Raw genomic sequence first — 71468 nt, 5'->3', positions numbered from 1 at the left:
AATGATATTTTTAGCATCTCATCAACGATTGTCGTTTTGATATAGTAAATTTTATTTGGTATGTATTTGTTCGTTTTGACTTTTATGTCATTTCAGGAAAAAAAAAACGCAATCCATCACATAGCTCCACTGTTCTTTAACCTTCACTTCTTAACTTGTTCAAAATCCAGACCAAAAACACAACATGTGTTCTAACCCATTCCCTTCGACACTTTTGGCTTATAGAATCAATAATAATCGATAATGTAATTTTGTGTTTAGACTCTATGCTTCGATCTGTTCTCCCATGCTCATTGAGAATGGTTTACAAGCTCTTTCAACTCTGACTTTTGGTAGCTTAGTTCTACTACTATCTATATATTCTCACCCAAAGACACATATTAGTAAAACTTTATCATATACTGCCTCCGTTTTCTATTATTTGCAAAGATTAAACATTTTCCCTTTCTACTTTATGTCAAATCGTTTCACATAATATAAAAAGGAGGTAGTATAATAAATGTATATTCTCAATGAAAACAAAACAAACCATACTTCTAATTAAAAATGAGAGCAAGGAAATAATGGGAAGAAATCACCCAATACCTACCTTCAAAAGATTAATAAAGACTATATAATTACTCATTGGCAACTATCGGTAAGGAATTGCCCCAAAAAATTATGAATTAGTAATCTTTTTAAGAAACCAAACCTCGATAAACTAAACCATAGATCCAGAATTAATCAAATATATCCAGGAGTTCCCCCAAACACTTCATATAGGGCAGATTTCTAGCTAGTTAAAGCTGCATGTGTTGCCCTAAAGAAGTGTTTGGAGGGAACTCTAGGAAACATATGATGGAAATTTAGTGCATCTACTGAACCCTAATTAATACTTTGTTTGAAATGCATTATGTGCTACCAAATTTATACTAAAGTTTTTTTATATTCTTCGGGGTACAATTTAATGGAAATTTACATGTTACCAAAGCAAAGTAAGCTTGATATATGAACCTGACCACCATAATAGGCTAGGTTAATTTGGAATAATGCAGCAGAGAGAATAAGATGTCCGTGACTAGGAATAAGGCCGGGTTCAGTAGCTGAGCCAGTGAGTGGCTCATATGCATGCCGCATTATATGATCTTACTTTTGTGTACTCTTTTGCTCTAGTCTTTTTCAAACTTTAGTTCTCTTATTGAAGAATGGAAAAACACCATTTACCCTAATTGATGAAAAGGTCACATATGTTTGGGCTTTGTTCAATTTGTTGGAACATTTTTTTTGTTATGATTTTCAATGGAAAAAGAATCCAATGAACAAAATACGATTGTAAATGTAAAGTTAGTCGAATCACATAACGTTTGAAATTAGCTTTTGATCTTTGTTTGGTTTCTCAAAACTAGTCTTGTATGCACACCATGCGTGGAAAAGTATATAAATTTTATTCATATATAATACAAATAGAGATACAATCATCTTATTTTTTTTATTTTAATAAAGCAGGTAGTTAACTTCCTTTTTTTTTTCTTTTTTCTATTTTTTGGTGTCTCCCATGTGTTGTTCAACTTGTCTTATATAATAGAGATACTAAATTGTCAATTTTTAAGAAATTAAAGGGATTTTAAGGTACTTCAAGTGGAAACCAAACTACTAAAAAGTTCCCTTATATAATAGAGATAAAAACCACTTTTCTTCTTATGGAGCCTAATGATATTATTTGATTATTTATAGTTTAATGTTTATAATTAATATTTATGCTTGCTCTCGAAAAATGTTTACAAATTTATGGAGCAATAAAAAAGTTATATAAATGAGATTTAATTTCATATCTTGTCTTTCACTTTCAAAGTTCGGTCAACCAAAGTAGCTAATTTCTACTATAGGAAATTGTAAGTGCAATTTTGAGGTGTAGAGATGAGCTCATATATATATGATAAAATACATGTAACTTTTAACGAAATTTGTAAGTTCTCTTTCTTATTTCAAACGTCTACATTTCGAACAATGAGGGTAAACATAATAAATACATATGTGCTTTGTTTGTTTTAAAAGGTATACAAGGGTAACTTTTAAGATGACTACAATATAATGGTACTATTTTTCAAGGAATCATACTATGAAATAAATCATATGGTATAATATATATGTCGAATGAAGCAAGGTTGTTTGGTCTAATGGAAGAATCTCCGTCTTATAAGTCAGAAGTCACAAGTTTAATTCCCTGATCTTCTACATGACGTGATTCTTACTTAAGTTGGTATTGCAAATTATAGGCTATGCCTTATCCAATACAGAAAGCAAAGAGAGAATTGCCGCGGTTCCAAGTAGGGTGAAACTCGGCTAGACCAACCGAATAACCATGTCCAACATAAACACAACCATAGCTCACAGATGCACCACCATAGATAGTAGCTGCTGTATTTAAGGACCACAAAATCCTCCCATTCTCAGCATCCATAGCATAAAATGGTCCTGAAGGATCAACTGACCCAGCAAATAAGACGTCATTTACTAGAGTCACCGGTCCATGAGCGCCCTCGTTGCTCGGGTTATCCGTGGTCCATAAGATGTTTCCAGTGTTCGCATCCAACGCAACCCACCCCCCGCCTGTCGTCGTCTCGTTCGACGGGGCTAGCCTAAACTTCGTTCTTCCACTATTGACGATGTTGGTGTAGATGCGTCTTCCATCTGTTGCTGCCCCCCATACTCCCCCTCCTTCTAAACCTCCTGGTCCTGCAACCTGTAGCTAATTTGGTTAATAATTATTCCATCAATATTGCTTGGTACCTACTTGTTAAACTTCAATTCCATGTAACAATCGGAAACTAAGACATGCACTAGAAGATCACGTACGGTTGACGACGTTGTACGTCCATTAAAGAAATAGTATCATGTTACTTGTAAATTTACTTTCTTTGTCCCACTTTTATGTACTACATATTTATATGTTGCTAACTCTTATTGGCTCGTATTAGAGCTGTAAAAAAAGGACCTGATTTGAACTTGTAATGAATTGTAACTGACTTGTACCTGAAATTTTGGTAAAATCGGTCACCTGAAACTTGACATGAACCCGATCTGATAATAGCTTACTACCTGATCTTGATCCAATAATTTTAGACCTGAACCAACGCCCGCCAAAAAAGACTGATAAATGAAGTGATCCACCCTGACAACGACCCGAACTCAATTCGACACCTGACCTGATTAGGACCTGAAACCGATTATAACTCGACCCAACCTGTTATTGTCACGACTTGTTGTGACCCGTTACCTGATTTACAAGACCTGTCGCGACTTAGTACATGGTTTTACCCGTCTTGTTGCTATATATCATCCGATTTTACCCGACTTGTTGATTTTTGATAATTTGACTTGTCATTGATTTTATCATATAGTAACATAAATTATAAACTAATACTACTGCGAAAAAGGCATCATATAACTGGATAAACTATTTAAGCACTGATTTTCAATAAAATATTAAATAATGATACAAATTTGAAGCAGTGCCACACAAGTTTCATGACCCATTCCATACACGAAGTGACCCGAAATCAAGTATGGCACAACCCAATTATAAAACAAGTTACACAATCCGATAACCACCAACCTGAACTTGACCCGAACCTGACCCAAAACGTTATTCTCCTAACATGATAAGTATCCCACCCACGCATGATTTGAACTTGAAACCACCCGCTACAAACCTGTCATAAACCCGACTCGACACCGCATGACCACGAAAAATGACATGTCCCAAAATTGACCATGTCGAACCCGACTGAGCCTAAAAGAAGAAACAAACCGAGGCAAACCTGGCCGAATTACGACCGTTATCGATCTGCACTGGACCTGTTTGATTTATAGACCTGGCACGACCTGACCGAACATGACCTTAAACCTGAGATGACCCAACTTGAACCCGACTCGAGTAACTGAATTGACAGTTCTAGACACGTATCGATGTATTTGTTTATTGATTAAGAAATGTATTTGTTTATAGTAGTTTTTTCTTTTCTGAAAGAAGGTTTATAGTTGTTAGTATGAATGAAAAAGGAATATTAGTACAATTAAATATGACACATAGAAAGTGGAACCGAGGAGCATATGGATTTGTGGAAATAATCATCTCTAGCTACGTACTTCATAATCATATATACTAAGTAAGGATATGTTTGACAATTTTGAACTTAAGGCAATTAAAATACATCAGATACTGTTAGTTTACTAGCTAGATAAATATAATAAAGGATTAGATTGTATATTATACGTATCAAAATTCTCAATTCAATGTTAGCAACCACAATAATATCTAAGGCTCTACTCTCAAAAAAGTGTTTTTTTCTTCTTAAATTTCCTTTTTATCACTCATGACTATTTAGATGCGGGCGCTAATTATATGTTGGAACGAAAAATTACGAAGCAAATAATATCATGATTGCCAATTGTTGGAAGTGCTCCCAAAATTATAGGAACGTTTTTTAGTTAAGAGTAGTTGAGTAGTTTTATGGTTTAGCAATATGTTAGTGGATTGTTTATTAAATAATTTAGCATGTATTAGTTTTATCTTGTTATGTAGTATAGGAGTGGGTCTCATCCATTAGGCCACTACCTAGTCATGTGTCATCTTTTAGATTTGTTGGTTTATTCCTAAGCCTATTTAAAGACTATGTAGTTTCATTAACTGAAATATAATGAACAAGCAGTACTACTTAATTAATTCTCTCATGTTTACCTTTATTATTAAATTCTACACCGATGGCTACCAATGACTTTGATACGATGTTTAATTTCCCTAGCTTGCGAAAATCGATCATGTACTTCCTCCGTTGCAATTTAGTTGTGACACTTTCTATTTTAGAAAGTTTCAATTTAGTTGTGACACTTTCATTTTTAGGTAATAACTTCTCTCTATTTCTCTCTTATCACATGGGACACTTTTATTTTCTTTCTCTATCTCTCTCCTCTCCAAAAATTGCCTAGAAGTCCGAGATTTTAAAAGTGTCACAACTAAATTGAAACGGAGGAAGTAAGAAGAAGGAAACATTCAAGACTACTTACATTGAACCAAACAATGTCACCAGTATCACGATCCAAAGCCCAAACATAGCCACTCTTCTGCACAGCAGCCACAATATCTCGTCTAATTCCACCAGCAAATATGGTGAGCAACATAGGTGCCTCTCCAAAATCAGCATCTAAGTTAGGACCAGGAGGACAATTAGGATTATTAGGCTCTAAACATGCAAAGTAAAACACATCATATCCTCCAAGTTGAAGAGCCCATATGATACTCCCAGAATTCATATCAATAGCTAAAATAGAATCAAAATGAGCATCTGGGGAGGTACATTGATCAGGTTGAGTTGCCCTCGATTGATTGTTTTGCTTTGCTTGGCATTCTAACACATCAGGAGGAGCAATGTATATGTTTCCTGAACCAACATAGACGCGATTTCTTATGATATCGATGGCAGGGCTACTACCCCAAATCGCGGCACCTGAATAACCTCCTAGTTTTCCTCCGTTGTCTGGAAGAGTATAAGTTTGCCATATGATTGCCCCTGTTTGTATGTCTAACTTTGCCATGCTCCCTCGGAAAATACAACACTCTGTTGGAGGTAATAGTTCTTCTAAGGATGATACACCTACATAGAAACCACTGCTAGATTGCTTATGTTAGTCAAATCAGATATTCACAACAGCAATTTGATTAGTTAGTTTTATCTAAATTGGTTATTTTGACACTTCCAGCTCCAAAAATAGAACATCTCGTTAGTCGTTAACAACGACATCACTTTAGGCTATGTTCAGTTCACCTTATTTTTGCTTATTTCAGATCTAATCAGATCATAATCAGATCAGATCAGACCAAATCATGCTTATATTTAAAAACTCATTATTACTATTAATATTATTATTTACTAGTACATTTGTTCAAAAGGATTATTATTGTTGTTGTTGTACTTATAATATTGGTAATTATTATTAATCTTGTTGTTATAATTATAAATGTCATTGTTATCATTATTTTAAGTTATTTTATTGTTATTAAATAATAGAAAATTAAAAGCCACGTGTTATTAACATAAGATTTACGCAAAAATAAGAAATATATACAATATGATAGTTCAAATTCATGACAACGAAACTACTAAGTTCGGATTACATTTCAAAATAAGCTCAGTGCGAGATACAAATTATAAATTTAGATCCGGTATATCTCTTCCTACCGAATTCCAAATCTCTCTAGCTATTTGAAGTTGCACGCTATCCATTTCTTTCTTGCGCAAGTCATAGTTTTTGTATATCTTATTTTATTTTATGTGAAAAAAAAAGAGTTGAGTTCGCCGACTTCTCAAGTGTGAAACATTATTTTTAAGGAAAAGTGTGAAACATTTTATAAGTGCTCTTATAAATTAATGACTTGGGTTATATAATTATTTTTAGTAATTACTATCATTATTATGATTATAATTATTGTTATTATTATTATAATATTGATAATAATAATAATAATTATTATTATTAATAAAAGTTGTGTAAAAGTTGTGATAGAAATAAAATGATAATAATTGAATACTATAAATAAGATCTTATAATGTATTGCATAATAATGAATTACAAAGTAACAATATAATAGTAATAATATATTTTATAAAAGATTAGATCATATCAGATCAGGTCAGATCATATAAGTTCAGATTAGAAAATTTTAGGTGAACTAAACATAGCCTTATATTAACTTTTCTTAAATTAATAGCTATTATGCTTAAATTGTACGTGAGAAAATAGACAAAACCAAAGTATTACTATCCTTACAACAATTACTTGCACGTAGTAATTGCAATCAACTTGTAATATTGTGAGCAGCAAGTGATAGTCTGGTGTTGGTATCACCTCCAATCCTAAAAGTCATGAGATCGGGTCTCACCTTTTATAAACATAATCCCTTAATTCCTCCTAGTTCATGCTTTGCAAATGACTTCAACTTACCTTATTAAAAGAAAAAGTAAATAGTTGCAATATCGTAAAAACTATTCTCTTTTAATAGCCACATAGAAAAGGTGGAATGCATGAATGTTCACTACAAAAAAAAGTCCATTTAGAGACGGACAAAATCCGTCCCTAAATAGGTCAAATCCGTCGCTATACGGATTTAGAGACGGATATTGTCCCTCTCTAAAACCCTTGTCGCTAATTCGAGTTAGAGACGGATTTTAAAAAATCTAAACACTAAAATGAAGAATGACTTACTCTAGATAAGCAGTTCCAGACATGGTAATCAAAGCTAGAGGATTAGGGTCAAGCCTTGTCATCCAAACAAGCCTAGGAGAGAAGCGATTGATCGCAACGACGACGGCGGGGCCGTAGATCCCGATGATCAACATATCGTGTGTTACGGTGGGTGTAGCTCGTGCTACAGTTACATTAACATAAGTACCAACAGGAGCTAACCCAGTTAGTTGGCCAAGGTTCACTTTCCATATAAGGTCACCAGTAAATGCATTTACTGCATATAAATTCCCATCCCATGCAGGAAAATAAACGACGCCGTTTGATATTGCTGGTGTTGCTGTTATATCATTCCCAACAAAGTATTTCCACCTTAGATGTAATCTTTGGATGTAATTGCGATTTATAAATGGCTCTCCAAAGGGTCGTGCCCTAGTGTTTGCTAGATTGCCTCCATGGTTAAACCACTTCATGTAACGCAAAAAATCAAAGAATTAATCATCCAAAGTAGCAAAACATACATTTTTGATAAAGATCATTTTTATATACAAATTTTAGGAAGTTATGCTTTTTTATGATCGTTGTTGTTCTTTGTTCTTCATTAATACTCCCTCCGTTTCATTTTAATTTATACACTTTGATATTTTACACTTTTCATAAATTTCACTTTGACCATCATTTCTGATTTATACGCGAATGAAAATACAGTCGTGTGGGATCTTGTTAGATTCATCATAACATGTATTTTATTAATATATATACTTTTTATAATTTTTACAAATACAAAAGTAAAGATATATGTCCTCAAAGTTTTGCATTGACATGCGTGAAAAGTGTAAGTGTGTAGATTAAAATAAAACGGAGGGAATAAGTATCAAAAATACAAGTTATGCTAGGTTTAATTTGTTCCTTTTTTTATTAGTTCACACAAGGACTACATTAAGTTATGAAAACAGTTAGTAAATTGGGAACTAAACAATATAAGCTACCTAAATAGCAAGAACCAATAAGCTAAGGTAAGGATTAGTTTGTACAAGTTGAGATAAAGAATTTTATATTTTAAGTTGGAAGAACCAAAATTTAAAGTTTAAACTACCTTATCTATTGATTTCAAACTAAATATGTACGTAGCTAAAGTTGATCATTCATAATCATGTTTAGCCGCTTACTATAATTGCACATTTTTTATGAAAGCAGAAAAAAGTATTATCTACTCAGTGAATAATCCATCCATTAAATTTATGTTATTAATAATATTTAGGATTTAGCTTATTCATCAGTTACAATTATTGTTTAAATTTTTAATATTTCAAGTGGATATATAGCATAAGTAGGAACGTAACATGAGTTCCTTATCAATTTATCTTGGGAAAATGGCTCATGGCACAACGAATTGAATTGCAACAAATAAGGTGATTAATTGGTTTTACACAAATTATTAGAAGAGGCGGTCTAATTTTAACATAAACTAGACGAATTCAATAATGAATTTTTCTAATAAGCCCATTCAATTTCACAATAACCCAACAATATCTTAGTCATCCCTTCTCTTCTCCTTTCTTTATTTTCTTGATTCTCAAACTACAACAGAGAATTTCAAAAAATAACTCGGTAGTCTTACCGAACGGATTAAACTAGTTACTAAATGGATTAAACTAGTCACTGAAAGAGTTAGAGAATGTCACTTCTAGATAGATTAAACTGGTTACGAAATAGATTAAACTAGTCCATAAATAAATTAAACTAATAGTCACTATATTACAAAAGGTGGCATGTTCACTTTTTTATATTGGCCTTCGGTCGTGCCTAATTTTAAACGAAAAGTAGGTTGTCTCTTACAAGACCAACCGTTTAATTTTACACAAATTGTTGGCACTTGTTTTAATGATTTGTTTATACATGCCTTTATATACGTAACCAACAAGGGATATATTTGTCGCTTAAAAAAAACAAGGGAGATATTCTTATCTCTTGTATAACAATTGAAGGATAAGACTTAAAGAGGACAAGAATCATGAATACTTACAGTGCCAACGTCTGCTTTATTTTTCTCCAAAATTATCACAAGGCATAACACAAAAAGATGAATAATGAGAAGGTGAGCATGATTATTGTTCGTTGTACATGCCATTTCAAGCTAAAGAAATTATTTTGGTACAACTTCGAAAACAAACGTAAAAACGTATCAGAGTGTTTCCTTCATATATATAATGAAAGTTTCATGCTTTTCATGATTAGATATGTGATGCTAAGTTGTTAATTAGTGCTAACAAACATGACTACTAAACATTATAGTTAGAGACTTGCGTGTTAAAGAAAAACAAACTTTAATAATATTTTTGTAATGGAGAATTGGAGATCATGTGAATTTTAATTTGTAATGCAACTGCTAGAAAAAGAAAAAGAAAAACGACTGAAGAAGAACAGATCGGGAAAAAAACAATGCCCAAAATCACTTAATCTCGACGGTGACATGAATTTAAAGTCCATTTCATAAGTGGTAATAAGTGGTAATTTTAATTTGTAGGAAATATTTTTGTCATTTGTCTTGTTAAATGAAAATCAATCCCTAAAACATGTAGTTTTTCCTCCACCTCATATTAGTTGCATTAGATTTGAATTAGTCTTCCGCTGCAAAATAGTTTTTGGGTACATTTAAGTTGTATTATTAGAGAATTTAGATTCATTATTAGGTTCATTATTGCCTCATATATATATTCTTAAATGTTATTCAGTATCTTTTCCTACCAAGTCAAAGGCCGAAAATTTGACTTTTTCGCCGAAAATAGTATTTTTGGTGACTTTTAACAAAACTTAAATTTAGGTTGGTATTATCCCCACAAAGAAAATTTAGTGAGGTATACCCTGGTATATTTCCGCAAAAAAACTCTAAAATACTTAAAAAGCCCAACGAAGGAGAAGACTTATATTTTACAAGAAAACTAGTAAAGAAAGGGCAGCATTGAGATTGAGATTGGGATGGCAACAATCAAGAGTAAGAAGGATTCTTCGGTATTCGGAGTTAAGGCTATTGTCGGGGGTTAAACTAGAAGCACCACTTTGGTGGCGGATATTGAGCCTAGGGAGGAAGCTGCATACCTACGCCATTGTGCAGATATTGGGACGATGGGGTGATACATGTAGCCAAGTAAATCCATCAACGGCGATCGACAAAGTAGGCGAAAACAACCCTGAGTGGAACCCTTGCTTCTTCTTCACAGGTGTGGATAGCATGGTGATAGTAGACAGAACAAAATACCGTGATTCCATAAAAATCTATGTTGCTGCTACATGGTTTATGCTAAGAGATCAGGTCATTGGTGAGACCTCATTTTATATGAACAAAGTCCTCTATAAGGAAGGAGCCCAATATTACAATCTAGATAAGGGTACTGGTACTGGTACTGGTACTGGTGGGAAAATTCTCTTAGATTTTGTTCAATAGTGTGTTTCTACAGGTTTATACTTTGTTCAGTTTGTCAGTGCACGGACACAGAAATCAGTCAAATTTTTACCTAATAAAATCTTGATAAGCATTCAAAAACATGCACAAATAACTTCACAAAACCCTTCTAGAAGAGTAAAACATGAGCACAAGTACGAGAGCAAAGAAGCTGAACACAGTCACCAAACATTTACAGTTAAAAAGAAAACGTATGTCGAAATTTTCAATCAATGAATGATAATACAACAAACGCCTTCGAGAAGCATTCTACGCTCCTATATACTTGGCATATTTCATCCTGTGCAATTACAAACCAGAGAACTGACACCAAACCCGAAAAATAAAATACAAAACTTTACTTCTCTTCAAAACAATTTCAGAGAAAACAGGCAGGTGACAGTATACTATTACCTAAGGTTGCAGCTGAAAACAATCTTGTACAAGGATGAGCTAACAATATATACAAACTGCAACATACGTAGTACTTAAGAAGGTGAAGATGCACCAACAACAGGGAAGAAGAATCTTCAGAATCAACGAACAAGAGGAGATTGCCGGTGAGAGGACAATGGAGATGCCGAGGGTGTCAAACGCATGGGAGAATGATGGCTTCTCATTGGAGAATGCATGGGGCTCGAAATGTTTTTGTAGCTTTTATTTGTGTTTTTTAGGTCTTGCAGCTTCTCGAGTTCCTCTAAGACCTCCGACATTTTAGGCCTTGACCTTGGTTCGGGAGTTAGGCACTGTATAGCAAGTGTAGCAACTGTAAAAGCAGCTTTTTGGGGATATTGGCCTTCCAATTTGGTATCCATGATTCTGAATAGCTTTCTCCGGTCACCCAAATATGGTTTTGCCCAATCCACCAGACTTTGCTCTACACCAACTCTTGATTTGTCAAGTGCACGCCGTCCAGTCAATAGTTCAAGTAAGACAACCCCGTAACTATAGACATCACTCTTTGCTGAAAGGCGGCCTGGTGAAAGAAGCTAGAATTTTAGTGTTCGAAAAGCCAATCAATATGAACATTGCATGTGAAGGTTTCGAACTTATTTAGTAATTGAAACATAACTTTAGCAATCCAGAGAGGACGAGAAACAAATATAACAAAGAAGATGATGAAGCAATTCAAAAGACCCTATTTCTTTTTGGATCTCTCAAAGAGGAAAGAGCTGGTGGGAAGATCACAAAACTAACAACAGCTCAAAATATGCAATTTTGTAGATGAAGTAATCATGGCATGATCAAAATGCTAATTTTAAAAGAAAGATACAGAGGAAAATTCGTAATTTGAAAAAAAAAAAAAAAAAAAATCAAGGTAGCTAACTAAGAGATATGGCAGTAAAGAAGAATAAGAAAGAAAATGAGTGGGAGAAGAGAGATTGAAAATTGAACACCAACAAGAAGGGAGCAGCGCAAATTTGAAAAAAAGGAAGGAATATGCATTAAAAACGACTCCTATAGTCCAATATTGCAAAGTAGCTAGAGTTTTGTTTATAATCATCTAAAAGGGGTGATATTTTAAGTATGCACTTGACTATTCGACGGCAATGAGACACCTCTATTCAATGAAAAAAAATCCATGCTTGTTAAATTCTTAACGAAAAAAGTAAGTGGTTGAAACTTGAAAGCAAAAGCTGAAAAATGGTTTTGTGCAAAGTGGAATAAATTAGGAGTGGTCTTGAAGAAATTAATGCGAATAAAATTTAGGCAACAAAAAACAATTTTGAGATCTTATAATCAGTTATCCCACATTCCCACCTGTAGCTACATACTCGGGTGCTGCATAGCCCTGAGTGCCCATGACCTGAGTTGATACATGAGTACGATCCCCGGTGGGCCCTGCCTTTGCCAAACCAAAATCGGATAGCTTGGCATTAAACTCCTGAAAGTATGACAACAAATATCAGAAAACTGCTTGGTAATGGAGGAAATAACACAATAATATGATGCTGAAGTCTGAACATACTGCATCAAGCAAGATATTTGAAGCCTTGAAATCACGATAGATGACTTGTGATTCAGCATCATGAAGGAAAGACAGTCCTTTTGCAGCACCTATAGCCACTTTAATCCTTGTTGCCCATGAGACTGGCTGAGGTCCCCCTGAAAGAAATTGTTCTTCGTCAAATCACCGAGACTTCAAAAATCAAAATAGCAAATATTGAACTGCAATGTAGAAGGCAACACATTTTGATCAATGCAGCTGATGTCCAGAGTCAACAGCAACATAAATAAACTCTTTGCCAATAATCACAAGACTCGGTGGCAGAACTAGCTTGGGAGGAGTTCGGTCACTTGCACAGTTGCCCCCACTTGATTGTGAAATGTTTGGATATATTCATAATAAATTTGGAATTTTTGAATATATTGCTTTAAAAATTGACTATTTGCAACCAAACTACAAATTTCCAATTTTTTTTGCCCCCAATAACTATTTTTCATGAATCCGCTAGTGCACAGGACCAACACAAAAAGGGGCTCAAAAGACACTTATAAAGAAGATGCACACCAATAAAGAAACAGGTATAAAATCGATCTTAGTTGCAATGATTAATGGTCATATTTCAAAATACGCACATGCAATTCAACACAAAGCAAACAGTAAAAGCACAGCACGCATAAATAGTAAAATCCAAATTGCTGTAAGGCTCATTACATAATTGCATAAATTACACATACATATGAAGTTAGAATGATCTTCAGGTGTTTTACCAAAGACATATTTTCTTAAAAGCATAACTGTACTCATAGAACAAGACACTGTCACCAGAATTAAGCCACTTACGTCTGAACAAGTGATTCTCTAGGCTCCCCTTGGGCAAAAACTCGTATACCAATAGCCGGTGGTCACCATCAAGACAGTATCCGATGAGTTTCACTAGATTAGGATGATGTAGTTGGCCAAGATAGTTTACTTCTGTCTGCAGTAAGGTAAAAAAAACAAAAAGCTATAAGAAAACAATAGAAGTCCATTGAGAAGTGAATAAATACAACAGGTTGAGAAACGTACCAACCACTCCTTATGACCCTGGAAACCTTCAGGTTTAAGCTTCTTGACAGCAACAACCATTCCGGATCCAGGTCTTGAAGGAGAGAGAGTCTGCTCATCGATCCACCCCTTGAAAACATAACCAAAACCACCTTCGCCAATAAGGCTGTCAGGACGGAAATTTTTGGTGGCAGTCTTAAGGTCGTTGAAGGAGAAGGCTTTTAAACCAGAAGAAGACAATATTTCATCCTCAGATCTCGGATTAGGAAGACTTCGATTGCTACTTTTGACACTTGGTGCTGAGACAATCGGACTAGACAGGTTCGAGGAGTGGCTTATCCTCCCAACACTGGCAACTTTTGAGGCTCCTGTGGCTGATAACAGCGAGCTTCTAATATTAAAAGTTGAAGCAGAAAGGGGGGAATAGGGGAGAGACGCAAATATATATATCATGTTATTTTGGGGATGTCCAGAAAAAGTTAAGTTTTCCACGATAGCAACGGTTTAAGATCGGGTTTACCATGACACAGGGGCGAGGCATAGTAGAGGCCTAAGAGGGCCATGGCCCCTGTACTGGTTATAATAGGCTAAGAAGATTAAAAAAATGAAAACAAAAGATATTTTATTGATAAACTAGCCCCCCTCCACAACCATATTTAGAATTCTTTGTTATACTATCCCCCCTCCACAACCAAGCCTGGTTATGCCCCATGATACCCCCTTTTTGCAATAAGTTATAGATAGAGGGTAAGCGAGATGCAGAGAATCCACAAAGTGAATGACTAATATCAAATAAAGTTGCACTAGATAGACCAAACTCAAAGATCAATGATAGGAAAGCACAAACTCTTGATTAGAGGCCTAGATACAATACATAAATGTTATGGAGAATGACCCTTGAAAACTAAAGTCCTGAATGAAAATTGGGTAACATGCAAAACATAGCCTCGAAGCTTTCTAGTAAACTAAGCTATCCGAGAATGTGTCCGCTTGAGAAACTAACACATCTAACATATTCTTAGCAAATCAGTTAGTAAGTCTTGCCGCTAGTTGTTGAATTTTATCAGTGTTTTCGGGCCATTAATTGCAGTAACACAAGGAAAATTATGCAGCCATAAATCACAAAGTTAGGTAGAAAGCAATGTCACATTACCACAGACTTCAAGCAAGGAAATGCTCTTAAATAAATAATTACAAGACGAGTTTTGAGCATAATATTAGTGGGTATCCACTATCCAGCTCTGCAACAGTAATCAGTATATATCTCAGCTTACTCACCACAATCTTGTGGTAACTCAATGCACTTAAACTGCAAACCAGAAAACAAACTAATTACACCTTCTCCACATAGACACTAGACATCAGAAAGAGCATGGCAGAAGTATCATCTATGCAGTTACCAATTACACCATCATTGGCCATGTTTGATAAATGGCTTTTGGTCAACTTTTTGATTGGTTTTAGGCTAAAAACTTGTTAATGAGGTCATATAGCCAGATAGTATATCTGGTAATTCAATTGGCTGAGAAGCGAAAAATTCAGCATTTGATGAGCTTATTGGTCATATTTTCAACAAAGAGTCAAAAATTTAGTCATTTCCATATTATATACTAATTAAAAACCACACCAGTTATTCTAACAAAAAGGTCAAACCAGCCAACAGTTTCAATGCCAAGCAAGGTAATTGTCTACATTGCCTCAGAGGCAACAATAAACATTCACTAACAAAATTACTTCCTTCAACCCCAGCAATGATTATACAGCGTTGATGCCACACTCAATGCAAGTAAATGAATCAGGGGATCCAATAATAAAAGATTGTGCTTAAATTTGACGAGCCTTACTTAATAAGTTTTATTACGATACATATAATAGGTGTCAAAGACGTATGATTAGTTTTATACTGTTATGAGCGGTACTAGTATAAACAGGATAAAATTAAAAAAAGAGCTTACTTTTGAGTACATCATTCTGAAAAACTTTTACATTTCCATTTCTTGGACACTCAATGGAAAAATTATACACAACCTATTTCGTCATCATTCCGTTAATCTCATAAAGTTGACTAAATGATTTGAGTTCGAAAGAGATATTGTAATCAATACTCCAAAGATACAAATAACTAAGATTTGATTTATTGAACACTCAATGGAAATATTATACACAACCTATTTCATCATCATTCCGTTAATCTCATAAAGTTGACTAAATGATTTGAGTTCAAATGAGATATTGAAATCAATCCTCCAAAGATTCACATAACTAAGATTTGATTCATTTGAACTTGAATAAATATAGCAAATCGTCAACAAGTCCGAAAACAATCTCCATCCTCAGAAGTATCATACATTTTCTCAAAAGACTCTCACAGATGATTCAGGATTCAGGATTCACCATGACTTTACCACTTTGATGAAGCCTGAAGGATGAAACTATACTAAGAAAGACGAAAACTTCATAGAAACATCAAACGCAAAAGAACAGAAAATTTCATGAGGGATTGAGTAAATTTCAAAAAAGATCAGGAAGCTACAAAATTACTGAATCTGGATAATTCAATTTCATCCTTAAAAATTTAGCTACAACGAATTTACTAAACCTAAACCCACCATCAAAACTCAAACATGTTAATTCCCCAAAACAAAATTTTAAATAAAAACTTCAAACATTTCAACCAAAAGATCCCAAATCAAGAATTAGGAAAATACCCTAAACAACCCAAGCAATAATATGCAGAACCCATATAATATTAACATCAATAATTAACATCATAAATAGATTTAACATATATAGTACACAAGACTCGAAATTTAAACAAATACCCATAATTAGAAATGTAATAAACAACACAAAAATTAGCAAAAATACCAGAAGTAGGATGAGAGTTGTAAGAATCCACTTGTGCAGAAGAACCGAAGCAATTTCCCATCTGAGTTTTCAGTCAGAGGAATCTACCACAAAAACACAGAGCTTCTAAAACAAGAAACTTTTTTTTTTAAAGATCAAAAATTAAACAATTAAGTGTTGAAAGAATTAAGTAAGTAGCTAAAAATAAGAAAGGATAATACAAATTCTCTCTCCTACTAATTCTCACATGGGGATTTAACAAGCTTCTAGGAAGAAGAAAGAAGAAGCAAAACAGAGAAAATCATAGATTAAAATAATACAAATTGCAAATGGTTTATAGAAAAAAGGAGAAAAGTCTTGAAAAAGGATGGTAGGAAATCGCAGAGCAACTCTCTTGAATGTAAAAGTCTTGCTATTTTTTTTTTCTTTGTATCAACTTTATGCATCAACTTTAAGTGATAATTGTATTTGTTGGGGTTTTGTTCTATGTGTTCACACGGCCATACACACTAGATATGTTTATTTTTAGCAGATTAGATGAGATTAGGTGCTTCCGTGTGTACTACTTCCTCATCTTTGGAAGGATGCTTCGTTAGGTGTAGAGGTCCTGGACATTTGGTCGTCATAGTAGTCAAGGCCATACCAATATAGCATAAGTTGGTTATTACTTATTAGAAGAGGTATGTTTAGCGCTTAGCGCTTAGCTTCTAAGGTGGTAACTAGTAAGGCGTACTTTTGTAATTTTGTTCTCTTTGTGAGCGAGGGACGAGGGGATATATATAAGATTATTCCTTTATTAAAAGATTATTCCTTTATTGCTTTCACGCACTTTGTTTTCAAATGGCTGTAAATTTGAACTTATTAAAAATGTTGATGGCTATGTAATAATGTAAAGTGTCAAGCTTAACTGTTGTTAATTCGATTAAACGCAAATTTGGACTTCCACCACCTACCTTAAAGTCATGGATAAAGGGGTTAGAAAGAATATTCTTAACATGTAAAATCTACAAGTAGACAACCCTAAAATCGAGAGCATGGGTGCAAATCTTGTAGATGGACAGATGAACAACAAACTTATTGGCAAAAAGACATCATCAATAAACTGATACTTGTAGAGAAGCTCTTACAAACTGATGTTGTTGTACAATAAACAATGGTTGTTTATTTATGTGGGTGTGATGTTGTTATAAAATAAACAAAGGTTGTTTATTTATGTGGGAAAAAAATATGTTTGCACACTGAAAATGACAACTATAGGATCTAAAGATCAAATGCGAGGGCTGCTAGATTAATACAAATGATTAGCAAAACTTGTCAATCAAGTGACAAACTTTTAAATATCAATACACGAACAAAAGTTGTAAAATATGCAGTCAAATAGATCATTTATAGAGTTTTGTGTCAAACAAATATAATGAAATATTAAAATTTTGCAATAATAATGATGGAATATGCAATCAAATAGATACCATATTGCAAAGTGCAATTACCAAGCAAAGCTTGGTCTAGTAGTAAAGAAAGAACCTTCCAACTCAAGATTGGGGTTTCAATCTCCACTAGGGGCACTTTGGGATATGGTTTCCCCTTACCATATTCCCAATCTCAAAGTGTCTGCTTGCGAACTCAAACCGGTTTGTTTGACATGTACAATAGTAGTTTTCACCCTTTTTTAAACTTTTTTTTCTCAATTGTTCTTGTACCTTATATTACAAACTTGTCTCTCTTAGAGGTGATCATGGGCCGGGCCGTGGACAAAAAAATTTGCCCATTGGTCGGGTCGGGCCGGACCTAAAATCGTGTCGAATTTTTGTGTCCAAAGCCCGTTATTTTGGGCCCAAATTAGCGGGCTTTAGCGGGCCAAAACGGGCCGGGCCAAAAAAATAGACTAAAAATCGTTTTTGACTTGCCCAAAGTCAAAAAAAAAATACGACCGGAAATCTGCCCAAAACCCGGCCTAAAAACGGGCCGGGCCGGGCCAAAATGATCAGCTCTAGTCTCTCTTCAGTTATCACCGTAATTGACCTACACATTCCTGTCAAGCATAGAAGACGATTAGGGGTTCACTAATTTATGACTTAATCATGAATTCATGATGTTACCATCTGTTTAATTTTTTCAAAAAAATAAACCACAATCTTTCTAGATTGGGCTCAAATATGGATCAAGATGCAAGAAAAGCCCAATTTATAGGCCCACTTCAATATTAACCTGGCCCACCTCCACACAAAAAACTGAAAACGGGTCCCACAGCAAGGACCCACCCAGTTGTCCCCTCCTACTCGTACTTTCCCCCTTGACAGAGCTCCGCGTTCAATTAACCAATAGAAACTCAACATCCCTCTCTTCCATCCAATAATCTTCCGCCACGTATTCATTCTACGTCAGCTAGGACATAAATAAATTTCCACGTTGTCTTTTTCTTTTATTTTTGTTTCTATTCATACTAATTACTAATATACCAAACTCACTGAAGAACACAACCAAATTTTATTTCTCAAGTTACAAAAATAAGAAAATAGAAACTAAATCTTATTTTAATTCTTATACTTTTATGTTTATCTCAATTAAATTAAATTAAATTAAATTAAATTAAATTTCTTTTGGGGGATTCGTGTGATCCGCATTAAACGTCGGAAAATTTTCCGGCGAAAAAAAGTCGCCGGAAATGGAAGTTCATGCGTCAGGATTTGGCCGTGTGCTGTTGTTGAGCTTTTGCGTCGCCGGAATTTGGGCTGCTTACATTTCTCAAGGCGTTCTTCAGGAACATCTGTAATTTCTTAATTTCTCCCTCTTTTTTTTATTTTATCATTTTTTATGATCGTTTTTATTTTTTAGGGCATTACGTTATATGAAGAATTGATCACTCTCGTTTTTTTGGGTTTGTATATTTTGTAGTGAAATTTGATGGGTCATTCGTAGAATTTGATTTAGGGTTCATAATTATGTGGGTATTTGGAATTTTGAATTTTTAATGGGTGTGTGAGATTAATTGTCGTTTTTGTTGTTTTTGAATGTTGAAAACAACTGCAGGTCGACGAAGAGATTTGGGGCTGATAAGAAGAGATTTGAACATCTAGCGTTTTTGAATTTGGCGCAAAATGTTGTGTGTTTAGTGTGGTCTTTTATAAGTAAGCAATATTGTGACAATGATTAAGCTAATGTTTTTAATTTTTGATTGGGTAATAATGTTGAGATATTTAATCTAATGTAAATGTTATATTGTTTTGGTTTTTGGGGGGAACAGTGATCAGTATTTGGTCAAGGGGAAGTAAGGGAGGAGCTCCAATGTGGAGTTATTGGAGTGCTGGTATAACTAACACTATTGGTCCAGCTATGGGTATTGAAGCTTTGAAGTACATTAGCTATCCTGCCCAGGTATTGCTTCAATCTCGCCTTGCGTCGTTTGGTGTTTTCTGGTTGGTTTTATGTGGATTTTGCAATAGAAATGCGAGGTATATAGAAGAATGAGAAGTCATTTCCTCCCTTTGGAAATACTATTAGCGCTCGTTTGGTTGATAGGAATTTAGGTAGGCAATGAAAATTCCTATGATTTTCTCATTTGAGAAGTTGTTTGGTTGACTGGAAGTTCAGAAAATGGGTGCAATGGTAATTCCTTGGGAAATTGAAATTCCCACAAAATGTGGGAATTTAATTACCCACCCCTTTCTTGGTTAATCAGAATTCATGTTTGCAAATTTCTTGATGTCAACCAAACAAATTTAGGCCATTTCCTAGGAATTACATAAAAGGAGTAATTTTTTAGGAAATGAAACTTCCTACAGGAATTATATTCCCATGTATACCAAATGTGCACTTAGTCATGCATGCAATTTGAGATGCATGTATTTTAGTGAAATCGTGCTGAGTGTCTAATTATAGTGAGCTGAGACAATGTGTTGATTTTTTTGTGGACGGAGGAATTCTGAAGTTTTAGCATATGGTGTTTGAATTATAGAGAGCATTACAAATGTTGTTTTGACGAAGCTTGAAAGCGAGAATGGAAGAAATTGGCAATAGGTTGATTGCCTTTAGAGAGTAGGCAATCGGGCTTCGACTTGGTTTTGATGTGTATTAATGTCCTTTACCGCCTACTTGAATTTTTAAGGAAAATTCTATGCTAAAGTCCGTAACAATGCAAGTTCTCCCGTGAGTAGTTTTTTCCCCCCATAAGTTTCTAACTTTCTATTATCACTCAGTTCAACCTTCTAGAGTAGGTTTAATAAAAATTTATGATGGAAAAGGTGATGGAAAAGTCATAGTTGCGAATGAGTTGCAGATTTAATCGGTTGAACTTTCCTTGCAAAACTACAAGATATTCATTCATTTTACCACCTTTTAGTTCCACCTAACAACCAGCCATCAGAGCTTGTGATGCTTCTTCGTGATCATTTATGCTATTCTCCAGTGAAAAGCTTCACGGACTAAAGCTTCGTTCTTTTCACTTGAAAACCTCTTACGTGAACATGTTGATCTTATTTGTAACTTAATTTGACTTATCTTGATTTGTAAGATGAACTTGGTATCCCTTAACTCTACTTACCTAAATTTATTTTGAACATGTTTGATCCAAGACTGGTTTAGGGTGAAAACACTAAGGACGAAGTGGGTAGGATGTTTATGTTTAGCATGTAAACATCTGCTCTTAATGCCAGCAATGTACTTGAGCTCAAATGATTTTTCTGTTGTTTTTGTTTTACTTTTTTCACCCGACACCTGCACAACAACACTTTTTTAATATTGACAAAGGCAACTCATCGCCATAGATCTATAGCAATACCCCATTTTTGTTTCAGGATTTTGAATAACTTTCTTGCTATGTTTTCAAATAATTCAGAAACACTGTTGATCTTTCGTTCTAAGAGAGTGTCTCTTTGCAGGTCCTTGCAAAATCCTCGAAGATGATTCCAGGTAAACATGGCAACTTTATCCTGCCTTGTTGTCTTCAAAACTAATTTTCATGGAATCAATGGAAATATATTGGTGCTGAATAAGTATCAGTTATTCCATAAATCGTGCACTAGAGGTGTTCAATTTTGTGGAGTTGAAGCAGCTTGTGGTCTACAATTTATAAATTGTCAACTTTTCCACACTCCGTGCAATTCATGCAACATGCAAGTAATAGTTTCTGAGGGAGCTTTTGAGGATAAGAGATGATTTGTAAGTACTAGTTGTGATGCTTGAGAATCAGAACCTATTGTTCTGTGTAAGGACTAAGCTCCCATCACATTTTATGGAGTTGTGGGAGCCTCTCTTGTTCAAGTCCTGTAGTTGTCACATGTGGTCATGATGTAGCTGGAAGAAATTAAATGGGGGTTTGGAGCTGTGAAGTTGGAAATGAGTGCAGCTGCCTGTTTATGTTAGTCTTTTCATAGAGCTGAGGCACACAAGGAACAGACCCTTTTTCATACTTTCATATTCGAGCTTAGAAGGCTCTAGAAATGGGGGTTTGGAGCTGTGAAGTTGGAGATGAGTGCAGCTGCCTGTTTATGTTAGTCTTTTCATAGAGCTGAGGCACACAAGGAACAGACCCTTTTTCATACTTCCAAATTCGAGCTTAGATGGCTCTAGAAATGGGGGTTTGGAGCTGTGAAGTTGGAAATGAGTGCAGCTGCCTGTTTATGCTAGTCTTTTCTTGGTACAGAGTACAGAAGGATGTAACTATATCAAGCTGTTGGGCATGGCAGGGAAAATGTAGGAATGTCATTACCTAACTCTCTAAGGCCCCTGCAATCTTTGATCGAGAAAACGCAGAAGAATGTAACTATTTCAAATTGCAGGGAAAATGTAGGAATGTCATTACCTAATTCTCTAGAGCTATCTTTGATCGAAAAAACACATATTGGTACAAATGGTGTACTTTTGGGTCTTTTTAACATAATTTGGTTATTGTGTTCCGTACCCATTTTCATACCGCGAATTAGGTAACATTGCCCTAGAGAGCTAGTCGATAAATTATTAAAAGTCTGAATGTACAATGTACCAGATACACTGGGCAGCACCTTACACCCAATACTATTTTTCCTTATTGCTCATTTGGAGTCTTTTTATTGATAGCCTTTGGGTATATGGTAAAGCGGGTATACTATATTGATTTTGTCAATGCTGCCATATTGTTGTGCCTTTTTTTTTTTTTTTTTTTTTTATCTTTGATAATTAAAAAGCATTGATGTTTTAAATCCTGTAGGTAATGCTATATTCCCATGTAAGTTGTTTAATGTTATTCCTTTACCTTCTGCAGTGATGCTTATGGGTGCTCTTGTATATGGCATCAGATACACATATTCAGAGTATATTTGCACACTCCTTGTTGCAGGAGGTGTGTCACTCTTTGCACTGTCTAAGGTGAGATGTGCACCAAACTTCTAATTAGTTAGCAACATCTTTTCTCCCTTTTGTCTAATTGGCATTCTTGGAGGGTGCTGTTGCTTGTCAGTATTTTTGGTCATAAGAATTAGAATATTCTTGTATCTTATACTTGATATGTTGCTCCACAGACTAGTGCAAAGACCATAAGTAAACTGGCGCGCCCTAATGCACCTCTTGGATATGGGCTGTGTTTCCTGAACCTTGCTTTTGATGGGTTCACAAATGCTACACAGGATTCAATAACAGCAAGGTATTCTAGTTTTTTTCTTCTCCTTTTAGCATTACTTGTACTGTTGTGCACCTTTCTGAAAGGTAAACTGCTTGATGTTCTACCCTGCCTAAAGAGCTTCCATCTTCTATGCTGTAGCATAACTTGTGTTCCTGGAACTCAATAATCTATTATTTTTATCTTTTACTTCTTGCTTGGTAGACTTGTATGATCATCACACTTTTTGCAGGTATCCAAAAACAAGTGCTTGGGATATCATGCTAGGAATGAATCTCTGGGGCACTATATACAATGTGGTTTACATGTTCGGTTGGCCCCAAGCCAGTGGTTATGAGGCCATTCGATTCTGTCAGCAGCATCCAGAGGCGGGATGGGACATCCTTTTCTACTGCTTATGTGGTGCAGTTGGCCAAAACTTTATCTTCCTAACCATCAGCAGATTTGGCTCTCTTACTAACACGACTATCACAACCACCCGCAAGTTTGTTAGCATTGTTGTCTCTTCCCTTCTCAGTGGCAATCCTCTCTCCACACGTCAATGGAGCAGCGTTGTTATGGTCTTCTCTGGGTTGTCCTACCAGATTTACCTTAAATGGCAGAAGTTGCAAAGATTGCAAAAAAAGAGAAAAGCTACTTGAAAGAAGCTATAGAATAGTAAGGTTGCTTAACAGGGATTCTTTTTTGTGGTTTTTAATTATTAATTTTCTACCTATTGAACTAAACTTATACCTTTGTTGTAAAAGTCTCAGTTTGGACTTCAGGAGCATTGATCAGGAAGGATATATGATATAGAAGATTGTAACTAGAGTAAGATCCAGTATTCAACGAATTTTTGACATGATTATGCATAAGATATGCATGTAAAGTGAAGCAAGTAATTCGTTCTTCTACCTCAAGTTTTGACTCATTCATAGATATGGATGAAGGAATTATGTCCTCAATTCTATTGCAATTATTAAATACAATATGGATCATATTATGGAGATAATAATTCATTTAATTGGGTCGTCGTTACGTTTTGCTAGAGAATGCTATAGATCTTTCATCTTTGGGTTAGTAAATAATAAATCCAAAGCTTCCTTAAATAGATCTTACAAGGTTACACATTAAATTTGGATCAATAAAAGAAAACGTAGAGCTCACAAAGAACTCTAGGGTGGCTGGCCAAGAGGAGTAATAGTTGGGATTACTTAGCCTAATTATTCCTATAATTAGTCAAGTTATCAGAAAATAAAAGATACAATATCTCACAATATTTTCTCTCTCAAAAATCACGTTATTTACCCCAAGAAAAAATTTGGAGTGTTGATCCGGCTTGGTGGACCAAGTAGAGGAATCACATATGAGGTTCTTTCTCCGAGATCTTGACGATTCTTTGTGGAATTCACGCATCAAAGGTTATACTCTAAACTATTATGTGATCCTTAATTGTATATGCATCCTGTTTTAGGTTCTTATAAATTAGATTCATGAAATTCCGCTTATAAAACCTATAATCCTACAGTGGTATCAGTTTAGCCCCTTGCATATAGTTTTTTAGTCATTATAATATGATTTATTTTGATGTTTATGGCTAATTTTAATTTGATTAAGGAGCGAAATTGAATTATGGATTGAGTGATTTAATTGGAATTGATTAAATAGAGATTTAATTGCTTAATATTTCAATTTGTAATGGCTGGAAATTTCAAAAATTTGAACCCTAATTTTCGAAATTCAAAATTTGAATATTGGATCTCTAATTTGAATTTTTTGAAATATTATATTCATATAATTAATCTGATTTTTCATATCTAAAATTGTTTATGTATGACAAATTAATTCATGTTAAAAGAGTTTTGTATGATTTAGAGATTAATTTATGTGAATAGTACTAAAATTAATTAAAATAGAAATTTTAAATTAATTTTCTGAATTAGGCATAAGGAGTTTATGTTTAATTTATTTAGATCACTAAAATATTTTTGAAATAAGTTGTAAATTTAATTTCATTCACAAAATAAGGAAAGATGAAGAGGAGCAGCCACGACTGGAAGCTCTCGCTCCTGCAAGGAGCTCCCACTCCACTGTGAGTGCTTTAGTGGTCTGGCGGCTAGGCAGTCGGCTAGGGGTGGCCGCGAGACCCCTGCGCTGTGGTGGGCGTGGCTCGGCGTTGCTGGGCAGCTTGCTTAGCCAAGGTTTTTCAACAAAAAAGACGGTTGTTTCAAAAAAAAAAATTGAAATGTTGACAACTGATTTTCAGAATATTAAGCAATTTCAGTTATGTTATTTTGACTAGGTTATAAAATAATTTCATAATTTGATTCTTTAATCTAATTAAAATTAGTTGCCTAATTTTACTAGGATATATAAAATCTTTTAGGTGGTTAGGTTTACTAGTTTAAATACTTTATCCTCTTGCTTTAACTAAGAATAGTTTGTGATATTATTATATGACAATTTTTATATTTGATATAATTGTTATAAATAACTAGTATGGGAACAAACTCCTTCTACTGGTTACAAGAGGGATCCTGAATCCCAAAGGGTCTTTACAGAAGAAGCTTCATCTACACCTTTCAAAGGCGGGATCAAACAGCTTGCTAAGTTTTGGAAAAGTTATGCCCCTCCTGGCCAAGGCAACTACGCTTCTTCAAGTATCATCGTTGGTTTTGAATCTAAGCATTCAATGGTTTGTGCACCAAAATTTAAGTTAGAAAATATGATCAGCGAATCGTGATGTATTTTTGTAATTTAATATGATCTACATATCGTTGAGTATTTCTGTAATTTATTTTAATTTGAATTATTTCAATACTTATGTAATCCAAAGACAAGCCCAAGACGAGAAGGCTCATGACTAAGATGGATGGAGATCCATGAAGAGTCCAAGGAGGTGCCCAATCAAGAAGGTTTTTAGAATGAGGGGGCCATACTAGCTAGCTCATATTTAATTCTTTGCATTTTATTATTATTTAAAATGGTTATAGGTTTATTGTATGTTGGTTATCAATGCGCTAGAGTTCACTAATTAATACCAACATAATAAACTTGGGAAAATTCCTCAGGTACCCCTGAGGTTTGGCGTAATTCCCAAATTACCCCCCACATTTGGGGAATTCCTCATATACCCCTGAGGTTTGTGTTTGGGCTCAAAATACCCTTACTATGGACGGAACCCTAACGCCGTTAGGTTTTTCCTTCTCTCTCCCCCCAATTTTCTCTCTCCTCCCATTCTGCCACCTACTGCTAAACCCCCTTCCCTCACTCCGGCGCCGACAACCCTACCCCCTCCCTTCCCCATTCCCGATTCCCTTACCCTCGATGTTGGCGCCGACCAGAATAGCATAACAGCAGCCTCGGGTGGTTTAGAGGGCGGGTTTAAGGTTTGGGGGCGGCGTATCTGGGTGGGGAAGGGGAGGGGGTCGACTCACGATGGAAGACACGGAAGGGGGGCCATTTCCGATAGGGGGAAAAGGGGGAGGGGGTGGTGTCAGGCTGGGTGGGGTGGGGGATCGAGAATGGGGAAAGGGAGGGCTAGGGGGGGGCGTCGAGGGTGGGGGAAAGCAGGGAGAGGGTGGGGTATCCGGGGGTGCTACTGTTCTGGCCGACGAAGGGAAGAGGGGGGTCGCCGGGGGTGCTGCTGTTCTGGTCGGCGAAGGGAAGAGGGTAGGGTCGCCGGCGTCGAAGTGGATGGTGGTCGACGACTGTTGGTCGCCGGCTGGGGGAGGGGGGTTGGCAGTGGGTGGAGGAATGGGAGGAGCAAGAAAATTGGGGAGAGGAAGAAGGAAAACCTAACGGCGGCGTTAGGGTTCCGTCCATTGTAAGGGTATTTTGAGCCCAAACACAAACCTCAGGGGTATTTGAGGAATTCCCCAAATGTGGGGGGTAATTTGGGAATTACGCCAAACCTCAGGGGTACCTGAGGAATTTTCCCAATAAATTTAGGTCCCGCATATATTGAGGTTAGCTTTTCCAAACATAAAATACTTATTAACCCGTAATAATTAATAGTAATAGGTCATGTCTCTACATGGTATTATTAATAATTTTGGGACATGAGGTGAAATTCAAACTTTGCTACTTAGTTTGGTTATCCTCAACAAAATCATCAAAAGCGTTTTGGATTTTGAAGCAAGAGATACTTGAGCATGCAATGTTTTCCTATCTAAACGAGAATTATAAAATTTTATAATCAGTTAAAGAGTTTACTTACCTTGAGAATGTAAATATAAGATAAGGCCCCCGTCTGCTTAGCGTTGCATTTGATAGGATCTTGTATTCACATATTCAAATTGGGACATTAAAATTGAATAAAGTGACCAACCTAGAAGCCTTTGCATGTTTTTTGGTTCTTTTATATATATAAAATTGAACTTTGCCTCCTTGTTTCTGTATATACATACTATGACTAATAAATACAACAACAAGCTTGAGAAGGAAGGTTGAATGGAGAAAATTTCATTAATTGGGAAAGAACCATGAGACTCGTTCTGAGGTCAGAGGGTAGACATGATGTCTTAGAAACCCCACTTTTCGTGATAACTGATGTGTCAATTAAAGTAGAGAAACGTAGTTGTGCTAAACAGGCTAATGTTAGGTATATACCAATCACTTGTCTGATGGTGGCCGCCATGGAGCCGGAACTCCAAAAGAGGTTCGAAACCAAGGATGCTTACACCGCATCATGCAAGAGCTGAGGGCCATGTTTCAAAAACAGGCCCGAATTGAGAGGTATGAGACCAATAAGGAGATTTTGGAATCTCACATGAAGCCGAGTCAAGCTATTGACCCACATGTTTTCAAAATGACGGGTCTTTTTGAGAGCATGGAATGACTTGGTTTCCCTTATAGGGAAGGGTTGGTTACTGATATCATTCTCCATAAATTGCCTGACAACTTCAATCAGTCCCGGATGACTTCAACATGAACGAGTATGAAAAGGCTTTGTAAGAGTTGCATGGGTTGCTAGTCAATGCTGAGAGGAAAATTCCCGTAGAACCAAAAAAATATGTTTTGATGGTTCAAAAGGGAAAGGGTTTCAAAAGAAATAAGTAGGCAAGAAGGACAAAGGCAAGCAAGTTGTCCTTGCTTCTGAAAAACCTAAGCCAACCACTAAGCCAAAAGCAGTCACGAAAAGCAAGTGCTTCCACTGTGAAAAGATAGGTCACCAGAAGAGAAATTGTCCCATATACTTGGAGGAAAAGAAGTTGAGTGCTTCCACTTCAGGTATATATGTTATAGAAATCAATCTGACTTCTACTTCTTTATGGGTATTAGATATCGGTTGTGGTTCTCACATAGTAAATACAAGTAACTCCATTTGTTCATAAGAGTAACTCCATCTGTTCATAAGAGTAACTCCATTTTTTTTTATAAGTGTTTGTGCATAAGGGTCAACTTCAAAAGGTCACATCTCACAGCACACTTAATATTTTTGGAAGATTCAAGTTAGAGATAAAAATTTGGCTCAATAGTTTTCCAACGCCTGGTCAAAAGCTCGATTTCGATGAGAAACAAGTGAGATATGCCCATTTGAGAATAAGCTGACGGGCTGACGACGTGTTGCGCGCGGCCACACCTATAACTTCCCGTGTGGTCGGCCGCATATAAAAATTTGTGTTAACATTATTATCTAGTACTTCCTCCGTCCCACTTTATAGTTCTCATTATTATCTATGATTTTAAAAAATGAAAAAAATGGAAACATTAAATGTGTGGACATGTGAAAAGGGGAGAGAGATTTTAAAAAATGATTTTTGTTATACTCAACCAATGAGATTGAAGGAGTATTAAATTAGGGTGTCAAAAATCCATGTGAAAAGGTATAGCGAATAACTCAAATGGACACAATGCACACATCTATTTGATTTCAGGTAGTTCTACAAATTATCATCCTTGATAAGGAAAAAGTTTTGTAAGTTATGATCACTTATGAAAGCTAATGAAGTTGATCTTTCAAATAAAAGAAACTAATTAAGAGGAATATATATCAACTCCAAACAAGATGGGAAAGATATATAATCAACAAGGATTATTCCTATGTGTAGCTCAGTATATACTAATGTAAATAGTTTGTTACATTATGTTAGCAAGTAGTTAGAAGGTGGTTAGAGTTTGTTATGTAGCTTGTTGTTTACGCTTTGTAAATAAGCATATAAATACTCTCATAGATTGTAAATATCAGACTGAGAATATACAAAATACTTGAGAGTTACATTTTCTCTCTCTAAGATGATACAGTTCATCTTACATGGTATCAGAGCTAAGCATTAATCGAAGGTTTTTCGATTTTCTTGATTCAATTTCATTCGTTTTGTGAAATTGAAATCATTTTCTTTTCCAGAAATTCTCGTTTCTACATAATCAACATTTCTAAAGTTGATTATTCTTCTTAAATCTCCAGAAATTTTCTTCAAATTCTTGAATTCTTCTTATTCTTGAATCATTTTTCCTTGATCTTATCATTTTCATTCTTTTGATTCATTAAAAATGACGGAAACTTCTGTTAATTCTGTTTCTCAAAATCAGAATAACATTGTAGGATATACTGATAAGTATTTCCTAGGTTCTGGTGATCAACCTGATCAGCATTTAGGTACACATAAACTCAATGGAGATAATTTCTTAACCTGGAATCGAGGAATTCGATTAGCTTTAGGAGCTAAGAACAAGTTAACATTCATTGATGGTAAAACTCCAAGACCTCCAAGTGATTCTGAAGAATTACAAAAGTGGATGCGCAATGATTACATGATTCAATCCTGGTTATTGAATTCTATGGATAAACTAATTGCTGAAGGTTTCATTCTTCAACAATCTGCCAATCAGTTGTATGAAGAGATTCTTGAAAGGTATGGCCAATCTAATGCACCACAATTGTTTGAATTACATAAACATCTTTCCTCTATTCATCAAGGTTCAGATTCCATAGTTCAATATTACTCCAAATTGAAACGTGTTTGGGATGAAATACAATTGTTAGATGGCTTTCCAGATTGTGATTGTGGTGCTTTAGCTAAATGTTCTTGTGTTATTCTAAAGAAAGTTCTAGCTGCTGATCAGAAACAAAAGTTAATTCAGCTTTTAGTTGGATTAGATAGAGGATATGACACTGTTACCACAAACATATTAAGCATGGATCCTTTACCTAATGTCAATAGAGCTTATTATATGCTGTTACAAGTTGAAAGGCAAACTAGACTGAATATTCAGCAAGACACTTCTCTACAGACTAGTGCATTTAATTCTATGAAACAGTCTGGTTTTCAACATAATAATGCTCATATTCATCCTTCTCAACCTGAGAGGAGAGATGGTAAAAGGATTAAATATGACAAGGCTTAGGAAGTGTGATTACTGCAAAAAATCTGGTCACACCATGGATCAGTGTTTCAAGTTGACTGGTGTATATCCAGAATGGTTTCTTAACATGAAGAACAAGTCTCTTCCTACTAGTTCTACTTCAAAGTTAGCTGCACATGTTGGAGATACTACTGGAGAATGTCTTGGTGCTACTCCTTTAGATATTGTTCCTTCTTATCATTCACATCAACCTTCTGCTCAAGTTGATTCTGCTCTAGTACAAGCTGTTTACAAGGAAATGCTTAAAATGGTGAAAGGACAACCTCATCAAGCCCCTTCTGAATTCACTTCATCTGTGAATTTTGCAGGTATTATGTCTGTCTCTACTGTTAATTCAGTTTCACAATCTCATGACAAATTTGCTTGGATTGTAGATACTGGGGCCACAGATCATATGATATGGGATAGAAGTTTATATACTTCTTTTACATCTTTGATTACACCTATCAAAGTTGGTTTACCAGATGGTACAACTAAAGTTGTTTACATTACTGGCATTGTTCATCTTACTGCTAAAATCATCTTGAAAGATGTGTTACTTATTCCTGATTTCACACACAATCTTCTCTCTTTTAGCAAATTGTTATCCCAAAATAATTTGCTTGCTATTTTTACATCTTCTTCTTATCACTTTCAGGACCCTACAACTAAAGAAATTCAGGCTATTGGCTCTCAACAGGCTGGTTTATACAAATTCAGTTCTGTGCCTACTGTTTCTTCTGATGTATCTTCTTCTTGTTTTAATAAAAGCTTTCATGTTGACACTTCTGTTCCTAATTTTAGTACTCTTCATGCTAGATTATGTCATTTGTCAACTCAAACAATGTCTAAGCTGTCTCTTCCTTATAAGCCTAATAATACATCAGATTTTTGTTGTGAACCTTGTGTGTTTGCTAAATCTCATAGTACACCTTTTCCTGTTTCACATTCCCATGCTGGTGCTATTTTTCAGTTAGTCCATGTGGATCTTTGGGGTCCTTATAGGCAACCTTCTTTATCTGGAGCTTGTTATTTCTTAACTATTCTTGATGATTATTCAAGAACTACTTGGACACATTTGGTTTCTTCCAAATCCCAAGTTCCTACTTTGTTACAAGAATTTATTGCCTATGTTGAGAATCATTTTAACACTTCTATTAAAATTAGAAGTGACAATGGTACTGAAATTTTTCAGGCAGTTTGTACTCATCTTTTTGCTAGTAAAGGCATCATTCATCAAAGAAGTTTACCTGGTAAACCTCAGCAAAATGGTAGAGTCGAAAGAAAGCATAAACACCTACTTGAAACTGCTAGAGCTCTTACTTTTCATGCTTCTCTTCCTAAAAAATTCTGGGGTGAATGTTTATTGGCAGCCACCTATCTAATCAATCTCATGCCTTCTTCTGTTTTACAATGGAAGACTCCATATGAATTTCTCATGAAACTTGTTCCTTCTTATGAACATTTAAGGGTCATTGGCTGTCTTTGTTATGCTTCCATTAAAACTTTTGACAAGTTTGCTCCAAGGGCTAGAAAATGTGTTTTTCTAGGCTACCCTTATGGTCAAAAAGGTTATAAACTCTATGATCTTGAGTCTCACAAAATTTTTTTAAGTAGAGATGTTAAATTCCAGGAACATGTTTTTCCTTTTGCTCAATCTTCTTCTGTTTCTTCAGAATCTATTCATTCTATATCATCACCTATGGTGAATCCTGGTATTCATGATGATGACATTCCATTTTTCTTTTCTCCTTCTCATACACAGCCTATTTCTTCTCCTCTTTCTATGAATGATCATTCTTCTCATCCTACTTTAACTACTTCTCCTCCTACTTCTTCTCCTACAGCTAATACTTCCCCTACTGATCATACTTCTGTTTCTTCTTCTTCTGGTGCTCCCCCACTGAGAAGATCTCTTAGACATAAACTGCCTTCTACAAAGTTAAAGGATTTTGTTGTTCCTTCTTCTCATTTACCTTCTTCTTCTCTCTCTTCTTCTTTTAATGTCTTCACTTGTCCTGAATTACAACATTTTTCTCCTACAAGCTTTGCCAGTTTAGCAAATGTTTTGTCTCATGTTGAGCCTTCTTCTTATGCTCAAGCTAAAACTGACCCTAGATGGGTGGAAGCTATGAATAAAGAGCTAGATGCTCTTGATCTTAATATATAATACATGGGATATTTTTGATTTACCTCCCAATACTAAACCTATTGGTTATAAATGGGTTTTTAAAACCAAATTCAACCCTGATGGGACTATAGAAAGGTGCAAGGGCAGGTTGGTTGCCAGAGGAGATAGACAAATCAAAGGTAAGGACTACAAGCATACTTTTAGTCCTGTTGCCAAATTCACAACAGTGAGAATTGTATTGGCTATTGCTGCTGCTTGTCACATGGAACTTCATCAACTGGACATCAATAATGCTTTTTTACATGGTTATATTGATGAAGATTTATATATGCATCCACCATTGGGGTATACCAAAGCCAAGCCAGGCCAGGTCTGCAAACTAAAGAGGTCCATTTATGGCCTCAAACAGGCTTCCAGACAGTGGAATCTGGAGTTAACAAAGTTCCTTCTACACTTGGGTTTTCAGCAATCTAAATATGACTATTCTATGTTTACACTCAAGACAGGAGATTCTTACATTATTGTTGTAGCCTATGTGGATGATTTGTTGCTTGCTGGCACTAATCTTTCATGCATTCAACAGCTCAAAACACAATTACATGATGCTTTTACAATTAAAGATTTAGGCCCTCTCAAATACTTCCTTGGTATTGAAGTATCTAGAGACTCTACTGGCATTCTTCTCAATCAGAGAAAATATATTTTGGATCTTCTTCATAACACTGCTATGCTTGATTGTAAAGTAGCAGATTGTCCACTTCCACAAGGTTTAAAGCTGAGTACTCAAGCTGGTGATCTCCTTCCAGATCCTGAAGTTTACAGAAGGATAATAGGGAAACTTTTGTACTTAAACATGACAAGACCAGATATATCTTTTGCTGTTCAACAGCTCAGTCAATTCCTTAGTGCTCCTAGAACATCTCATTTCTTGGTTGCACAGCATGTTCTTAGATACCTCAAAGGAACTCTACATCATGGTCTTTTATATTCTGCTGATTCAACCTTGCAAATTCATGCCTATTGTGATGCAGATTGGGGTGCTTGCATTGATTCAGCAAGGTCACTTACTGGTTATTGTGTGTTTCTTGGTACTTCTTTAATATCTTGGAAGACCAAGAAACAGAAAGTTGTGTCTAAAAGCTCTACTGAAGCTGAGTATAGGAGCATGAGTCACACTACTAGTGAACTCACATGGATCACTAATCTTCTTTCTGATTTACATATTTCTATTCCTACTCCTATCCCTTTGTTTTGTGATAACAAAGCTGCACAACATATTGCTGCTAATCCTTGTTTTCTTGAAAGAACTAAACACCTTCACATTGATGTTCACTATATCAGGGAAAATGTTGCTTCTGGTTTTATTGCAACTCATCATGTTAGTTCTCACCTACAGCTAGCAGATGTGTTAACAAAGTCTCTTGGGGCCTCTCATCATAAGTTATTGATTTTCAAGCTTGGCCTTGTTTTTCCTGATGTCTCTCCAATTCCAGCTTGAGGGGGGGCTGTAGCTCAGTATATACTAATGTAAATAGTTTGTTACATTCTGTTAGCAAGTAGTTAGAAGGTGGTTAGAGTTTGTTATGTAGCTTGTTGTTTACTCTTTGTAAATAAGCATATAAATATATACTCTCATAGATTGTAAATATCAGAGTGAGAATATACAAAATACTTGAGAGTTACATTTTCTCTCTCTAAGATGATACAGTTCATCTTACACTATGAACATTGAAAGCATACAGACTCCAAACAATAACATATACGTAGCACGTACATGCAGCAGGATCTTATTTAAGATTAAACCACAAACTAAATAGTACAGCAAATGATTTATTATATTTGGTGCATACATCACTCAACCTGCTGCAATTGGTTCTTATTAACCACTCATATACATTGGTCCAAAATACATATGAACCCTGGAGGACAATCTATAGCTAAACAATCGCCAACTTTACCGGTTGGTTTAAAACCATCCTCGGAATTAGCTTCCAAACCTTGTAACTTCTGCGGCAGGGCAACTTGCACAAAGAGTTGTTGAATTATATTCCTTGCTTTCAACTCCTTATTGGGTACTTGTAGCATCATCTCATCCTTCGAAGCAAGTGTAGCATCTGCAATAAGTGTATTAGGGTGCGTTCTGCTCAACTTAAAAAATTAAGTTTCAAGTCCAATAAGTTCAGATAAGTTGTAATAAGGTCCAATAAGGACAATAATGTCCAATCAGGTCTAATAAGGTCCAATAAGTTCTAATTAGGTGCAATAAGTTCCAATCAGGTCCAATAAGTTCAGTTCAGATAAGGTCCAATAAGTTCAGGACCAATAAGTTGAAGAGAACGCACCCTAATTCGGTAAAATTATTGATTATATTTCTATAATTGGAATTTGAAACGATTATGATTCTCAGAATAATAACCTAACACTTCTCCAAAACGCAATAACTCGCGAAAATAGGCTTGTTCTTTCAAATATTATTTTATTACTTTCCCGTTTAGAAATAGTTGCACCATTGCATTCTGTTTACTATTTGATTATCTTTAATGATTCATATTTTAGGAAAAACATAGTGAAATGAGATCTTATTCGATTCGTTTCAATGTATATTTTTTTATTATCAACTTTTTATATATACTTCCTCCGTTTCTTTTTACTCGCTACACTTCTCATTTCACGGACTCCTAGGCAATTTTTGGAGAAGAGAGAGGTAGAGAGTAAAAAGAAAAGGGACTCATGTGGGAGGAGAGAGATAGAGAGAGTTTATTGTCCAAAAAAAAAGTGTAGCAAGTAATATGAAACTTCCCATAATGGAAAGTGTAGCGAGTAAAAAGAAACGGAGGAAGTAATTTGTACTTATTGTTAAGTAAATATACTAATTACTAACGCTTGAATCATGCATGAGCCAACGCGAAAACATAAAATGGTGCAACTAATTCTAAATGGAGGAAGTATATCATAACAGACATATTATGGGAAACCACCACCTATTTCGAAAACTAACTAAATTTTGTGAGCAATTACCTACTAATAATGATATCTAAGAATTATTACTTTATGACTAACTTGAAATCTTCTCAAGTGTTAGCATAAATAGACGATTTCACTTCAGTCATAAGGTAATGCCAACGATGATTTTCAAGTGTAAGCATAAATAGATATCAATGTAACAAAGAAAGATAAATTAATGAGACATTAATTAAGTGGTGATTAAACCTGATATAGCAAGCAACAGCACTGCTCCACAAATAGCAAGCTTCAAAAAGGTGTTTATAGCCATAATGGTGTAGAGTATACTGTAGATTGATTTATCACTCTCTCAAAATACTAATATGGTTTATAGGAGATGGTTAGATTGCATTGCACTTTGAGTTTCCATTTTATAGAAGACAAATTAGAGTGCCCTGTCCCCTATTATTTCTCTCTTTTTGTCCTATACTTTTGTTTTGCTTGGGTTGGGGACGGTGCTGAGTTGGTCCGTTGGCTTTTGTGGTACGCTGCGTCGCTGCCCATCTCCTACGGCCTACGGGCTACGGGGGGTAATATAAAGTGGTATAAAGGGAAAGGGAGTGGTCTTGTTTTGGAATGACTGAATTTGCTTGAGCCAGTAAATTACTGAATCAAAAACAAAAAGACTTTTCTTGTATTGGTCCAAGGATATACTCCCTCTGTTTTTTTTTATCTTTCTCACTTGAAATCTTGACACTATTCATGCATAGAGAGAATCTTCTCAAATGTTCTCAATTTATAAGAAAAAACATAGTCATGTGGGGTCTTGTTTGATTCGTCTCAATTAGTACTTTATTAATATTCAATCGTTATAATTTTTATTAATATATAATGAAAGATATTTAAGTTTTAAAACATGCATTGGAAGACGCGCATAGGAAAATGAAAATGAAAATGATTAAAAAAACAGAGGGAGTACTCCCCTATCCTTAACTAATTGTCGTATTACCTTATAAGGTCATTTTGTAGTAGTTAATAAATAATAGTAATGGAAATAAATTTTATGTGTAATGTAATAAGGCAAACACCTTTAAAATTTCAATTGAAAGGTAATTTCAACTCCTCAAGTTTGTGTTTTTTTCTCTTTAGGGGGAAGCAATCTCACCCTTAAATTTGTGTTTTTTCTCCACGGAAACAATTTTCATTATCACGCATTACTACCAATAAAGTGGTATTGAACGGAGATGAAAATTTAAAAAGAAAAATTGACACATTAAGATAAATTATTATTAACATGGAAATGAAAATGATTTTATTTACAGGTTTACATACAAGCTAGCGCGAGGGTGGAGGTGGGACATTGTAACACGTATCACAAATAACCTACTAAACAAGTCACAAACATGTTAAAATTCAACAGAAGAAAACAGACATACAAGTCTAACTCAATCAGGGGTAATCAAAAAGTAGACTTAAAATGGGAAGATTGCGAAAAGGTTGACTTATTTAAAATGATTTTTCTATCACAAGGCTTCATCATATTTTATTTTAAACATTAGACAACAAAGTGATAGTGTACTATTGATGGTTAAGCTCTTACTTTTCCTTTCAAAGGTCACGCGTGTTGATACCTTACACTTACACTTTTTATTTTCAAAGTGAAGAATACACATAAACATAAAATATTTACATTAGAAATTAATTTGAGTAGAGTGCCATGTGGCACATAAGCTTTTTTCGCACGCCTTTTAATATATTTGTATATATAGATATTATTGAATATCATACAGATATAGAAATTGCTTTTTTAGATGGCCACTTAGAGTACAGTAGGCTATTTATGTTATTGAACCTCGTGGTTTTATGCTAATGTGTGCATTGTGCTCCCAGGAGAACAATGAGAACTTTGCTTTTACAATACAAAATATAACATTTACAAATACGAAAATGAACATTTTATTGTTGAATTGGAACCCTACAAAAATTCACTTATGAAAACGAACATTTTATTGTGGAAATGGAACATTACAAGAATTCATTTACGAAAAAGAACATTTTACTGTTGAAGTGAAACATTACCATAATTCAATTACGAAAATGAACATTTTATTGTTGAAGTGGAATAATATTAGAATTCAATTACTTAAATAGAACATATGCTTCAAATATAGAACATATTTTCAGGAAAAATAGAACATACTTTTTTGGTGGAAAATAAGTTTTTTAAAGAACATTTTTTAAAATAGAACATTTGCTTATTCAAAATAGAAAAATTTTCACAAAAAATAGAACATAATTTTCTACTGAAAAATAAGCTTAAAACGAACATTTATTGATATAGAACATTTGCTTATTGAAAATAGAACATATTTTTTTTGCTGAAAAATATATTTAAAATGAAAATTTGTTGAAATAGAACATCTACTCATTGAAAATGAAACAAATTTACTAGGTGCATGGTGTGCACCGTGCTCTTGTGAGTAGGGGTGTTCATTAAAATTCGGAATCGAAAATCGTACGGAAATATCGGAAAAACCGGTCAAAATGGGTGGTACTCGTACCGATAAAAATATTTTAACTATACTGAACCGATAAAATTAACGGCTAAACGGTACGGTTAGGATTATGATTTTTAAGTGAACGGTTAACCGAAATAACAAAATATTTTTTCTCTATTCAATTATTGTGAAACATTTTCAAACAATTACATTAATTCTAATATTTGTTACTAAGTTAAAACAAATAGAGAAATTATGTGATTATTTGAAAACTCTAATACTAATATAAACACTATAATTAGGAAATGGAATGAACTTTTAGTGTTAGTTATGTTTTTCAATAGATTAATTATATATTTTATAGTAATAGAGTATATATATATAATATTAAATATATACACAGAAAATTAAAAAATATATATTACATTAAGTAAAACATAATAGTATAACTTAAATAACGGTTAATGGTTAACCAAAAACCGTACTGGAAAAACAGTTAACCGCTTAAGCGGTAACCGATCTAAACGGTTACGGTTCGCAAAAAAAGCGAACCAAAATTTTCTGTTACCAAATCAAAATATTATTTCGGGAATATTAACCACCCATGAACACCTTTACTTGAGAGCACAATAAAATTTTAAGTTTTTTTACTCTTGGTGTCACCTTATAGATCTTAATATCATCGGGTAGAGACAAAGTGTTTAAAATATTTTACTAATTTTTCATTAGTCTAGCTGGATAATAAATTTCAGAATATTGTTATCCATATAAATAAATGATAAATGTTATTAACCCGAGTACTAGATCACCGAGGTCAAGGCTTTCTTTAAGAAGAGGTTAGTCAATGTCTATCACAAGATCACATTACTAGGCTACTAGTTCACATTCTTATAGTTGTGTACTGGGTCGGATTTGTATCGGATTATAATCCTTCCGATTCTATAAGAAGTTTCCGATTCCGAAAATTCAAGTCTCATCCAACTTAAAATCCTAATATCCGCCTCCAACTCCGATCCGACTTAAACTCCTAGCATTCGACTCTGATCCAACTTTTTTTCACCCAATTTTTTTTAATAGAAAACTCTCCTATAATACAAAAAATCTAATTTAATATTTTTTAATAATCATATATAAATCATATATAGTACAAATAATCTAAAGTCTAAACATTACTATTACTTTTAACAATCATTTCTTCAATCTAAAATATATTAAATAATACAACTGCCTCAAAGTACTAGTCAGATTATACATGAAGTACATAATATATCAATATAAATAAATAAAAGGATTAATTGCCTTAAAATCGATTTGAATATCGGATTTTTATGAGATTCGACTCTAACCTTCATCCGAATCGGAATCGGACGTTTTAAATAAAGTTGGAGTCGAATTAAATTATTTCCTCCGAATCTTAGCGTATTAAGATCGAATTCGGAATAAATTGTCATCCCTAAGCAAGAGTGATCCAAAGACAAGAAGCCTGATCATGAAGATGAGGAATGACGTTACCTTATTTAGATTGGTTATATGGTGTGGTTATATCACTATATGGGAGGTTTGTTTATATATGTGTGATTGCGATTGATAAGTACACATCTCTCCAATGAGTTCGTTTAGATATTTATAAAATGTGTACTGGACAATTTAATCGGCCTTCAGTGTTCAGTCCCCTTCCTTTTAGCTGTCTCAATTAAACACGTGATAATTATTATAGATAATATATTTACGTGCATGTACGAGTGATCTACAATACGCCAGGTGCTAGGTTGCTAGTTCTGTTGGGTAAAAATCCTAAATTTCATATGGAAGAGATAAGGAAGAATGAGGAGAGCTCATGTGGTAGAGCATTCCTCTCTGATATCTGAGGTTAGGGGTTCGATCCTTACCGGCATTATGTTGGGGTATTTTCTTAGCATGCTTTGCATGCATTACCAGCCAATGTGCTGGTAGTTCCTACAAGGCTAATAGCCTTGGTAGAGGTTAGCCCTTGGGCTGACTTAATTTCCCAATTAAAAAAAAATATGGAAGAGATAAGGACGACTTATTTAGTTTTAGAAATACATCACACTTTTTGAGAAGTAATTCAAAAACAAATTCGTATGTGCTCGGTTTAAAGTGGACAATATTATAATAATGGAAAATAGTCCAAAAATAAATTCGTACGGATTTAGCTTAAAGTAGAAAATATCATACTAATAGTTAAGTTGTAGGTGAACTCGCATGCCCTACAAAGTTCAACTACACGAGAAAACTGGTGGGTTGCTCCAAGATTTTGTCGAAAGTTTTTTTAAAAAAAAAGAAAATTAGTAAGAAAAATTCTTTTGGAGTTGCACTCGCACATGGCCTCCATTCAAAAGCCCATTACAAGCCAGACACCTCTCAAACCTCCTTCTCCACTAAGGCTATGTTCAGTTCACCTGAAATTTTCTGATCTGAACTTATCTGATCTGAACTTATTTTTTCTGATCTGATCTGATCTGAACTTATTTTTTCTGATCTGATCTGATCTGAACTTATTTTTTCAACAAGATCTTATCTTTTATAAATATATATTATTACTATTATATTATTACTTTGTAAATCATTAATGCAATACATTATAAGATATCTTTATAGTGTTACATTATTATCATTTTATTTCTATTACAACTTTTATACAACTTTATTATTAATAATAATATTATTATTATCATTATTATAAGAACAACAATAATAATTATAATCATAATTATTATTATTACTAAAAATAATTATATAACTCAAGTCATTATTTTATAAGAGCACTTATACAATGTTTCACACTTTCCCTTAAAAAAAAGTTTCACACTTGAGAAGTCGGCAAACTGAACTCTTTTTTTTTCCATATAAAATAGAACAAGATATACAAACAACTATGACTTGAGCAAAAAATAAATAAATATCGTGCAACTTCAAATAGCTAGAGAGATTTGAAATTCGGTAGGAAGAGGTATACCGAATCTAAATTTATAATTTGTATCTCACACTTAGCTTATTTTGAAATGTAATCCGAACATAGTAGTTTCGTTATCATGAATTTGAGATATCATATTTTATATATTTCTTATTTTTGCGTCAATCTTATGTTCTTAACACGTGGCTTTTAATTTTCTATTATTTAATAACAACAAAATAACTTAATATAATAATACAATGACATTTATAATGGTAACAATAGATTAATAATAATTACCAATATTAATAATTAATAAGTACAACAACAACAATAATAATAATTCTTTTGAACAAATGTACTAGTAAATAATAATACCCCCTTTGTATTTTTTTTATTTTGTCACTTAGAATCTTGACACTATTCACAATAAGAGATAATCTTTTAGATTTTTCTCAATATATAAGAAAAAATATAGTCATGTGGGGTCTTGTTTGATTCGTCTCAATGAGTACTTTATTAATATTCAATTATTATAATTTTTATTAATATGTAGTGAAAGATATTTAATAATAATAAGTTTTTAAATATAAGCATGATATGATCTGAACTGATCTGATCTGATCTGATCTGGTCTGATCTGATCTGATCTGATCTGAACTTATTTTTTCTGATCTGATCTGATCTGAACTTATTTTTTCTGATCTGATCTGATCTGATCTGATTAGATCTGAAATAAGCAAAAATAAGGTGAACTGAACATAGCCTAAATCCCAAGCAAATGTTTAGGGTAAGAATTTAACGCTATATCTTGCTAGGGAAGATGAGAAAGCTCACCACTTTAGCCAACCCTAATTCCTAGATTTTTTTAAAAAAATATACAATATTCATTTGTGGACATCATTATTTATACACTCTCTATAAATATTGTGTATTTTAATTTTTCTAGATGCATAGGGAATCGTAATAATAGTAATGTAGATAAAATTCGATCTTTGACCTTGAATTATTCTCATGCACTTCTATAACTCTAGTAAATATTGGTCATGATACATGAGAAGGATTATTAATCTAATATGTTTTGATGAAATAAATTATTGAGATATATTAACATTATTACCCTTACTTTTTGCTAAGTTACTCCCTCCATCCTATAATATTTGTTTTCTTTTTCTACGGTATCCAAGATATACCTTTGACGACCAATATCTTCAATTTTGTACTAATAAAAATATAAAAAGTGGTCATTATGAAAGTGCACATTGAGGGGGAACTTAAAAGATCCTAGATGAATATATTCTTTTTGTATACATTAATGAGAATATTTGGTCAAAGATTTTAAAGGTTGACATTCAAGAAAGAGAAACAAGAACTATAATAATATTGGACGAAGGTATAAGAGTAGGAAGAATATGTAAGCTATGTAGCATGGGTACTTCTTCTAGGTCACGTACTCGTACCCGTAACCGATACGTATTCTGTATGGGTACGCGTACCCTTTACTAAAATTTCAAAATCTTGTCGTTTTCTGTCCCGTACCCGAATCCGCACCCGTACCCGTATCCGTCTATGTGCAACCTAGTATGTAAGAGAAGTTATATTAGTTCATTCACTTTAACGTGAATATATACACAATTACAAGGAATATTATATACAAGATATTAGCTAAAACTAGGTAACTAATTTAACTTAGGTGATAATCCAAAGCTAGATGCCTCATTTTGGAGTGGAAAAGGGGGTGGGTACAGGCATACATGGCACATATATTGTCACAATATATTACTGAAGTAGAGGGAATTGCAATGGCTCGATATTCGACTTTGGTTAATGAACGAGCTCTTGTGCGTTGTTTTCTTGAACACCAAGAGATGATATTTTGTTCTAAATACACAATGTATGCAATTCTCAAAATATAATCATCAATATCTCGTGCCCAATCTGCGTCAGTAAAGGCATGAAGATCCATGGGGTAGCTGCGAGAAAATAAGCAGACCGTGATGAATGGTAGTCGAAAGATATCGAAGTAGTCGTTTGAGTGCATCACAGTGATGGTGTTGGAGTGAACAAATATAACATGCCGCGAGACATAGATTCGACGCGAGTTTGGCTCAAGGAAATAATAGGTACTTTGTGTTGGTGAATAGCCATTGAAGACACAAGGGTGGGATCTTTGATCTAATTTGTGTTTGGTGTAAGTTCTATTGACTATCAATCTAGAAATAATAGCAAACAATAATAGAATATCAAATAAGAAAGCAGGAAAATCACACCAGAAACTTTTTACGTGGAAACCCAAGAACTGGGAGAAAAACCACGAATCTGCACTAGGAATCAATGAATGTTTTGATAGAGATTACAAAAGCACTCAAGAGCTCTCTCTAAAGCTTTTTCTCTCTCAAAATATGTGTTAAAGATGAAGAATTACATTAATCGTAATTAGGGCACCTATTTATACCCTCATTAATCGAAAAACGGAAAAACCGCGTTTTGCCCGATAGGTGCGGGCGCACCTACTATTGGTGCGGGCGCACCACCTCGATGTGCGGGCGCACATCCAACGCGTGCGGGAGCACCAAAGCTTCTGCCTCCTGACGAAGAAATCCAACGAACATAGTGCGGGCGCACCCCATTTGTGTGCGGGCGCACCACTCGTGCCGAGCCCCGATTTCAATTCCTTCTTTGTTTTCCTTCGACGCAACCTTTCTCCACACCCCATACACCCCATTGAGCCTCATATGAACCTATATACCCAACAATCTCCCACTTGGAGATAGGTGTAAGTGAAGAAAATATCATACCTTCATCATCTTTTCATTCATCTCAACTCCTAATCCACCATCTTCGCCATCAATCAACGAAGACCAACTAAGGTCCTGCACAACCTTAGTTTATCACAACTCACACTCTTAGTGAGCATATCTGCTGGATTCTTAGCACCCAACACTTTCTCCAGACTCAACTCATTCTCCTCCACTAAACTCCTGATATAGTGAAAACGCCTACGAATGTGTTTAGTCCTACAATGATACATGGGATTCTTAGCCAAATGCACTGCACTTTGACTATCACTATAAAGTATCACCTTTTCTTGTTTAATGCCCATCTCCTCAAGAAAACCAATCAACCATACCATCTCCTTACCTGCCTCCGACATAGCCACATACTCAGACTCTGTAGTAGACAAAGAGATACACTTCTGTAACTTAGACATCCAACTACTGCAGTACCCCCACAGTAGAGACATATCCTGAAGTGCTTTTGCTTGTATCGATATCTCCACTGAGATCAGCATCAACATAACCCTCTAGCTTTACTCCTTTCTGCCAGAAACAAAGCCCCATACTTGAAGTACCCTTCAAATACCTTAGTAACCACTTTACAGCCTCCCAATGTTTTTCACCTGGATTTGAAACAAACCTACTAACAACTCCCACTGCAAAAGCAATGTCAGGTCGTGTGCACACCATGGCATACATCAAGCTCCAACAGCTGAAGCATAGGGAACAGTGGCCATCCGCTCCTTTTCTGCTTCTGTAGTTGGTGAATGCTCCCTTGTCAATTGAGATCACTAGGAAGTGGTGAATTTCTTGGTTTAGCATCACCTACATTAAACCTCTTCAGCACCTTAAGAATATAATCCTCCTGAGACAACTTCAACATACCAGTAGACTTGTCCCTGAAAATCTTCATGCCTAAGATTTGTGTAGATTCACCTAATCCTTCATCTCAAATACTTGTGACAGCTTTCCTTTCACTCCATTTATCACATCCATACTAGTACCAGCAATCAGCATATCATCAACATACAGAAGTAAATAAACATAGTCATTTTCATACCTCTGAAAGTAACAACAATGATCACTATCAGCTCTCTTGAACCCACTGCTACACATGAATGTGTCAAACTTTATGTACCACTAGGAGCCTGCTTCAGTCCATATAAGCTCCTCTTGAGCTTGCACACTAAGTTCTCCTTTCCTTGAACTTGAAAACCATCTGGTTGCTTCATAAATCTCCTCCTCCAGATCACCATGTAGAAACGCAGTCTTTACATCCATCTGTTCTAAGAACAAATTTTCAGCAGCAACAATAGCCAACAAGATACGAATAGTAGTTAACTTCACAACAGGAGCAAATATTTCATTATAATCTATACCCTCCTTTTGTAGGAACCCCTTTACTACTAGTCTCGCCTTATACCTGACACTTCCATCAGGCTCTTTCTTCAGTCTGAAGATCCACTTGTTGCTAAGTGCTCTCATACCTTTAGGTAATGCAGACAACTCCCATGTCTGATTCTTTTCCAGGGATTTCATCTCATCTTTCATGGCTAACTCCCACTTAGATGAATCTGTCGAATTTATTGCTTCCTTGTATGATTCTGGTTCACCTGCATCAGTTAGTAACAAATAATACATAGAAGGTGAATATCGAACAGGTGTTTTGGACACCCTTGCGGATTTTCTCAAGTCAACTTGAGAGACAATTCTTCCTGTACTAGAACTGGAGCCTCTTGGTTGTATGACAATTGTATCCTCTGAATTTCCAGGCTGTGAGATATCTGACTCCTCAGAATCAGACCCTGCAGGAGTGTGAACTTCATCTCTATGTTGCTCACCCAATTCTGGAACAGTACATCCCTAACATCAATGCCACCTATCTCCACAATCTCCTTCTCCTGAACTCCCACTGCTTCAGTAATCTCAGATTTGTCACCAAATACATCCTTATACAGCTTAGTCTCATCAAATGTGACATCACAGTGTCTCAAAATTCCTCCTTTTGGTTCCCAACATCGATATCCATACTTCTCAGAACCATACCCAATAAAATAACATTTAACGGCTTTTGGGTCTAACTTGTCACGTTTTCAGATTGAACATATGCAACACAACCAAATAGTTTTAGAAAAGTAAGATTTACCTCCTTCCACTCCAAACCTCTCTGGCAATTGAACTCCAAAGGTACAGATGGTCCTCTGTTGATCAAATAAGCTGCTGTGCTAACTGAATCTGCCCAGAAGTCTTAGGTAGCCCTGCATGCAACCTCATACATCTAGCCCTCTCAGTCAATGTCCTGTTCATCCTCTCTGCAACTCCATTCTGTCGAGGTTTCCCTGGAACTGTCCTCTTCAGAATTATGCCGTTCTCCTTACAGAGTTTTGTGTACTCTGTCAACTCATACTCACCTCCATTATCAGACTTAATGCACTTAATCTTCCTACCAGTCTGATTTTCGACCTCAGCTTTCCACTTCTTGAAAGTTTCATGAAGTTCAGATTTCTTCTTCATGAAGTAGACCCACACTTCCTGCTGTAGTCATCAATGAAAGTAACAAAATACCGTGAGCCTCCAAGGGATCTGACTGGTGAGGACCCCACAAGTCAGTGTGCACCAATTCTAGCTTCTCAGTTTTCAATCCTTCTTGGCTTTTGTGAAAGTCACCTTTTTCTGCTTGCCATAAACACAACTCTCACAAAATTCCATGTCAACTGATTTCAACCCTGACAACTTGCCACTTGAAGCTAAAATCTTCATCCCCTTCTCACCCATATGACCAAGTCTAGTATGCCATAACTTGTCTCATCTACCGTAGCTGCACCAATCATGTCTGTACACCCTGCAATAGTGTATAAGGTTCCCATCTTAGTACCTCTAGCCAAAATCATGGAACCTTTGGAAATCTTCCACTTTCCCTCACAGAACACAGTTTTGTAGCCACTTGAGTCCAGTTGACTCACAGAAATCAGATTCTTTGCTAGGCCTGGAATGTACCTAACATCATGCAGTTTTAAAGTTCCTCCATTCGTAGTCCTGACAATCACATCTCCCTTCCCCATTATATCCAAGGTCTTATCATCAGCAAGATGGACCTTTCCTAACTTCTTTGCCTTGAAGTCCTGAAATAGCTCCTTCATAGGTGAAGAATGAAATGATGCCCCCGAATCTAGGATCCACGACTCTATAGAACTATCAACACTCAAAACCAGAGCATCCTCAATCTCATTCGATGCAGAAAATATCGATGAGTTATCACTATCCTCCTGTTTCTCATTATGATCAGATTTTCCACCCTTCTTCTTGGGATGTGGACAATCCCTCTTTGGATGACCCTTCTCACCACAATTCCAACAGGTAAAATTTGTTCTGCCCTTAGACTTACTTCGCCCCCTTGATTTTGATCTCCCTTGTGAACTCTTCCCTTTTCCCTTTTGTTTTCCCCTCCCTCTACCTCTGCACTGTAGCTCCAGATGATTCTCCACTCTCTTTCCTTCGAATGCTCTCACTCAAAATAAGATCACGGACAACATCATAAACCAATTTCTCTTTACCAGAGGAATTACTCACAGCAGTAACAACAGTTTCCCAAGCAGTAGGTAAAGAGGACAACAAAATTAAAGCTTTCACTTCATCCTCAAAAGCAATATTAACAGACGATAACTGACTTATTATAGAATTAAATTCATTAATATGTTCAGCAGCAGAACTACCATTATTCATCTCTAAATCAAATAAACGGCGCATCAGATATACCTTATTCATAGCCGAGGGCTTCTCATACATATCTGACAGAGCTTTGATCAGTCCAGCCGTTGTTTTGATGTCCTTGACATTGAAAGCCACAGTCCGAGCCAATGTCAATCTCACCACCGCTAGTGCCTGCCTATCCAGTACCTTCCATTTAGCCTCTTCCATGTCAGCAGGCTTATTAGTCAAAGGTTGATACAGATTCTTCTGATATAAGATGTCCTCTATCTGCATCTTCCAATATCCAAAATCTGTCCCATCAAACTTCTCAATTCTAATCTTTGAATCCTCCATTGTTAATTATTCTAGATCTAGACAATAATCAAACCTAGCTCTTGATACCACTTGTAAGTTCTATTGACTATCAATCTAGAAATAATAGCAAACAATAATAGAATATCAAATAAGAAAGCAGGAAAATCACACTAGAAACTTTTTACGTGGAAACCCAAGAACTGGGAGAAAAACCACGAATCTGCACTAGGAATCAATGAATGTTTTGATAGAGATTACAAAAGCACTCAAGAGCTCTCTCTAAAGCTTTTTCTCTCTCAAAATATGTGTTAAAGATGAAGAATTACATTAATCGTAATTAGGGCACCTATTTATACCCTCATTAATCGAAAAACGGAAAAACCGCGTTTTGCCCGATAGGTGCGGGCGCACCTACTATTGGTGCGGGCGCACCTACTATTGGTGCGGGCGCACCACCTCGATGTGCGGGCGCACATCCAACGCGTGCGGGAGCACCAAAGCTTCTGCCTCCTGACGAAGAAATCCAACGAACATAGTGCGGGCGCACCCCATTTGTGTGCGGGCGCACCACTCGTGCCGAGCCGCGATTTCAATTCCTTCTTTGTTTTCCTTCGACGCAACCTTTCTCCACACCCCATACACCCCATTGAGCCTCATATGAACCCATATACCCAACATTTGGTATATGGTTTTAACTATAGGTAACATAAGTATCCAAAGGTCCGAAGCTTGGAGTAGCTGGGGGATTTTTTTAAGAGTGTAAGATACGAGGAAGAATTTTGTAGAGTATGCGTAGGAAGGAGGTTGATTAAGTAGACAATAATGGTGAAGGCATAAGTCCATAGTTCTAAGGGCTTAAAGGCATGATGGAGTAATGTGAGCCCTGTTTCAACTATATGTCAATATCGTCGTTCGGGTATCTATTGTGTTGATGAGGGGGGGGGGTGGTGAGATGGGAAATTCCGTTAATGGTGAGATAGTCATGCAAGACTGCATATTCCCTACCATTGTCACTATATCTATGAATTATTGGAACTTGAAAAAAATTTCAATATGAGCTTTGAATTGAATAAATATTTGGATAGTGTCGGACTTCTTTTCGAGGGGATAAAATCATACATATTTAGAAAATTGGTCTACAAAATAATGTAGTATTTGTGACCATCAAGGGAGTGGAGAGGGGAGGTCCATACACCAGTGTGAACATATTGTAAAGGAGCAGTAGGAAAAATAGTAGAATGAGCAAAAGGAATTTTATGACTTTTATTGCAAGGTGGGGGAGGGCGGGCTGAGTGGGAGGGTGGGGAGGTGGGCTGCTGGGGTGGGGGGAGGGTTAGGGGGTTAGGATTCGGATTTAGGGGTTAGCTTTAGGGGTTAATATTGACAAATTGGTAAATAAAACTGAACGGAAACTTAACAACGTTAGTCATTAAGGGCATTTCATGATACATTTTATTGAAATAGTAAAGTTAACTAGTGCATTTTTTAAACAACATGGATGCACCATGAATTTTGAAATACCACAGGGGTAACTAGTGATTTTTTTTTAAAAAATTTAAAATATGAATTATGGGTTCAATAGGTTCAAAATCGGACCAGACCATAAAAATTCTGGTCCCGGTCCAAGAAAATCCCAGATTTTGGTTCGCCGGTCCAACTAGTCCTGGTCCGGCCAGGTAGCCGTGCACACCCCTAATTATACACAATTACAAGGAATATTCTACAGAATATTATATACAAGATATCAGCTAAAACTAGGTAAGTAATTTAATTAGGTAAAGATAACTAGCACTATATATGCACGTGGTGCGTGCAACAGTATATTAATATTAATAGTAACATCAAAAAGTGTTAAAAACTAACTCAAGAGTGTAATATCTATGGTGAATATATTGATGACCGTTGGGATGTTTTAGTTGCATTGCTCTAGTGTAAAGAGTAATAATATTTTCCAGAAAAGACTATGTCGAGATAGGATATGTTATCTTGTACTTCCTCCGTTTCCTAAATATCTTCCTTTTTACTGTTCCTACAGATACCAAGGAGGATCCATTTGTCTGGGGTATGGGGTGGGTAAAGTAGGAGAGAGAAAGGGGTAAGATAAATAAACAAATAAAAGGGGTTAAAGTAGGAGAGAGAAATGGAGTAAAATTGAATTAATAATGAAATGGTAGACCATATGATAGGGACATGAGAGGGTAAAAAAGGAAAAAAAAAATCCAAATAAGGAATAAAGTAAAAGAGGGAAAATCTTTTGGAAACACACTTAAACGGAAAGAGGGAAGATCTTTAGGAAACGGAGGGAGTATTAGGTAGAATATTTAACAACTCTCCTTATTTCAAACATTGATCTAGGTTATATTATTTATTTATTTAAAAATACATAAATTTTATAGGCATATTTTGTGAGTAGTAATTCAATTTAATTTCACCGGATAATTGAGGTTTTTAGGCATACTATGGTGAGTAGTGCTTCAATAAAAAAAATTTATAAAGTGATATTATCTAATGTTGTATGTTTATCTCTTTAATTATGTATTATCCCAACTAATTGTGAGTCCTAAAAAATAAAAACAATGAATATTCTCCAAGTTTCTCAATTCTTTTATGGTTTGTTAATGCATGTTATTTGAAATTGTTATTGCAACTGAGAGTTTAGATAGTAAGAATCTATGTAAATCTTTGTTTTCATAATTATTTGAAAATTGATTTAATCATCAATTTATATTTTCAATTGTGAGTTTATTCCTCTTTTTACACATCTATATGTACTTTTTAGTAATGTAGAACTTTTCTTATAACCCATATTATTAAATGAGGAAAGAATTAATAAAATCTTTTCTTTATTATTTTTCGTGAGATTAACTGTATATAAGTATTTTCAAGAAGGGACACCACATCTTCCTCTTAACTTATATAATAGGAATTTACAAAGGGTCAAAGATATGTATAAAAATAATAAGAAAATGATTAATTAAGCTTGATCATCGCTATGATTCATGTGAGGAGTTTGTCTTGTAAGAGGCCGCCTATTTTTTAAATTAAAATTAGGCAATGGTAAGCCCAATATTTAAAACAGAATTAACCTAATAGTGACTAAGTTAATTTCTTTCGGTGACTAGTTTAATCCATTTAGTAAGTAGATCTACTTTTATACTAAAATTAGACCGTCTTTTTTAATAATCCATTTAGTGACTAGATCTACTTTTATACTAAAATTAGACCGTCTTTTTTAATAATCCATTTAGTGACTAGATCTACTTTTATACTAAAATTAGACCGTCTTTTTAAATAATCCATTTAGTGAGATGCACTATGAGAGTGATGTGTTGAAGTTTCCTTAACTGGATAGTTTTTATTACTAAGGGCAAACTTTTTTTTTTTGACATCGGGAAATTGTACATTAATTAAGAGAGGAATGACAAACTTTTTGGTCCCAGAAAAAGCAACGAATTCCATTGTAATCCCCAATCATATCCAAGCTCCAATACAAACAACAAACGTACATTTTTTATTTCACATATATAAGTAGGAACTCCAATCCAAATTAACAACAAAGGTACAGGCTAACAGCAGGATCTTATATACATTAATAGAACAACATAAACATATATAGTAAGAACTACGATTAAAAAGTTGAATCTGTTACATCATATCTGCGCCCTGCTGTACGTAATTTAATTTCCTTACAATTTATCAACGTAATCCGACGTAAACACATTCCCCTGATTCGCACCGTTCATCTGGTGCACAATCTGCAGTACTATCGCAAGGAATGACTTGTTTGCTAGTTACACCCACTATTCCTTGCGATGTTCTGAGTAGCTTTGAGATTTGGTCTTCAAACATCAAGTATTGTTGAATCGTGGTCCTTGGTTCTACCACATTATTTGGTACTCCAAACATCATCACATCTTTCCTAGCAAGTGTAACATCTATAAAAATAGCACAAAGAGGTTAATGCGATGAATTATCGTACGTATATATGTATATATTTAACCCGACGAAGGCAGTACAAAGTACTCGTATGTATATATTGTCATACTCCCTCTTTCTTTTTGGGTTTCTAATTTAACTTTTCTTTTTGTTTTAAAAAGATTCCAACTAGAAAATATAAAAGGAACAAAGGAAAATAAGAACAAGAAAAAAAATAAATTTTAAAATTTATATGATATGTAATGATTGGTGCCTTGATGAGTTGGTGGTATTGAAGACGAAAACCATTACACCAACTAATCTACTTTATTATCAAAACACAAAAGAGTTTAGGCGTATACCTGATATAGCAAGCAAGAGCACTGCTCCACATATCACAAGCTTGAAAAAGCTGTTGAAAGCCATAATATGAATCACACTCTCAGAAGAATGATATGCTTTATTATGTGTTTAGATGGTATATTGCATTGAACTTGGTTTCACAATTTATAGGGGACGAATTATTGGAGTGACTACCGGTCCTCTCATTTTTTTTTTTAAACATTGGGTAAATAGCTAAGTGCTATTTCTTGCGTTTTTTTTTTATCCATATGACTTTTGATACTATTTACATATTAGCTTCAATTTGACCATTTTATTTCATTTATAAATTAGGAAAATATAGTTATATCAGATCTTGCAATCCGTTTCGCATGGACTCGGTTCACATTAAAAATACTGTGCACCAGGTCCAGACATGTGCCCCGCTACAAACTAGTCACTTCCACTTTCCAAAATCCGCGAATTTCTCTCAATTCAATCAGATTCTCTCACTCTAAAATTTTAACAAAAATAGTTGTTTAGAACAAACATACACTATATCATGTCAAAATACACTATCATGTCTGTAAGAATAGTGCCTTGAATCTGTTCGACGAAATGCGTCGAAAAGGCAAGTTTGCAGGTTTGTCCGGTCGGGTCGGGCAGAGCAGGCCGATCGGGGCTTGAGACGAATTTGTCAGCAGTTTTGGTTTTAGAGGGCGCCCGATGGCGTTGGGCGTGTTCGTCCGATTGGGTGCCTCAGCGAATAACGACCGGGCGTGGTCGCCCGATCGGACTCGCGTGTAGTATGGGGTTTGGGAAATTATCGCTCGATAGGACGGATGTTGCCCGACCCGATCGGGTGGTGGCCCGTTTTAACGCGAAAACGCATTTTTGATGCGGGGGTATAAATAGGTTATTAACCTAATTGTTTTAGACTACGAGTTAAGTCTAATTCTCTCTGTATATAATATGATTTTCCTCACATAATAAAATATTCTCTCTCTGCCTGTGGACGTAGCCAAATTAGTGAACCACGTAAATTTGTTGTGCGTTTTTCATTGTTTTACATTCGATTATTTGTCTCTTATCTCACGTCTGTTATAACAATGTCAACACTATAACGATCGATTATGATAATTTTGTGTACTATACAAATAAACTACACTATATCATTTCAAAATACACTATATCATACCAAAACACACTATATCATGCAACACTCTCATGCCAAAAAAAACTCATCAAAACACGATCATGTCAAAACACACTATTTCATTTCAAAATACACTATATCATGTCAATACACACCATATCATGCAAAACACTCGTGCCAAAAAACTCAACAAAACACGATCATGTCAACATACACTATATCCTTTTAAAATACACTATTATTTCAAAATACATTATATCATTTCAAAAATACACTATTAGGATAGAGAAGTAATCAGAGGAGAGAGAAGTTATTTGGAGAGAGAAAGAGTGGAAGACTGAACGCGGCAAAAACTGAAAGTTGTTGTAATCATTACCACTCACGTAAAATGAAACGGATACATTCTAAGTTAGTGTTATATATATATAAAAATATATATATTCAAATCTCAATACTTTTAATATAATTACTTTGAAAAAATGTATTAAAACGCAAAATATAAGTGTGCTACAAACGTGGAAGAGTGACATAGTAGAAGAATAAAAAACGTAGTAGTTATCTAAATTGTGAATATGAGATTATGTGTCTATAGCTATAAGGCATGCACTGGATGTGGAGCCACATCGACCGATTATCTATTTCACATATTGCCATTTTGGTGTATTTAGAACTTCATATTTAGCATTTATCTTTACCTTATATTTTTATCCTTTTATGGTGAGTGGAGGAGTTGCATTGGCTAATAACTTGTGGGCCTTTTTTGGGGTTGTCTCCGTTTGTATTGTAGCCTTTATAGGAGAGAAAATAAATATGCTTATAAGAGGAATTTTGGCATATGTGTAAAGTGTTACTTTATGGATTTTTTCAAACGTGTAGCATTTAATGAAATTGACAAAGTTTTAAGAGGGTGTTATATAAGATTTATAATTAAATTTCTTCTATATCATTGTGGTCGTTATTTATTTTTTATCATAAAAATAAAAGATTTATTTTCAGTGACTGAAATACTCCCTTCTTTACTTTTTGCTCTTCCTGATTTGATTTTTTTTAAATAGAAAAAACAAAATAAAATAATAAAAGTATACAACAATTGCTCAAATTAGTCCCATATTAAAACTTGTGCTCAAGCTAACATGATTAAAATGGATAATCATTTTTGTAATGGAATATATAAAGTATCATTAAAGAATAAACAATGGTCAACTAGAGTCTAAAGGACTATATGTGGCTTCCTCATATAATGAAGCTTTGACTTACACATCAACACACAAAAAAACCCTAAGAATTCAAAAAATGCAATCATATAGACAGATTAAAGTTCTGATAACTTTCTAATACTTAAGTAGTTTAGTAAAGTATGTTACTCCAATACTTCGATCTCCTCCAAATTGGAAACATTCATCATTTCAGAGATTTATTTCTCTTCTCCTCGTCAACTGGTTTGTGGAATGTAATCAATGTATAAGATGATGGTGAAAAAACGTAAGAGTTTCAATTGATTAGTAACTAATACAAGGCAAATAATCTTAGAAGAATATTTTGTTAAAAACAAGGTAATGCCCCTATTACATAATACTGCTAGAGAGAACTATAATACATAGTAAACACATGGCTTAGATGGGCCTGGTTTACATTCTACCCCTCAAGTTGTGAGTGCGGGTTGAGAAACTCCCAACTTGTTCAGTAGAGCTTGTTATTGCTTAACGAAAAGTTGTTTAGTGAATACATCAGCAAATTGCTTGGAAGATGGGATGTAAGTGGGGGAAATGACACCTTCGATCTCAAGCTTTGTATCTTATGAAGTGACAATCTATGTTAACGTGTTTAGTCTTCTCATGGTGAACATGTTTGGCAAAGATGGCTAATGCAGTCTAGTTGTCATAGAATATAGGGATTAGGCTTAGATGAGTAAGGCCAAGGTCGTCCTTGACTTGAGCCATATGACCTCAAAGATAGTGGGGGCCATGGACCTATACTCTGCCTCGGTAGAGGACCTGACAACTACGGATTGCATCTTGCTTTTCCATGAGATGGGATAGTAACCAATCATGATACAAGATCCTGAAGTAGATCTTCTAGTGATAGGACAACCAACCCAATCACTATCACATTAAGCACTTAATTATTAGACGAGCAGTAGAAGAAGAAGCAAGTAAGATGCCTTGATTAGTTGAACCTGACAAGTATCTAAGGACCCTCTTTGCAGCTTGAAGGTGAACTGTGGTCGGTTTGTGCATGAATTGACTGAGCATATATATGTATAGGATAAACAATGTCATGCCTTGTTAGGGTAAGATAGATCATTAGCTTACCAATAAGCTATTGGTAAGTTGCATCAGGTAGAGGACCTCAAATGTCAGTAGTGAGCTTCAAGTGAGAGTCCATAGGAATATGCAAAGGCTTGCAATTCTGCATTTTATAATGATGTAGAAGATCAATCATGAACTTTCTTTGAGATAGAAAAATCTCAGAAGCAGTTCTATCCACTTCAATGCCTAGGAAATATCTTAATTCACCTAGGTCTTTCATGTGAAATTTTTTAGTAAGAGACAACTTTGTGTCTTGAATACGAGAAAGATCATTGCCTACTATGAGAAGGTCATCCGCATAGACTAATATGGAAACAAATGACGCACCAGTCACCTTAGTGAATAATGGATAGTCACATTTGGACTGCTTAAAGGACAAGTGTATTGGAGCCTCACTCAATAACTTGGTAAAATATTACCTTGGAGCTTGCTTGAGCCCATAAAGAGATTTAAGAAGTTTGCACACATTTGACTAGTAGATTCAGGAATAAGTTCTGCCTCAGATACAGTTCTGATCCTGTAACCAAGCCCAAGGTACCCTAGGGGTAGTTTTTATATAGACCACTTCTTGCAGATCACTATGCAAGAAGGCATTTTTCACATCCATCTGGTGAACATGTCAAGCCTTGACTACATACATAGCCAGGAAGGACCTCACAATGGCCATTTTTGCCACTGGAGCAAATGTCTCTTCATAGTCAATCCTATATTTTTGTTTATTTTCGAGGACAACAAGCCTGGCTTTGTTTCTTTCTATGCTACCATCAGGGTTGTATTTGGTTTAAATAACCATTTACACCCTATATGTTTCTTGTTTAAATAACATATTTGCACAGATCCTAGAAAGATATTTAGTTAAAAACAAGGTAATGCCCTATTACATCATACTGTTAGAGAGAACTATAATAGATAGTAAACACAACAGGGCTTAGGCCTTAGATGGGCTTGGTTCACATTCTACTCCTTCCAATACGTTCATAATTCATTGTTTATAATTAGATAGTAGAATTTATGCTCATGTGTAAACTTCAAAACTAATTGTTCTACTCATTTCTGAAAAAGAGTAGAATTAATCTCGATTATTAGCATGTATAAAGTCTAGTGCTACTGTTAAGGAATAGGTACCCTCATTTGTGGGACAAAAATGGGGAAAACTCCAAATAGGGAAAATAATTCTTTAGTATGTGAACCTTACGTTCGTCAGCTATGGTTTTCCTCCACAAACATTTAGTCTCTCTTCTTGATTTTGTGAGAATCTCTTGCTTCTTGAATTAACATAATTTTTTTTTACCTGGTACCCTTGAGCTTTTCAAATTTTATGGAGTACCCTGTAATTTGAAAAATGCATCAAGTATTCAAGTGTCTCTAAGATTTAGATAAAATGCTTCTTAATTGCTAATGGTGTCAAGTTTGTATTAGTCATTAAAGCCAGATCAATTTAATTATTCCAAATAATCGCTAATTAATCTAATTAATGCTAATTAAATCTCTATTAACTCTAGTTAAATCTTAATTAATGCTACTTAATTACATTCATGTTTACTCATGGACAATTTCTACCACACTATTGATTCTATTCTTTTCGACAAATGAGCTCTTATAGAAAAACATCTAGATCTAAACATGTGTAGTAGAGATCATTATTGTTGCTCATGATCAGACATACAACCTATGTCAGAAATCAAAACCCTCGAGAGTCGAGATGATCAAAATCTATAAGCAAGTTAATTGTCCAATGATAACCATTTTTGAAATATCCTCCACTAGTCCTTTGTGCTAAAATCAAATCAACAAGGAAAGATAGTCATTCGAGTTCTTTTTTTAAAAAAGGAACAAATATAAATGTCTACATTCATTTCTAATTTTATTATCTATCGTCACTTTTAATTTTATTATGATGGACCACATGACATATATTGACATATTAGTGAGCAACATGTGATATTATGACATATTGTTATTGACATCACCTCCAATTTCAAATATTATGAAATTTAGTCTCGCCTAACTTATTTGCAAGGAATTTCTACTTACCTTATTGAAAAAACAATATTGACAATTTGCCATATTCTTCCACAATTTGCAAGAAATTTTAACTACCTTATTAAAGAAACAATATTAGCATATTCCTATCTACATATACTGAATTATTGTTTACTCCTTTTAGGTATCTTTTTGGTTCTCATTTGCATCAAGAATAAATTTGTCACTACTTACAAATCACAACCAAAATGTCGGGACATAATTAATACTAACAATTAGGTATTGAATTTGACACTAGACAATTGAAGAGTTGGGTCCCATACATAAGCAACCGACGTTGCATGCCACAATCAGCACACTATCAAAAGCACCTAAATTACCACCTTACCCCTCAAATATCACAATCCTCTAACAAAAGCAAAGGTCAAAACAAGTAATTTTCACATACATATACTTGTAAACTTTAAATAAATCCGTTGATTAAGAGGGAAAAAAGTTGATTCTAACTAGTACACTTTATTTTGTATAGTCTTCCCTCCAACTTTTTTTACCTTCTTCTTAAACTTTATGTGTTAGTTATGATCATTTTTGTCCTCCACCATCTTTAAACCTTTGATCTTCTAAACTTAATTTAACAAATCTTCAACATCTTCTTCTTCTTCTTTCCCCCCACTAAATATTCAAGTTTCAAGCACAATACACAGAGAGATATAGAGAGAGAAGTCACATTAAGAAGAACAACATTCAATCAGCCAAAATGTTCTCAACTTATCTGTAAGTACACTTCTCTTCTCCGTTCTTTGTTTTTTCGTCGAATTCGGCAGAAATATATCAAAATATACATTGAAATGAATAATCTTTGAACAGAATGCCCTTGAAAATATTCAAGTAGTGCTTGTATAAGTTTATGCAGGAATGAAGTTGGGTTTCTGGGTTTTGGAGTTAGATTAAATAGTTATGTTCTTCATGAAGTTGCATTTTCCTTTCTTTTCTGCACATCCCACAAAAAAATAAAAGTAGAGGAAAATCCATATTTGCACACAAATCAGACTCCTTTTTTTCTTTTGTTCAACTCAAATCATCTTGAGTTTACATTACATCCAATGAGGAAAGTCGAAAAACTTGAGCAAAAGCTTATTCTATACTAATAATATTATCTGCACACAAAGATAATAAAGAAAAACAAAGAGAATTACCATTCCTTTTGGTAGATCCTCCATAAATCTTCTTCCTTTAAACTTATATCTATTTGGGATCGATGAGATACCCAAGTATAAATGATTATACACTCTAGGATAAACTAAGTTATGTGTTGCAGGTTGCTGTACAAGACAAATGAATGCCAAAAACTGGCTGGGAATGAAGTCGAATTACCCATAATTCGAAACTCCCATAAAAACAAAAGAATGACACACATCATAGACAATATAATTAATTTTCACCAAGGTAAGCTTTTAGGCAACCTGAGAGGTGAAAACAGTAAAAAAAAGAATAAAGGGGATGCAGACCGTGCATAGTTTGATCTGATGGAGAAGAGAATGCTGCTTTGTTGGTATGGCACAAAGATGACATTCGCGATATATGGTGGATTTTGGAAAATGCAGATCGTAAAAAGCCTCTCAAAAAAACTTCGGGCCTATGTGGCTGCTTTGCTGGAAAAACCGCGGAAAAATTCTGGATATTATAACTGGCAACAGTATTAAGGATGGTTGTTATCTGTTGTAAGATGGTTCATGTAAAAGAGTTGTTCAAAGGCCTTGCAGAAGTGCCTTTCTGCAAGGTGGTGCTTGCAAAGGATTGCTGATTGCGTTGTGAGAAGGAGACTCAATTCCGAGTGTTTTCAGTAGGAAGTGCCTCTCCTGCAAAGATATTACAGATTATAAGTGGTCAGTTTGTGTTGTTCACAGCAAGTATTCATAGCTATACATTGATGTTTTCAATATCACATTGTAGATTGTTATGATGTTGGACATGAGAAATTTATGATGTTCTGGTAACTTTGGTAAAGCTAAATTCAAAGAACTAAAACTTTTATACAATATACAGGGTCTGATAACCCAAAAAAATTACCTCTTTACAAAGTTGACAATTATGTTTTGTATGGGGTTAATAAGCCTGCTGCATAGGATACACCCAACATATATACACAAGACTTGCTGAAAGACTTTTGGGTGTTATGTGACCTATGCAAGTTAAGTGAAGGAAAAAAGCCACTTCTCTTGTTTCCACACAGCATAACTTATGAGATCAAAACCAATGTGAAACTAAGCTAAAGTTTGAATTAGTTCATAACAAGAGTCATTTTGTAAAAAGACTGCATGAATTTGGCTTCCAATAGATTTTTAAGTTTTTCAAAGTGAAGTTTAATGACCATTTCAGAGTGATCACTGATTGGTACTTGAGACTGAGTCGAACTGAAGATTGTGAGCAATGTGCTGAAATTGCAATGAAAAATTGTCATTGTGGTTCACAAGTTTTATTATGGATCTTGACATCACATAGGAGGTTTGTATGTGTCCAAGACATAGCTTGTCAATGGCCTAGACGGTAGACACAGCACATGAAGCTCTAACTTCCCCCTTTTTGCGATTCCATGTGGCTCTAAAAATATACTCTAGCTCTTCATTTACCTTACAATAGCCAAGTCCTCCACTAATTTGACACCATTCAATAAGTATACTTTGGGTAGGATCTCTTAGACATAGTACGAAAAAGGGTTGATGTATCCAAAGTTAGAAACCATTTAGTGAGTCCGACACTGATGAAGAGTTCAAGTTTTCACATTTTTGATGTAATGGGTTGAAGATGAAGGGGAGAGTTTAAGCACCAACATTTCTTGTTCTGTTCTTCTCATTATATTTATGTTGGTACCGTGGTGGTAGGTATGGAGAAAGGTGCTACAGAGAATGGCTAGTCCAGACAAGTCGAAACACATGGCTACTCATGCAGCGTTCGTTGCAAATTGTGAAACAAAGATACAGAACATATAGAAGTGAGTAGAATTCCAGCCATTTCCAAGTTGACATTGCTAGTAAAATGGAAAGAAGCCAGTGGTGCTCAGGATAGCCAAAAGAAGGGCAAGCAATTAAAATAGAGGTCATTGTTTGACAAAGTCATTAGGGGAGAAGGTCACACTACAAAAGGAGGAAGTGAAGAGAATTGCAGTTGGCAAGCGAACAGAAATCTTGCCCTGGGGAGTAGGGACTCGCAATGTGAGTTGAAAGAAGAGTACTAAAAGGCAGATTATCGTGTATTCATGCTTCATTCTATAATTTCAGTTTCGCCTTTACACTAACCTTCTTTCAACTCTTGCAGATCAGTTCCTCCCTAATTGTACTGCAACAGCAGTCAGAATGTGATAATCTTCTTAACCCCTCAACCAAATTGAGCATTTGACTCCTTTTGATCAAGTCTTTCAGAAACAACCCCGGTATACCAACAAGTCTAGACTATTTAGCTGGCAAGGCTGCACACTTACGGACTGTCCCAGATCACTAGCCTAAGAATATGCACACATAGCACTTAGGACCTTTTAGATAGTAATTAGATATAGAAATGTTGATATTTGTTCATCATGTTTTCGCTTTCACAGTCTAGCTGAGTGGACGCAGTGGATACAAACCCAAAAGTATAGCTAGAGGATTAAAAGCAGCCTGTGATACAAATTACTCTCATCACAGAGGATCCCGACATATCACTTTACCACAGGTCCGGCAGTAGTATAGTGCTGGAACATATCAAAAGACACATGAGCTGTGTTTAGCAAATAGCAGCTTGAATTGGTCACAGTGAAAATTTTGTTTCAGTAACACAAGTATCTCACCCAAGCCAAATAGCAAAATATAATGTGTGTATACGTGTACTAAAACAGAGAAAATACAAGAGAAGGCTTACACTTTCTGAAAACTGTGGGCTCGGTATTGTAGATGCTAGAGATTTGAATAGAGGAGTTACTTGGATTGGGGAATCATACTCTGCAATCAATAAGCCAAAAAGACACCAGTTTGTCACTTGCACCACTATAATTAATCAGTATGGATTTTAGAAAGTACTACATTGAAGACTTATTCAAACTTTATGCAACTTAACTACCCAAATTAGTTACATACAGCACGAGAACATTTTTCTACCTCCCTGAAAGTTCAAACTCGATTACCTTGATCTGTTATTGCACAGGTGAGGAGCTTGTTTTCTGGCCTGTCAACGCAAACATTATCTGATATCCTTAGTGACTGTGATACTACTCCAACATCATCATGCATTGTGGATATCTCAGCCTGAGATTGTTCTCCTTGATCACAGCCGGAAAAGTTAGTTGATCCTGTACTGTACTCAGAGCTGCTTGGTGACTCGTATACATCAGGTTGCCTACAAAAGCTCAGGATTTCGTATAAGACAATTTGTATTGATTTATTTAACTTAAATTGTAAATTCCCTTTTACGTTCATTTGATACCTCTGTAGTTGAATCCCCTCATTGCTACTCCTCAAACTGTCCAACAAGTCTTTGAGATCATCAAGCTGCAAATCCATGTCTGCTATTTTATATGTAACCTCCTCATTCTCTTTGCTTCTACAAAAGAAATTTTGTAGTACCTGCATAATGCTCATATGTCAATGTCATCGGATTATCAAGCCTGGTTTAAAGCTTAAGAGAATTTTGGATAGGACGAGTTCTCACTTTCCAAGCATTCTCAAGACTTTGGTCTGTGTTATCCATGTTCACTTTTAGTGCGAGAGAGCTAAGTAGCTCAGCTTGTTGCATCAAAGCAGCTACCTTGGGATCATCCTTTCTGAGAAACGTTCCTTCTGTAATCTTGTCACCTATAATTACAGCTTTGATAGATTAATTTTTCTCATTCAAAGAAACATATGGACAAAGCAACAAATAGTACTCCAATTCGTATGAGAAAAAGAGTACCATGCTATAAAAGTCAATGTTAATTACCACAGATTCAAAAGTTAAACAGCAAAAAATTGACAAAATGGTTCTAAAAATGTAGCTTTCAAATGTCATTACCATTGATCAAAGTGTCCTTAGTAGTAGAAACTAGTTGATTATCAACGTTGCGGATATTCTGAGCTAATACTGCAAATGGGGGTCTCAGATGCTGCTTTGTCAATTCACATTCTGCAGGATCTGGGATATGTGCCCTCCTGTAGTACCAGAAACTGTTAGTATCATCATCTAGTATAATCTTTCAAAAGAAACCAATGCAACAACATTGTTTAGTTTACCTCAATTTTTTAAGTGGTGATGCAATATTTACCATCATTTGTGAATGACACCCATTATCAATCAAAATCCTTTTGTTATTCACATTCATGAATGCGTTACTGTTCTCCTTAGCCAAAGCTTCGCGCTTTGCTTTCTTCTTGCACAAAGTGGAGAATCGGTTCTTCACAGCATTATCCGTTCTGCAAACACAAGATAAGCATCACTTCAACTCGAACACAAAAATAACACAACAATGTCAAAGCCTTAATCCCGCGAAAAAGAATGACATCAACATAGCATACCTTCCAGAGACCACCTTGGCTATTTCAGTCCATCTATTGCCAAATATCTTTTGGGCCTGCATATAAGCTACTGTTAATTGTTACACATTCACTTCCATGTAACTCACTTTTGTTCCTCCACCAAAATGCACAGTATAAAGAGTAACAAAATAAAGATATATATTCCCTTTATATCAACACTTTTAAATCAATCACATTTACAATCTTACTACTGTTTTAAGCAGAAAATACTGTCAAAATTTTCAGAACTCTTTTTGAACATAACAGTGAAATAATTCAAAGCATAAAAAATACATTAAAATCAATTTTACCTCACATAACAACATATCTTCTTCAGGTGACCATCCTCCTTTTTTGAAATCAGAATTCAGATATGTGTACCATCTGCAAAAAAAATAAAATAAAAATAATTACTTATAAGATTCTATTTTTTATTCTTTTTAAATCACAAACAGCATTTCAGAATAAATTCCTGATTGTTAATCTAACAGTAAAAAGTCATTTTGAGGGGACCAATAAAAAAACTTGTAAATAATTAAATACTTCAATTTAACCAACCTTCTTCTACACTGTCTCGTCGTTTTATCCTTAAATTTTGATGCAATAATCGTCCAACTGCCAACCAAAAACAAGGACCCCAAAAAAATCAAACCTTTTAATTAATTTCAACAAACCCATAAAAGTATTATTAATACCCATTTCATTCAACAACCAAAATCAAATCATGAAAATACTCAACCAATGAAAAAATGATAAAAAAAAATCATACTTCTCAGTGCCATGTACACTTATTTGCTCTCTTAGTATATCATCTTCCTGCAAATTCAACACACAAATTATTTTTAGTCTAGATTATTATATTACCATATGTTACACTTAGATCGATAATATAACAACAACAATATCAGAGCCTTAATCCGAATATAATATGAGGTCGGCTAACATGAATCGTCATAAAAACGAATAGTAATATAATAATATTTATTTACCTCTTGAGTCCAAGTGACAATACGGCGTTCTTTGGGTTTAGAAACAGTTGTTGAAGAATCTTCATTAATTTGCTGCTTTTTATGCAATGTTTGTGTCGTCATTTTTCCAAGGAAATAGAAATTTGCATGCTCAACTCCAAAGTTTATAACTTTCTTTGATTGTTGTATATACAATATGACAAAAAAAACCCACCAAATTTCTTTACTTTACACCATCATTCAATCAAACCTCTGTTCAATTCAAATTCACAACAAACAAAAAACCCAGAAAAACCCAGAAAAGAACAAAATTATCAATCAATATATATTCAATAAAAAGAAAAAACAAGAACAAGATGAAATTTTTTTTAAAAAAAAGAGAGTTTTTGTTTTGAAGAAGAAATGGGTATTAACAATATTGAAGGATTGATTGATGATCAATTTATTGATCCTTCAAAGTGATAGTAATTATTCATTTGTAGTGTTCATCGATAATAGCAAAAGTGGGGTTTATAGATGCAAAAAAAAAGTTAAAAATAAATTAATAAACTTGAAAAAAAGAAATATAGATCTGAGAAATACATAGTATTGAAAGCTTACAATTGTATAATCGATTATTACGAAGAAAGAACTGTTTGAGAATAGAGATAGAGTGATGAGAGAGAAAGAGGGTTGGAAGAAGGGTGAAAAAAATGAGTGAAATGGGTAGTTTTTTTTGTTTGTTTATACAAGTATATATATGAAGTAGTTTTTTTTTTAATTATAAGATTTTGAAATAAAAATTAAGTGTCTGAAAAAGGGAAGCTTTATTTAGCTGGCTTTTTTTATATATTTAAATTTGTTAAATATATTAGAGTGAAGTGATTTCATTCAATCTGAATGTAAAAATGTAAATTTCATAGTAATGGCGTGAGGTGGAGTAATAGGAGAGAGAAAGAAGATAGAGATATAGAGAGTAATAATAATATAGTAGATTAGTAGTAGTAGTAGGAGAGTATAACGGATGCATTGGAGTGTGGGCGGGTATGAAGGCAAGTTTGAATGTTACGCTGAATTCTATGTTAGTCTTCGCTTATTATGTTTAGTCACATGCATACTTAAGAGAGAGAGAGAATGTGTAGGTCTGTAGGTGCTCAAGATTTTTAATCTGCGTAAAAAATTTATACTATTCCTCTATAGAATAGTTTATAAGGTAGACCGGTTCAGAGGATGGATACAAAGTTAAACAGTTTAAAAGTAAATGTCCAATATATTGTTGGTATGATGTTTTGAATCTTGAATAATGTCCTGGAATTCAAGGTGTTACTTCATTGATCTATCACCTCTCCATCAAAGGCCTCGTTTTTTTTTAAATTTAGTAGCAGAGTAGAGACGTGTCTTCCCCCCTACATGGATAAAAGTAGGTAAACAAGAATTAATTCTAATTCCCACATTATGAAAAAAAAGTGAAAGGTCTCGGGACGAAAATAATCCTATTTAGCCACTGTACATCGCTAACATCAGGAAATGGAATAATCGAGAATCTCGAGTAACTGGCCAACGTCAAGGTGACACTCTACCGCTGAGTTATATCCCTTCCTTACCCCCATCGAGAAATAGAATTGACTAATCCTAAGGCAAAGGGTCGAGAAACTCAACGCCTATTCAGTTTGATAACCTGCTACTAATTCTAGCTTCTTCTGCTTCTGGTAAATCAAAAGGTAATCTTTTGCATCCTGCTAGAGAAGATTATAAAACAATAAACCCTATAGGTCGTTGCCAAAAATTGAGAGAAATTCAACTGAATAAACTGCGAGAAACTCAACTGAACTGAACTGTGAGAAAGCTGGACATGAGAGAATGTATGGACTGAACTGAATTACAAGAAATTGAACTGAATTGAATTGAAAATAAGTCCAAAAGGACATGGCCTTAATTCGTTATTCTTTGTAAAAAATTTTCATTTTACCAACTTAGAGTGTTAACACTAATTATAATTAGAGAGAAGCTTTTACAATTTTCTCAAAATATTAAAAAAAAATAGTCATGTGGGGTCTTATTTGATTTGTCCCAATAAATACTTGTTAATATTCAATTGTTATACTTTTTAGTAATATACAAAAGAAGATATTTAAGGTCCAAGAAGTGCATTGACAATGAGCAAATAAAAAGTGGATGAAATATTTAGTTACCTGTTTTGTTTGTGAGAGATGATAAAACACTATCAGTTACTATCAAGGATAATTTTGTAATTTCATCATATTAACACACAAACAAATATTAATTTATAAATATCAAATATCTCAAAGACATATACATGGGTTGATTTATAAAAAAACCAATGTTTTAAATAAAAATAATAATGGTTCTCATAAATACTTATTTGCACTTCTTTGGAGAAAAAGCTGAAGAAATACGCTAAGCAATGCAACTTTTACTTTTGATTAGAGATCACAGGTTTATCTCTTAACAAAATGTAAGATTTAACACAGACAAATAGGGGTTGATTAATGAATAATAATAAGTGTATCAAACACATAAATAGGGATTGGTTTATATAAATAACAAGTGTCTCTAATACACAAACAAGGGTTTTATAGATTACAAGATTATCTCTGGTAATGTTTAGACGGACCACTAGCTCATAGTGTTTTATCACTCCTCTTTGTTTTTGGGTTCCTTTTTTCCAACTTATATGAACTTATCTTACCTTTTATATGAATTTATTAAACCTCATCGTCTCTTTGAGCCAGTTGTATATCAGACGACTTGTTTGGTCGGATCACTTAACTTCATAGTTTTACTTCTTTTTCTAACATTGAGTATTTTTTTTTTGTAACTATCACTCTTGAGATTTTTGTATAAATAATAAACTATTTAACTTGTTACCTATATTTTTGTTTAACTTATTGGTGATCTGATTATTAGACTCTTATTTCCGAGACTTTGAGTTTAAAGTTTTTGCCAAATAATTTGTTTGAGCCTTTGAGGCCATATCATATCATTAGACGAAAAATTAATAGGATGTAGTGACTAGTGAGAACTCATACTATAGAACATAAAAGGACAGGTTGAGTATATACATTGTGAGGCATCGAGAAATAGTTACACTGACGTTTTATAGCAATGTATACCTGAGGGCTGAGAGATACGTACAATAGATGCTTTTAGAGTTGAATGGTTTTCAAAGAAGCCAAATGAAAGTTCTCTTGTTATATATGGATATTTGAACTCTTTAGTCCTAAAATGAATATATCTATTTTTAGATTTCATACTGGAGACTCTTTCATACTGTTTTTTTCGTGGCAACGATAATGTGTATGTCACTAATCACCAAGTTATCCATTCATATGAATTTCTTGTCCATATTATCACAATTTTGTATGCATGCATTTATTTTAGAAAAAATTGATGGCAATAATCCCAATTATGATTGTTCTATTTCAGAACAACCCCAACTATACTACTAGGCTCCTTCTCAAAATGATCCGACAATTTGAAGAAATCAGTTTAATAGGTTAAAAGTGTTAAGCTATTATTGCTCATTCTATTTTAAAAATTTTTGTTATTTTTGGGGATATTCTCAATGGTAGCCCTATATTATTTCATTTTTCGAATGGTAACAACTTTTTTATTCTCAATTATAGCCCCGAGTGTTTTAATTTCCTCAAACATGAATGATGATTTTTGGTTGAAATTTCCATTAAATGAGGCACGAGGGATCTATTAAACCACGATCAAGTTTTACGGGATTTTCCTTTTTTGTGAAAAGTTGATGCGAAATGTTTTAAATGAATTCTCATGCCACATAAGGGTGGTCAATTGGCACTTTCTTATCTAGTATTTTTTATCGTGTTATAGTCTTGAGACAATAATATCCTAACTTTTGTATCTTTAACTGAAATAAAATATAAATATTAAATTCTTATGACATACTTTTTTAAAGTTGTATGACCTACTATGATTTAATAATTTTGTTTATTTAAAAGAAATTTTGCAGAAAATTACCTTATAAAATTCATTTTTTTTTCAAGAAGTTACTAATAAAATAATGAGTCATAAAACTACATTACAAATCTTTTTTCGTGATAAAAGGGTACCGGTTGCCGACATCCGGCGGGTTTACTTGATTTTCCGGCATTGACCCACACCTATTTTGCACTTGATTCTTATTTTACCCTTAGTTTTTTGCTTCTATTTCCTATATTTTTTAGCGTGATTCGTCTCTTTCTTCTTAGATTCATCCTTTATTTTCTATGGAACATAAAATCGTAAAAGTTGGCGTGATTCAATCTTAGATTTTGCTGTCGGAGATGGATATTGAGTTGAACATTGTCGTTTTTTGTACCCAGATAAGATACCATACTTTTAATACTATGGATGATTTGAAGAAGGGGAGCAATGGGGAAGAATTTGGTTATAACGAAGGAGAAATGGAACGAAACATAGGTGAAAGGAACAAGAAGGGGAAAATTAAGAAAAGTCAAGTTTAACCCTTCGAATTACAGTCGTTGTTACCTTTTTGCCACATAAATTTTTTTGATAAGGTAGTTTTCGTTTTATATAATATATTAGGTAGATTTTTTCAAAAAATGTATTTTATAAGACGCTTTCACGTAAATTCTCTTACTTCAATTATTTTCAAAAGAGCCAAATGCCATAATTAGGAGGCATTATAAAAAGTAAGTACATTACTAAACTATTTCAAATTTAGAATTCACAATACATGTAGCATGTTAACTCGTACACATGCACCGATGCACGCCACCAATGCTTCACTTTGATCGTTAATATACTTACACATAGATTAGTAAAAATAATAATAAATTGTTACCTTGAAAAATACATATTAAGATTAATTCTTCAATATATTATATAAAAGCATTTGTTTATAAATATATATGTGTGTGTAAATGAATGCCATCAAGTAGCATATATAAAGTAATAAAACCGAGGGAGTAAAATCCAACAACCAACCAACATATGTGAGGATGCATCATACATAATATGTGTTGAATGAGTACATTCTTTCAGTTTCAGATGTATATATATCTTCCCTCTCTTTCTCAAAAGTTTCAATTTTTGATTTAAGAGTGGAATAAACCGATCATTTATAAACAATGCATGATATAATTCATGACTTTTACCCGCACCATTGCATGTGTTTTTGTATGGATTGATTAAATTGATGCTATTACATGTTTGTAGGTTGGTGGTATACATCTTGTTCTTATATACATTGTCCTTCAAACAACATGACAATACACATGCTACTCGCTCGTTAATAATCTTGCCCTTTACACGCGCTGTTCCTATCAATAGGAGAACAAAGTTCTGTTTAAATTTGTTTTTATTGGGTAATAATATGAGAACTTGTCATCCACGTGAAGCTATCAGAGTGGAGGTGCAATGATTTTGAAGGTTGAAAGGTTTTTTTCATTTAAGGGAGAAGTTTCATTCATGTCATTGGCTCCATACATCTTCTAACGTGTGTTTGTTTTGCTTTCTATTTGTGCAATTGTGAATTGTTATGAACTATTGATTGTAAGTGTGGATCCCTCTTTCAAAAATTCGAAAAAAGTAAGGTTTTCTTTGTGATTGGTTGTTGTTGTTGCTTCTTATGCTAATTTTTATTGGAAAAGACTAAATGATGAAGTAAATTGTTTGTTACCTAAATAAAGAGAGGGTGAGAGCATTCTATTAATTGTACTCTTATAGGTTTTATTTCATTTATTTTTGTGCGCAATTGAAAATAAAAGTACACTAGTAGAAAAACGTTGATTTGCGTCTCCTGAATTGTGTCGCACAACTGAAAAACCTGCACAGATGTCTAGGGGCACTTCATTTGCTTCGGATCATATGGGGTCCGATGCGAATCATGCTTCATTTGTTTCGGATTTACGGTACATGCATTTGAAGCAAAAAACTTAAATCAAATGGGTACAAGATTCATGTGTGTCGGGTTTCAATTAATGTTCGACGAACAAAGGATTTGCGTCGAAGATACGTCACATGCATTGCGAATCGATGTATCCTATACGATTTGTGTCGGATCTAGTAATCTTATCCGATGCAAATGGGGTACCAGTCCCGCTAACACCTTTTCTATTTTGGACTTTCTCTTCTCAAACCCTAATCTCTCATTACACCAATCATCAGTCCTCTCTTTGTATTCTCCCTCTCTCTTTCTCAAACCTCGCACTTCACTCATTGAATGCCGAAGTTTTCTTTCAATCTTCCATATGTCCCTAATCAGTCAATTTCCTCTCTCCCTTCCCTTCCTCTCCTTTCCCCAGAAAATCGAGAGATATCGAGAAGCCATAGAATCAACTCGAACGACGAAGTTTTCAACCTTAGGAACGACGATTTGTAGACTATGGAGATGATGGAACGTCGTCGCTAATTCGCAGGTTCTTTTTGAACGTTGCTTCGATTTTAATGTCGATTTGGTTTATTTTAGTTGTTGATGATAAATTTTTAGGGTATTCTAGAGTATTTTTCGTTTGGATTTGGTTAGGTTATTTACAAATTGTTGTATTACATTAGTTGTTGTATTTTTCGTTTGGATTTACGAATTGTTGCTTCAATTCTTTGTTGTATTTCTAAAAGTTCTCATATCTGTAGCCTTCCTTTCTCAATTTTTTTTTGTTTATTTGTTGTGTTTGATTGTTTTCCATCCTCGATTTTGTATACATCTTCGTTGTATTTGTTTTGGTGTTTGTGTGTGTGTCCATCGATATAGGTTCATGAATTTAATTTTTTTTTTTGATAAAAAAACATCAATTTGCATCGGACTAGGCTAGATCTATATCTGACGCATATCTCCTTTTTATTGGTGAAAAATAAGGCCTCAAGGTGAGATGTGCATCGGATAACGCTATATGTATTGGGGAAGGCTCTTGTGAGAACACCTCCTTTATGTGAGAAAACTTTCTTATGTGAGAACACATCCTATGTTCTATAAATTAAGTCATATGTTCTGAATTACGTCTTCTTTTCAAAAAGGCTCCATTAAAGTTTCAAACTCAAATTCAACCTAGTTCTTCACGAATATTACTAAATTTTTCATTAAATTTTCTAAAATTTAATCTTTTTAGCTTGCATTCATTAATTACGAATTTATTTCATCTCTCTCTCCTCTAAAAGACTAATTATCTCTCCTCAAGAATACCCATTTTCTTTCCTCGAGTAGACTTAGTTTAACTTCAATCAAGTTTTTCACAAGTGCAACAAAATTTTTCATAAAAAATTGAACTTATTTAGAGTGAATTGATATTTGTTCTCTTTTCTCAAGATGACCATTTTCACTACTCAAGAATATTCATTCTCTCTCCTCAAATAAACTCAACCAAATTCAAGATAAAATTCAACAAAGTTCTTCATATATAAATCAGCAAAGTGACATGAACTCAAGAGAGGTTCTTACCAAGTTTAATGAATTATTTATCAAAATTTTTGAAGTTCTATTTTATTTAGGTAGGATTTCATGTTTTAAAATTTTGTCTTTCATGTTCTAAAATTTGTTATTTCATGTTCTAAACTTTGAAAATTCGTGTTCCCAAATAGTTGCTATAGTTGTGTTGATGATACATGATTTCGACCATTTGATATGGTAGATGATGATGATTAG

At 34.6% G+C, this 71468-nt stretch overlaps 6 protein-coding genes and 1 long non-coding RNA gene across 12 annotated transcripts; 3 read left to right on the top strand and 4 right to left on the bottom strand.

Annotated features, from left to right (window-relative positions):
- Nucleotides 1–1888: 1888 nt before the first annotated feature.
- On the bottom strand, nucleotides 1889–9352 carry LOC104898088 (uncharacterized). The gene is made up of 4 exons (XM_057395873.1): nucleotides 9248–9352; nucleotides 7243–7688; nucleotides 5047–5647; nucleotides 1889–2722 (listed from the first exon to the last, which is right to left on the bottom strand). The coding sequence occupies exons 1-4, from the start codon at nucleotides 9350–9352 to the stop codon at nucleotides 2264–2266; spliced, it is 1611 nt and encodes a 536-aa protein (XP_057251856.1). The 3' UTR covers nucleotides 1889–2263.
- Nucleotides 9353–10862: 1510 nt separating this feature from the next.
- LOC104897957 (probable serine/threonine-protein kinase PBL3) lies at nucleotides 10863–17112 on the bottom strand. The gene is made up of 6 exons (XM_010684937.4): nucleotides 16524–17112; nucleotides 13677–14029; nucleotides 13452–13587; nucleotides 12633–12769; nucleotides 12425–12548; nucleotides 10863–11639 (listed from the first exon to the last, which is right to left on the bottom strand). The coding sequence occupies exons 1-6, from the start codon at nucleotides 16582–16584 to the stop codon at nucleotides 11200–11202; spliced, it is 1251 nt and encodes a 416-aa protein (XP_010683239.1). The 5' UTR covers nucleotides 16585–17112; the 3' UTR covers nucleotides 10863–11199.
- A 1863-nt stretch (nucleotides 17113–18975) lies between these two features.
- LOC104897956 (UDP-galactose/UDP-glucose transporter 3) lies at nucleotides 18976–24038 on the top strand. 2 transcript variants are annotated; one of them, XM_010684935.3, is made up of 8 exons: nucleotides 18976–19271; nucleotides 19533–19630; nucleotides 19747–19877; nucleotides 21380–21410; nucleotides 22741–22844; nucleotides 22997–23118; nucleotides 23327–23751; nucleotides 23841–24038. In XM_010684935.3, the coding sequence occupies exons 1-7, from the start codon at nucleotides 19168–19170 to the stop codon at nucleotides 23733–23735; spliced, it is 999 nt and encodes a 332-aa protein (XP_010683237.1). In that variant the 5' UTR covers nucleotides 18976–19167; the 3' UTR covers nucleotides 23736–23751; nucleotides 23841–24038. The 2 variants fall into 2 exon arrangements, with proteins under 2 accessions (XP_010683237.1, XP_010683236.1); XM_010684934.4 differs by having other exon boundaries at nucleotides 23327–24038.
- Nucleotides 24039–32813: 8775 nt separating this feature from the next.
- On the top strand, nucleotides 32814–34049 carry LOC109135252 (uncharacterized mitochondrial protein AtMg00810-like). The gene has a single exon (XM_019249993.1). It carries the CDS (start codon nucleotides 32814–32816, stop codon nucleotides 34047–34049), a length of 1236 nt encoding a protein of 411 aa, XP_019105538.1.
- A 17127-nt stretch (nucleotides 34050–51176) lies between these two features.
- LOC104897954 (hypothetical protein) lies at nucleotides 51177–52127 on the bottom strand. The gene is made up of 2 exons (XM_010684933.4): nucleotides 51966–52127; nucleotides 51177–51623 (listed from the first exon to the last, which is right to left on the bottom strand). The coding sequence occupies exons 1-2, from the start codon at nucleotides 52027–52029 to the stop codon at nucleotides 51385–51387; spliced, it is 303 nt and encodes a 100-aa protein (XP_010683235.1). The 5' UTR covers nucleotides 52030–52127; the 3' UTR covers nucleotides 51177–51384.
- A 5731-nt stretch (nucleotides 52128–57858) lies between these two features.
- Nucleotides 57859–61863, top strand: LOC104897952 (uncharacterized). Of its 2 annotated transcripts, XR_008969782.1 has the most exons (4): nucleotides 57859–58146; nucleotides 58691–59258; nucleotides 60255–60584; nucleotides 60688–61863. It is a non-coding gene; the product is annotated as an uncharacterized LOC104897952 (long non-coding RNA). The 2 variants fall into 2 exon arrangements; XR_002040351.3 differs by having other exon boundaries at nucleotides 57861–58146; nucleotides 60255–61863.
- On the bottom strand, nucleotides 58406–64821 carry LOC104897953 (hypothetical protein). 4 transcript variants are annotated; one of them, XM_010684932.4, is made up of 13 exons: nucleotides 64460–64805; nucleotides 63881–64111; nucleotides 63661–63707; nucleotides 63450–63506; nucleotides 63203–63275; nucleotides 62892–62947; nucleotides 62610–62789; nucleotides 62392–62528; nucleotides 62053–62195; nucleotides 61828–61967; nucleotides 61529–61740; nucleotides 61267–61346; nucleotides 58406–59231 (listed from the first exon to the last, which is right to left on the bottom strand). In XM_010684932.4, the coding sequence occupies exons 2-13, from the start codon at nucleotides 63980–63982 to the stop codon at nucleotides 59121–59123; spliced, it is 1338 nt and encodes a 445-aa protein (XP_010683234.1). In that variant the 5' UTR covers nucleotides 63983–64111; nucleotides 64460–64805; the 3' UTR covers nucleotides 58406–59120. The 4 variants fall into 4 exon arrangements, with proteins under 4 accessions (XP_010683234.1, XP_048501829.1, XP_048501828.1 ...); XM_048645872.2 differs by having other exon boundaries at nucleotides 61529–61967; nucleotides 63881–64033; nucleotides 64460–64821; XM_048645871.2 differs by having other exon boundaries at nucleotides 61529–61967; nucleotides 64460–64820.
- Between the last annotated feature and the right edge of the window lie 6647 nt (nucleotides 64822–71468).

Source organism: Beta vulgaris, chromosome 6 (assembly GCF_026745355.1).
Source record: "Beta vulgaris subsp. vulgaris cultivar EL10 chromosome 6, EL10.2, whole genome shotgun sequence".
Classification (NCBI taxonomy): domain Eukaryota; kingdom Viridiplantae; phylum Streptophyta; class Magnoliopsida; order Caryophyllales; family Amaranthaceae; genus Beta; species Beta vulgaris.
Note: the sequence above shows the minus strand (reverse complement) of the source record. Positions and strands in the feature narration are given on the sequence as shown.

What these genes read in the sequence shown, in the direction of transcription:
- LOC104898088 (XM_057395873.1), bottom strand. Translation starts at nt 9,352, where the DNA reads ATGGCATGTACAACGAACAATAATCATGCTCACCTTCTCATTATTCAT. An exon ending in ATAAAGCAGACGTTGGCACT is followed by an intron (nt 7,689 to 9,247) that starts GTAAGTATTCAT and finishes CGTTACATGAAG; the next exon opens with TGGTTTAACCATGGAGGCAA. An exon ending in GTGACATTGTTTGGTTCAAT is followed by an intron (nt 2,723 to 5,046) that starts GTAAGTAGTCTT and finishes AATTAGCTACAG; the next exon opens with GTTGCAGGACCAGGAGGTTT.
- LOC104897957 (XM_010684937.4), bottom strand. Translation starts at nt 16,584, where the DNA reads ATGGGAAATTGCTTCGGTTCTTCTGCACAAGTGGATTCTTACAACTCT. An exon ending in AGAGAATCACTTGTTCAGAC is followed by an intron (nt 12,770 to 13,451) that starts GTAAGTGGCTTA and finishes AATTTCTTTCAG; the next exon opens with GGGGACCTCAGCCAGTCTCA. An exon ending in CAAATATCTTGCTTGATGCA is followed by an intron (nt 12,549 to 12,632) that starts GTATGTTCAGAC and finishes TCATACTTTCAG; the next exon opens with GAGTTTAATGCCAAGCTATC.
- LOC104897956 (XM_010684935.3), top strand. Translation starts at nt 19,168, where the DNA reads ATGGAAGTTCATGCGTCAGGATTTGGCCGTGTGCTGTTGTTGAGCTTT. An exon ending in GGCGTTCTTCAGGAACATCT is followed by an intron (nt 19,272 to 19,532) that starts GTAATTTCTTAA and finishes AAACAACTGCAG; the next exon opens with GTCGACGAAGAGATTTGGGG. An exon ending in TTTAGTGTGGTCTTTTATAA is followed by an intron (nt 19,631 to 19,746) that starts GTAAGCAATATT and finishes TGGGGGGAACAG; the next exon opens with TGATCAGTATTTGGTCAAGG.
- LOC109135252 (XM_019249993.1), top strand. Translation starts at nt 32,814, where the DNA reads ATGGAACTTCATCAACTGGACATCAATAATGCTTTTTTACATGGTTAT.
- LOC104897954 (XM_010684933.4), bottom strand. Translation starts at nt 52,029, where the DNA reads ATGGCTTTCAACAGCTTTTTCAAGCTTGTGATATGTGGAGCAGTGCTC. An exon ending in GCTCTTGCTTGCTATATCAG is followed by an intron (nt 51,624 to 51,965) that starts GTATACGCCTAA and finishes CTATTTTTATAG; the next exon opens with ATGTTACACTTGCTAGGAAA.
- LOC104897953 (XM_048645872.2), bottom strand. Translation starts at nt 63,982, where the DNA reads ATGACGACACAAACATTGCATAAAAAGCAGCAAATTAATGAAGATTCT. An exon ending in TTGTCACTTGGACTCAAGAG is followed by an intron (nt 63,708 to 63,880) that starts GTAAATAAATAT and finishes TTGAATTTGCAG; the next exon opens with GAAGATGATATACTAAGAGA. An exon ending in GTCTTGAGAATGCTTGGAAA is followed by an intron (nt 61,968 to 62,052) that starts GTGAGAACTCGT and finishes AGCATTATGCAG; the next exon opens with GTACTACAAAATTTCTTTTG.